Source organism: Apium graveolens, unplaced genomic scaffold, assembly GCF_009905375.1.
Source record: "Apium graveolens cultivar Ventura unplaced genomic scaffold, ASM990537v1 ctg1622, whole genome shotgun sequence".
NCBI lineage: Eukaryota > Viridiplantae > Streptophyta > Magnoliopsida > Apiales > Apiaceae > Apium > Apium graveolens.
The window spans coordinates 2,784-74,872 of NW_027417331.1; the positions used below are offsets into that span (position 1 = coordinate 2,784).

At 36.9% G+C, this 72,089-nt stretch overlaps 2 protein-coding genes across 2 annotated transcripts; both read right to left on the reverse strand.

Annotated features, from left to right (window-relative positions):
• Positions 1 to 37,440: 37,440 nt before the first annotated feature.
• Positions 37,441 to 37,836, reverse strand: LOC141699992 (secreted RxLR effector protein 161-like). Its single transcript, XM_074503769.1, has one exon. It carries the CDS (start codon positions 37,834 to 37,836, stop codon positions 37,441 to 37,443), a length of 396 nt encoding a protein of 131 aa, XP_074359870.1.
• A 14,172-nt stretch (positions 37,837 to 52,008) lies between these two features.
• Positions 52,009 to 52,539, reverse strand: LOC141699993 (uncharacterized). Its single transcript, XM_074503770.1, has one exon. The coding sequence runs from the start codon at positions 52,537 to 52,539 to the stop codon at positions 52,009 to 52,011; it is 531 nt and encodes a 176-aa protein (XP_074359871.1).
• Between the last annotated feature and the right edge of the window lie 19,550 nt (positions 52,540 to 72,089).

Here is a 72,089-nt window from a genome sequence, read left to right on the forward strand (position 1 = left end):
TTTGCTGAAATATATTCTTTATTTTATTAAAGAATAAGGTGTAAATAATCAAACTTATTTTCGATTATTCAAATAAAGATAATACTTTTATATAAGTATATCTTTGGTTATTTAATACTCGTTTCAAGTATAAATTTCAATACTTCTACTTCAATTATTTTTATAAAAGATTATTCTTTATGGAAATATTATTTAAATAATAATATTCAGTCATTTTTTAAATATTCTGAGGACTGATTTACTTCATTAAATCAGCTTTACTCCAAACACTCTTTAAAGTGTTTTCGAGTCTTCAAAACGATTTTTAAAAGTTAGAGCGGATCCCAAAACTCATTTTTATATTTAAGATCTTCCTTTTAAAGGGGATTTAAATACTCGTTCAAAACCTGGGGAATCCGGCTCTGGGGTGTATTTTATATTCGCAACAAGGTTGCAGTTTTGGTAAATGAATTGATTACTTACCCAACGTTCGGGAAGTAAGTCCATCTATTGAGTCGGCATAAGCAACATGGGCTCAGTGGGCGTCCATGATAGTGTAAGTGGCTCAGTGGGAGTCCATCAAATGCATAAGTGGCTGAGTGGCAGTCCAGCATAGGTCCTAATGCGGCCAGGGTGATGACCAGTGGGGAATTCGTCCATCTACTAGTAGAAAAGGTTACTAATGGGTATCTTTGCCTGATCAGCAAGATATCTGGTTTATGCCAAAGGTTTTCTTTTCCTTTCCAAAATTCATTGGATGTTTCAAACTCTGTTCATACTTTACATAACAGAGGTTCCAGGAAATGTTTTAGAGATATATATATGTGGATATATATATATCGGGACTAAATAAAGTATCTCATAACTTCATTTCATTCAATAATATTTCAAAGATTGAATCTATTCAAGTCTTAACTTGTGGTCTCATCTATGGGATGTTTTCTTAAAACTTATAATACTTTGAACGGTGGTAGTTCAAGTAGCTTTATAAATGATACAAGTGTGGTGAAGTATTGGTAACTTCATTCCTTGTTTTTACATTATATCTAGTAAGTAATTATCTTACACACGATAAAGATTCTAGTAAGTATCCATTTAGATACTTGTATTATTGTTATCACTACATATTATCTTGCGAGCTGTAAGGCTCACTCTTGCTTTATTTCTTCATCACACAACAACAGTTAGGAGAGATGGCCAGACTCCAGCAGACCCAGCGCAAGCGCGTGGGAAGCGCCCCGCGTCTTCCCGATGATGTTGTGGCTGCTATAGCTGCAGAGGTAGATCCATTATAGTTCAGGCCATCTACTTTTGAGAATCAAATTATGTATAATTATAACTTGTGGCAGATAATGGCAATTAACTGTAAATTATCAAGTAATCACTTTGGGTTGTAATAATTTTAAATTGTGGATTCAAAGACTTGTACTTATTTCAATTTCATCTCTGAGACTATAACGGGTTGTGGTGTGTGTTAGTATGGGGTCACAGCATGAGGTTATTTATTATTAATTAAGTGAAGTGATATTGTGGAAAGAAAGACCGTGACAACCCGGATCCCCGACCCCGGATCTGGGGGTGTTACAGAAATGGTATCAGAGCTAAGCGTTATAAACCTCAGAGATGATGCGACGATATAATAACAAACTCACAAAGATAATAAGAACTCTTGCCAAGTTCATGGTCGGACTACGTAAAGTAGTGCTGACAGTTAAAACCCTTATGGGAACCCTTATAAGTATCATGATAGTAACTTAGCTCGTTTAATGTGTAGGCGCCTGAGATAGAGGACCCTGAGATGTTCGAGCGTGAGCATGATGAGGCATTGCTAGATGTTGAGGATCAGGAGGAGCCTGAGATGGAGGAGGATGAGGAGGACCCCTCAGAGGAGCCTGAGACGGAGGTCATTGCTGTTTCAGATGAGGAGGACCCCTCAGAAGAGTCAGAGACAGAGGTTATTGCTATTCCAGATGAGGAGGACCCGGATGAGGTCCCAGTAGCTGAGGAGCGTGTTGGATCTATGGTAGTGTATGCTGGTATCCCTTTACCCACACTTCCGGTGGTCAGAGCCCCTACCCCTCCACCACTATCTTGGATTCCTGATGATGACAGCTCAGAGACCCATACTTCCGAGCCTAGGCAGACCGAGGAGGCACCCTCAGCGGCTCCGGATTCACCACCTCTTGACCCTGCCCACAGGCAGTCTTCGTTAGCTCATGGATATGTTCAGGATGTATTGAGGACCCGAGTGGCTGTTGCCGAGGGCCGACTAGATGAGGCCAGGAGGGAGTTGGATGCAGAGAGGGCGGGTAGGCGTACCCGAGCTTATGAGACCAGGGCTTCTATACCCCGATCCTTGAGGAGGGAGCTTATGGGGATAGAGCTCACATCCCGAGCGAGACTCAGATCTCTCCAGGGGGACAGGCATGGTAGGATCTCCAGGCGGCAGGCCGACTATATCTTCCGTCGTGCGATGGAAAGGGTTTGGGAGCTGACCCGCTCCGGTGTGTGATTCAGGATTGATGATGGAATAGTCTAGTTGTCTAGTTAGCCGAGGCCTTAGTAAGAGCCAATTTTCCGGGATAGTTGACTTGTATATAGCATCCCTTTTTCTGACTAGACAGATAGACTCTTGTGTATCACTTTTGGGATAGATGACTGTAGCACTGTTGTACTTTTGACCAGATCAAACTATGTATTTCTCGCATTATGTATATATTTGTTTCCTTTCGGTTCAGTTCCATAGTGACGTGATCACTGTTTTATCATTATTATTACTGCACTTCGTATTAGAACTTTCTTAAAATAATAGAATTACGATATACGTTCTCCCCATTATAAGAGCCGTGCAAGGCACAATGATGTATATGATTGTGACCTAACGTTAAAATTTTCCCAATAATTGTTTTTATTATTATCAGAATCATGCCGCCAAGAAAGATTGGAACTAGGGCGAACCCTGGATCTGAGGACCAGGGAAGCCATAATCAGGACAATAGAAACCAAGAACAGAGTGAAGAGGAAGATGAGGATTATGTGGAACAGGATGACTCCCTGTATGAAAAGGAAGAGGAAACATATGATGTTGAGGGTTTTGAGATAGAGGCTGAAGAAGGAGAAACCGAGGTTGAGCAACCAGTACCAAACCCAGGCATGGATCCCATGAGCCAGTTCATGCAACTCCTAAGGCAGAATTTGGAACGTCAACCCAACCCACCCCCTCAAGGAAGTAACAATGCAGTGGCAAACTCTTTCAGGGCTTTTAAGTCCCTTAAGCCCCCTGAGTTCCACGGATCAGCCGACCCAGTTGAGGCAAGGGCATGGTTAAAGGAAATGGAGAAATCTTTTGAGATTTTGAGTATCGATGAGGCACAGAAAATTGTATTTGCTACCTACCTTCTGAAAGGAGAAGCTAACTACTGGTGGGAGGCCAAGAAAAACATGGAGACAGATGCTATTATAACCTGGGAGAGATTTAGTCAGTTGTTTCTGGGAAAGTATTTCCCGAGGTTTATGGAAAGCCAGATGGAGCTCAAGTTCTTGGAGCTAAAGCAGAATAACTTGTCTGTAGCAGAATACGAAGCGAAATTTACTGAGTTATCAAGGTTTGTGCCGGAGTTTGTGAGCACCGAGGAAAAGAAAGCTAGGAGGTTTCAGCAGGGACTGAAACCGTGGATTCAGAATAGGGTGGCAATCCTTGAGCTTACGGACTATGCCACCCTGGTGCAAAAGGCAACGATTGTAGAAGTCGGAAGTGAACAGATGCAGAAGGAAAGAGAGGAGAAAGGAATAAAGAGGAAAAGTATGAGCATGGGTGGAGGTTCCGCAGGAAGGAGCTTCCCAACTAGATTTAATCGAGGAGCAGTGTCCCTACCAGGAAGGAACACTGGGTTTAAGCGGCCAATGAGTGTGAGTGTGAGCCAGGGCGGCCAGAAGTCAAGAATGTCCTATTCCAACCAGTCTCGACCCCCATTGCCAGCCTGTAACATATGTGGAAGGAATCACGCTGGGGAGTGTAAAGGAAGGCCAGTAACCTGTTTTAAGTGCGGTCGGGAAGGCCACTATTCAACTAAGTGCCCATCATCAATCCCTGCCGTCGTTCCAACCACCAATTGTCATCGGTGTGGACGCCCGGGTCATTGGAAGAAGGAATGCCCAATGAACAAACCAGCAGCTTCGGGAGCAAGCAGGGCTGCTTCTAATAAGCCACCTACTGCGAGGACTTTCAACATGACAGTCCAGGATGCTATGAAAGATTCAGATGTGATAGCAGGTACCCTTTCTCTAAATTCAGTCAGTGCAAATGTTTTATTTGATTCGGGAGCAACCAAATCTTTTATATCAAAGGACCTTGCGCGTAAGTTAAGACTTAAGGCTGAACCCTTGATAGAACCCTTACAAGTAGAAATAGCCAATCATGAAATTATTCCTGTTAACCAGATTCACCCCGCCTGTGAGATAGGCATAGGGGAGCAATCTTTCAGTATTGATCTGATTCCTTTTAAATTAGGGGAGTTTGATGTGATTTTGGGAATGGACTGGCTATCTAGCAACGATGCTCAGATAGACTGTAAAGGGAAGAAAGTTAAGTTAAATATCCCCGGGAAGAAAGAAGTTATATTTAGAGGAAAGAGGCAGACGCAGAAATTTTTGACTATGGCCCAGGCCAAAAGGATGCTACGAAAAGGAAGTGAGGCTTACCTAGCCTATGTGGTGGACACGCAGAAGGAGGTGCCCAACTTACAAGATATTCCAGTAGTCAACGAATTTGAAGATGTATTCCCACAAGACCTTCCGGGATTACCACCCGATAGAGTGATTGAATTCGCTATTGAGTTGGCCCCAGGGACGGCGCCAGTTTCAAAAGCACCTTACCGGTTAGCCCCGTTAGAAATGAAAGAATTAGCTATCCAATTGCAGGAACTCTTCGATAAGGGTATGATAAGACCCAGTGTGTCCCCGTGGGGAGCACCAGTTTTATTTGTTAAGAAGAAAGATGGGAGCATGAGGTTGTGCATAGACTATCGAGAGTTGAACAAGCTAACCATAAAGAACAGGTACCCATTGCCTAGAATAGACGATCTGTTCGACCAACTAAAGGATGCTGTTTATTTTTCCAAGATTGACCTGAGAACTAGATATCACCAACTAAAGATTAAACCCGAAGATATTTCCAAGACAGCGTTCCGTACCAGGTATGGGCATTATGAGTTCTTGGTAATGTCCTTTGGATTAACCAACGCCCCAGCGGCTTTCATGGATTTAATGAATAGAGTATTTAAGAAGTACTTGGACAAGTGTGTGATAGTTTTTATCGATGATATTTTGATCTACTCAAGGACTGAGGCAGAACATGCAGAGCATTTGAGGATAGCTCTAGGAATACTCAGAGAGGAGCAGTTATATGCCAAATTCTCGAAGTGTGAATTCTGGCGGAATGAAGTACAGTTTTTAGGACATGTGATCAATAAAGAAGGAGTATTGGTCGACCCCTCCAAGATAGAGGCGGTCTCAAATTGGGAAAGGCCAACCACACCCACAGAGGTAAGGAGTTTCATAGGATTGGCCGGCTACTATCGTAGATTTGTACAGGACTTTGCAAAGATCGCAGCCCCTTTGACACGACTTACTCGTAAGACAGAGAAGTTTGAATGGACAGAGAAATGCGAGAACAGTTTTCAGGAATTAAAGAAAAGGTTGATAACGGCTCCGGTATTGGCATTGCCGGACGGAAAAGGAGATTTTGTGATATATAGTGACGCATCGCACAAAGGATTAGGATGTGTGCTTATGCAGCACGGTAGAGTTATTGCGTATGCGTCGAGACAATTGAAGGAATACGAGGTTAGATATCCTACTCATGACCTTGAGCTCGCGGCAATAGTATTTGCTTTAAAAATTTGGAGGCACTACTTGTATGGAGAGAAGTGCGAGATTTTCACAGACCATAAGAGCCTCAAGTACATATTTACGCAGAAAGAGCTCAACATGCGCCAGAGGAGATGGTTAGAACTAATCAAGGACTATGATTGTGAGATTCTCTATCATCCAGGGAAAGCCAATGTGGTGGCTGATGCCCTTAGTAGAAAGGAAAGACTCAGAATGATAACGACTTCGGAAGAGTTGATAAGGGATTTTGAGAGAATGGAAATAGAAGTAAAGGTAACCGGAACCGGAACTGAAAAGCTTTTTGAGATCTCAATGCAGCCAGAGTTATTGGAAAAGATCAGATTGTGCCAGGAGAAAATAATGAATGAAGGCAGAGAGTCAATGACTGGAGAGGAGATCCATACTGAAAAAGATGATAAGGGGATAATGAGGTACTCCTACCGAATTTGGGTTCCGAATGTTCAAGAACTTAAAGATGAGATTTTGGATGAAAGCCATAGTTCCAGGTATTCCATTCACCCGGGAAGTACCAAGATGTATAGGGATTTGAAGGAATATTACTGGTGGCCCAACATGAAGAGGGACGTAGCAGAATGGGTAAACAAGTGTTTGACTTGCCAAAGAGTAAAGGCAGAGCACCAGAGACCCAGTGGACTTTTGCGAACCCTGGAGATTCCCGAATGGAAATGGGAACGGATAGCGATGGATTTTGTTGTAGGCTTGCCAAGGACGAAAGCCAATCACGACGCCATTTGGGTAATTATAGACCAACTGACAAAGTCAGCTCATTTTATTCCTATCAATGAGAGATACACAGTCGATAGACTGGTGGACATTTACCTCAAGGAAATAGTGACTCGACATGGAGTCCCAGCGTCCATTGTCTCAGACCGAGACCCTAGGTTTAACTCCAGATTTTGGAGGAGCTTTCAGGAATGTGCGGGGACCAAGTTAAATATGAGTACCGCGTACCATCCCCAAACGGATGGACAGAGTGAAAGGACCATCCAGACACTAGAGGATATGTTGAGAGTCTGTGCAATAGACCTTAAAGGAAGTTGGGATGATCACTTGCCGTTGATCGAGTTTTCTTATAACAATAGCTTTCATGCTAGCATCGGAATGCCGCCTTATGAGGCCCTGTACGGAAGAAGGTGTCGATCTCCCTTATACTGGGATGAAGTAGGAGAGCGGAAGATGCTCGGACCCGAAGTGGTCCAAAGGACCAAAGATATAGTGGATCTTATCAGAGGGCGACTTGTAGCAGCCCAAGACAGACAAAAGAAATATGCAGACCTAGCCCGAAAGGACAAGGAATATGAAGTAGGGGACTTAGTACTGTTGAAAGTATCCCCTTGGAAGGGATTAATGAGGTTCGGAAAGAAAGGAAAACTAAGCCCAAGATACATTGGACCTTTTGAGATATTAAGACGGATTGGAAAGTTAGCTTACGAGCTAGCCCTACCCCCTAATTTGCAACAAGTTCATAATGTGTTCCATGTGTCAATGCTAAGGAGGTATCATCGGGATGCCAGGCACATAGTGGAGTACGAGCAGGTGGATATGCAGCCAGATCTAACTTACGTGGAGAAGCCAGTAAGGATTATGGATGAGAAGGAGCAGGTGCTTCGGAACAAAGTGATCAAGCTAGTCAGAGTACTATGGCAGAATCATAATATGGAAGAATCAACTTGGGAACTAGAGAGCACAATGCTAGAAAAGTACCCCCATTTGTTTTCTGTTTGATTCCGGGACGGAATCCTTTTAAGGAGGGGAGACTGTAATAACCCCAAAATTTTCAACTTTTTTGTAACCCTTGTGAATAGTGTTTTAGCTGAATGAGAAAACTTTTCACGCCACACTATGTAGGGGTTCTGTTATGGATATTCTGGGATATTATTAGTACTCTATGAAGTATATAAGTGTATGTAAAGATCGTCAGAATCCAATTCCGAACACTTTGGTTTTTCCCGGAAATCCACAAGATACGGAGAGAATTGAGTATAAGGCAACAGGATAAAAAGGATTTAAATTAAAGGATTATAATAGAGGATCATAAAAAGGAATATAATGTATTGAGAAAGGTTAAGGGAACCTAAGTAATAAGATCCCGGGTATGATCCTTCAAACGATAAACGAGAACGAAAGTTAAGCGAACCGTATAACAGATCAGCGGTCATTAGGCAAACGATTAGGAAGTTAATCAAAGGGATTAGTGGGAAGGATGTCATCCAACCAATAGAAAGAGGACAAGGAAGGGAGGATGACATCATGAAGATGACATAAGCATGACATGGGAAGGAAGGAGGTGTGGTAGCTTTGTAACCACACAATTTCAAGGGCAAGAAAGTAATTGACTAAATCAAATAACAAAACAAGTCAACCAAGCCAAGTAAAAATCATTCTCATCAAAAAAAATCAAAAGCAACCAAGGCTTGTTCTTGAGAGCTCTCGGCTTTTTAACATTTTCAAAGGCAAGAATTTCAAAATCAAAGATCCAAGCTTCCTAAATTGGTAAGATAATTCCCTAGTCATCTTCATGCTTAGTTAGGACTATATCATGAGTTTAAGCCATTAATTCTTTCTCAATCTTCTTCATTTAATCAAAGAAGAAGACAATGAATAGTGTTTTCAAGTTTTTAACTTGAACTTTTTCTTGTTTTTCTTGAAGATCCAAGCATTCTTAAGACTTCTCCAAGCTTCTTAAGGCTTCCTAGCTCCACCCACCACTTCAAGGAAGGTATACCATCTCCAAACCCTAGATTCCTATATATTATAAGATGATTTTGATTAGTGGGTTGATATTGTAGCTTGTTGTTATGATTTAGAGTTTGGGATTTGGAATGGTAGTGAAATGGAATGGTAATTGTTGTGGTTTTGATTTAAAGGAACTTAAGTATGATTAAAGTTAAGTTTAAGCATGAGTATGAATGATTAAATTGAATTGGTTGGGGTTGTTATGATGTGATAAGGATGGATGTTGGTTGTATGTTGGATTTGAGGTTGGTTTGTGGTTGGTTTTGTATGGTTTAAAATTTGGAAATCGCGTAAACATAGCCGTCGTAACGTCCGATTTTCTTTGGACTGTTTTTGTGCATAGCATTAGGACCCGAGAACCCCCTGCTAGATTATGACCACTGCCATGTTTAGATAGCTCATGTTACGAGCTTCGTTTTGATATGTAGTTCGTTCGATTCCGATGCACGGTTTAGGAGAAACGACCGTTTCAAGTAACGGCGTTTCGCGAACGAAACTTTTTCCCTCGCCTTACTTTGAAACATAGGTTAAAGACCAAAAAGGGTTAATTAATGTATGAAACATTTATGGTAAGTGTGTTAGGCAGTTGGTAAGACATTCGCGAAGGAATTGCTTTAAAACTCGTAAAGGTTAAATTATTAAAAATGGTGGAGCCGAGGGAATCCCGAGTGACTTAAGCGAATCGGTGAGCGCAAAACAAGCGTTAGAGTCTAAGTTAGTTAAAGTATAGGTTTACAAGTGATTTTGGTTTAATTCCAACTTACTTGTTGTTTATAGGTTATCAGACTCGTCCCGAGCCTTTCTCACCCCCAAGTCGCTCAGGCAAGTATTCTATCCGTTATACTGTTGTTGTGATGTATACACTTGTATATGCATTATCTTGTGATATTGCATGATTGTTATTAGCAAATTTTGCGATATATTGGAGCATGCTAATATGGTATATATGCATGTCTGTTTCGTAATCTGGTTATCTATCTGTTGATTTCAATGCTTATAGTTGCATAATACCTATGCTAGAAATAAGCAAGTAGTTGCGTATACCCTTAGTATAGGGGATAAAAGGTGAACATATTTCTAAACCGGGAGTCGATGTTCCCGAGTATATTATATATATATATATTTATTTATATATATATATATGGATATAGTTTTTAAAACTATTAATCGAATAAGGTTTATTCGATAACTTTAACTTTATTTTATTATTGAATATTATCTTGAATATTCATTCGAGGACTTATGACTCCTTTATATTATTTATTGAATATTACTTGGATATTCATTTGAGGATGTATGACTCCTTTATTTTATTTAATGAATATTATTTATAATATTCATTCGGGGTATTATGACTCAGCTTATTATTTAATGAATATTATTTCGAATATTCATTCGAGGGCTTATGACTCAGCTTATTTTATTTATTGAATATTATTTGAATATTCATTTGAGGATCTATGACTCCGATTATTTGCTGAAATATATTCTTTATTTTATTAAAGAATAAGGTGTAAATAATCAAACTTATTTTCGATTATTCAAATAAAGATAATACTTTTGTATATGTATATCTTTGGTTATTTAATACTCGTTTCAAGTATAAATTTCAATACTTCTACTTCAATTATTTTTATAAAAGATTATTCTTTATGGAAATATTATTTAAATAATAATATTCAGTCATTTTCTAAATATTCTGAGGACTGATTTACTTCATTAAATCAGCTTTACTCCAAACACTCTTTAAAGTGTTTTCGAGTCTTCAAAACGATTTTTAAAAGTTAGAGCGGATCCCAAAACTCATTTTTATATTTAAGATCTTCCTTTTAAAGGGGATTTAAATACTCGTTCAAAACCTGGGGAATCCGGCTCTGGGGTGTATTTTATATTCGCAACAAGGTTGCAGTTTTGGTAAATGAATTGATTACTTACCCAACGTTCGGGAAGTAAGTCCATCTATTGAGTCGGCATAAGCAACATGGGCTCAGTGGGCGTCCATGATAGTGTAAGTGGCTCAGTGGGAGTCCATCAAATGCATAAGTGGCTGAGTGGCAGTCCAGCATAGGTCCTAATGCGGCCAGGGTGATGACCAGTGGGGAATTCGTCCATCTACTAGTAGAAAAGGTTACTAATGGGTATCTTTGCCTGATCAGCAAGATATCTGGTTTATGCCAAAGGTTTTCTTTTCCTTTCCAAAATTCATTGGATGTTTCAAACTCTGTTCATACTTTACATAACAGAGGTTCCAGGAAATGTTTTAGAGATATATATATGTGGATATATATATATCGGGACTAAATAAAGTATCTCATAACTTCATTTCATTCAATAATATTTCAAAGATTGAATCTATTCAAGTCTTAACTTGTGGTCTCATCTATGGGATGTTTTCTTAAAACTTATAATACTTTGAACGGTGGTAGTTCAAGTAGCTTTATAAATGATACAAGTGTGGTGAAGTATTGGTAACTTCATTCCTTGTTTTTACATTATATCTAGTAAGTAATTATCTTACACACGATAAAGATTCTAGTAAGTATCCATTTAGATACTTGTATTATTGTTATCACTACTTATTATCTTGCGAGCTGTAAGGCTCACTCTTGCTTTATTTCTTCATCACACAACAACAGTTAGGAGAGATGGCCAGACTCCAGCAGACCCAGCGCAAGCGCGTGGGAAGCGCCCCGCGTCTTCCCGATGATGTTGTGGCTGCTATAGCTGCAGAGGTAGATCCATTGTAGTTCAGACCATCTACTTTTGAAAATCAAATTATGTATAATTATAACTTGTGGCAGATAATGGCAATTAACTGTAAATTATCAAGTAATCACTTTGGGTTGTAATAATTTTAAATTGTGGATTCAAAGACTTGTACTTATTTCAATTTCATCTCTGAGACTATAACGGGTTGTGGTGTGTGTTAGTATGGGGTCACAGCATGAGGTTATTTATTATTAATTAAGTGAAGTGATATTGTGGAAAGAAAGACCGTGACAACCCGGATCCCCGACCCCGAATCTGGGGGTGTTACAGCCATGGTTGATATAGAACAAAGTTTTATCAATTGTGCCTCTGGTAAATCCACTTTCTAGAAGAAATTGTTCCAAAGTTTCATATCATGCTCTTGGAGCTTGCTTTAGGCCATAGAGTGCTTTATCAAGTCTGTAGACATGATTAGGAAATTTTAGATCTACAAATCCTGGAGTTTATTCAACATATACCTCTTCTTCCAATTCTCTATTGAGAAACGCACTCTTTACATCCATTTAAAAGACTTTAAACTTCTTGTGAGCAGCATAAGCCAAAAAGATTCTTATGGATTCCAATCTAGCAACTGGAGCATATGTTTTATCATAATCAATACCCTCTTGTTGAGAATATCCTTTAGCAACCGGCCTTGCTTTATTTCTTGTAATTATGCCATCAGTGTCAATTTTGTTTCTGAATACCCATTTTGTGCCAACAATGGATCTGTTCTTTGGTCTTGGCACTAGGGTCTCGACTTTATTTCTTTCAAATTCATTTAGCTCTTCTTGCTTTGCTTGCACCCAATCAGCATCTTGAAGAGCTTCTTCCACTTTCTTTGGTTCAGTCTGAGATAGAAAGGAATGATAGAGACATTCATTTGTTGTTGTTGTTCTAGTTCTGACACCTGCTTCAGGATCTCCAATTATTAAGTCAGGTGTGTGTATGATTTAGTCAGTCCACTTCCTTGCAGATGGAAGTTGATCTCTAGAACTGGATCCTCCCCCATGATCCATGATGTCTCCATCAGCATTTTATGATGCTCCCCCTGAAGTTATGCTCTTTGAGATTCCAGAATTTGAGTTGGATCCTTCAGGAATTGAAGAATTAGAGTTTCCAGAATTATCAGAATTTGGCTCATCAGAACTTGAAGAGCCAGTAACTGGTTCTGATGCTTCTTGAGAGTCTTGAGATGTGGTGTGATCATCAGCTTACTCCCCCTGAACAGGTGCATTTTCCTTTGGAGCAGTTACCACAGTTTCAATGACATCAGAATTTTACCCGTTAGAACTTACAGGATCAGGATTTAGGTCATCAGAATTTACACAAATCAGAATTTACATCTTTATTTTCAAATATCAGCTGATCATGATCATTGAAATCTTCAAGTCCAGTAATCTTTTTATCATCAAAAGATACATTGATAGATTTCATGACAACCCTTGTTCTTAAATTGTAGACTCTGAAGGCTTTTGTGGAAAGTGGATATCTAACAAAAATTCCTTCATCAACTTTTAGATCAAATTTTAACAGCTGTTCAGGATGAGTCTTAAGAACAAAACACTTGCATCCAAATACATGAAAGTATTTCAGATTTGGCTTCTTTTTCTTTACCATCTCATATGGTGTTTTTCCATGCTTGTTTATGAGTGTAGCATTCTGTGTAAAACAAGCAGTCTGCACAGCTTCAGCCCAAAAATTGGTTGGTAGCTTTGCTTTATCAAGCATAGTTCATGCAGCTTCAATAAGAGTCATGTTCTTTCTTTCTACATCTCCATTCTTCTATGGAGTTCCAGGTATAGAAAATTCCTGCTTTATTCCTTGCTCTTTGCAGAACTCTTCCATAATTGAATTCTTGAACTCAGTGCCATTATCACTTCTTATTATTTTAACAAAATCTTTGACTAACTTATCCAGCTGTCTAACATGATCAGTTAGAGTAGATGTAGTTTCATTCTTCTTGTGCAAGAAAAACACCCAAGTGTATCTTGTGAACTCATCCACTATAACCATAGCATATTTCTTCTTTGCAATAGACATGACATTGACTGGACCAAATAGATCAACATGCAGTAAGTGATAAGGCTCAAGAATTGAGGATTCAATTTTGCTCTTGAATGAAGATTTTCTTTGTTTTGCCTTTTGACTTGAGTCACAAAGACCATCAGGAGCAAATTTTAATTTTGGCAGTCCTCTCACAAGATCTTTCTTTACTAGCCCATTTATGTTGTTGAAATTTAAATGAGAGAGTCTCTTGTGCCAATTCCAGCTTTCTTTAATTGATGCTCTGCTTAACAGACAGATTGCAGAACCATCAGAATTTGTTGAAAGTCCGGCTTCATAAATGTTACCATGTCTGTAACCTTTCAGAACCACTTTTCCTGTAGAATTACTTACAACTTCACAGTGTTCTTCAAAGAAATCCACATGATAACCTCTGTCACAGATTTGACTCACACTTAGTAGATTGTGTTTAAGTCCTGAGACAAGAGCTACTATTTCAATTATGACATTTCCAAGATTGATATTGCCATATCCCAGAGTCTTTTCCATATTGCCATCTCCATAAGAAACTCCTGGGCTAGCTTTCTCCATAAAGTCTGATAGCAGGGCTTTATTTCCAGTCATATGTCCTAAACATCCACTATCCAGAACCAGGATGTTTTTCCTGTTGCCCTGCAATCACAAAGACCACTATTGATTAGTTTTAAGGACCCAGGCTTGCTCGGATCCTTTGGTCTTGTTAAGTTTGTTAGCATTTGCAGCGGATTTAGTTTCAGAGTTTATGCTAACATGCTTTTTATCAGACTTTATATCAGACTTTGCATCAGAATTTACACTAGAAGGAATTACACTAACTTTCTTTAGAGAAGGATTTATTTCATGATAATCATAGTACAAACTATGATATTCCTTACAAGTATAAATAGAATGTCATAAACTACCACAATGAAAACAAGGATTTTGTGGTTTAAACCTAACAGACCGACTCTTAACTCCTGATCTAGGAGGTAAAGAGTTTATATCTTTATTTTTCCTGCAAAAAGAAGCAAGATGGTTAGAGTTTCCACAATTATAACATTTCTTTCTAGGAGCATTAGGAACATGCGTATGATTATTACTTTTATTCACACCTTCCTTTCCATTCCTATTTTTCCTAGCTTCCTTTACCTTGTTCACATTTTTAATCTTTTTCAGCTTATACTTAAGCTGCTTCTTTGTCATTAAGCCAATGTTCACCAAAGCCGGTTTATCCTGTTTTGATTTGTCAGAAGTTGACTTTTCTTTGACTTCTATTTTAGAGTCTTTCATCTCTTCAGAATCAGACACAACAGTTTTTATAACAAATTTAACAGGATTTACCTTTGGCTTTACAGTCTGTTTGATAGCAATAGGCTTAATTGGCAAAGTCCTTTTTTCACTTTTACCATCTTTACAATCTAACCCCTCTTTCCAGTTTCCACTACTTAGAATATTCTGATTTGATTTGCCTGAGTTAGTCCAAGTCCTGATGATTTCTCTTTCTTTTTCTAATTTAGATTTTAGATAATCATTCTTTTTAAGCAATTCATTCTTAACATACACAACATTATCTCTCTCTATCTGAATAGTGTTCATCTTGACTAAATCTTCTTCAAGATAGCTATTTCTGTTTTTGTACTTTAGATTTTCAGATTTTAATCTTTCATTTTCTAAAGTCTGATCTCTATAGCTAATATAAATGTTTTTCAGAAATGATCTCAACTCAGTAATATCTTCTATATCAAAAGCAAGGGTTGATAGATGTACCTCTAGTTTAGCAGCATCAGAATTGCTATCAGCATTTGCCATTAAGGCATAGTTCACCTCTTTTTTAGATTCTGAAGTGTCTGCCTAGTTTTTCTTCTTTGTGATAAGTGCCTGGCCTTTATCACTTTTTCCTGTCTTGCAATCAGGAGAGATGTGGCCTTTTTCACCATAATTGTAGCATTTTACATTTGAGTTGTCTCCTCTGTCAGACTTTCCTCCTTTGCCTTCAGTCTTTCTAAACCCTTTCTTGTCAGAACTTCCACCTTTCCTGGAAAAATTCTTACCCTTTCTGAATTTCTTGTAGGCTATCTTTGTGATACCCTTCACCATAAGAGCACACAGTTGCATCATCTCTGCATCAACATCCACTTCAGATAAAATTTCAGGTTCTGAATCATCATCATCAGAATCTGATGACTCTGAATCAGACTGTATGATGAGGGCCTTTCCTTTTGCCTTCCTAGAGACAATTGGCTTTTCTTCAGCCTTTAAAGCAACTGTCTTAGACTTCCCTCCATGCCTCTTCTTTCTTTGCTCCATCTCAAGTTCATGAGTCTTGAGCATCCCATAGATTTCATCAAGAACCATATCAGCAAGTTCATAGTTATCTCTTATTGTAGTAGCTTTCAAATCCCACTTTTTAGGAAGAGCTAGCAGGAATTTCAAATTTGAATCTTCTTGATTATATTCCTTATCCACTAGTGACAGATCATTCAACTGCTTTGTGAAACTGTCATATGTATCAGTTAGTGACTCATCATATTTTGAGTCAAAGTGCTCATACTCCTGTGTGAGTATTTTCTTCCTGTTCTTTTTTATGGCATTGGTTCCTTGACATCTCACTTCCAATGCATCCCGGATTTCTTTTGCAGTCTTGCATGTAATCACCCTATTTGACATGACATTGTCAAGTGCACTATGAAGCAAGTGTCTTACTTTTGCATCCTTGCCTAGTGAAGAGATGTCTTCAGTGGTTTATTCTCTCTTTTCTTTGGGAATTATCCTCTGCGGCTTATTCCCAACTGCAACAAAAAGCTTTGTGGGCTTGTGTGGACCATCATAAATTCTGTCTAAATATTTTGGATCTGTAGCTTCCAGAAACATGGCCATCTTCACACTCCATACAGGGTACTCAGACACCCTGAGCAAAGGAACCCTGATGGTTTCATATCTACTGGTGTTTTAAATAGGTTGAACCTTTGCAGGTTCTTGAGGGTCTGGTATTTCTGCTTGATCAGACATGATTGATTGTTTGTTTGGATCTTAACTGTTTGTAAGCTTAACAGATTGGCTCTGATACCACTTGTTAGGCCTCAATGATACTATAGAAGGGGGTTGAATAAAGTATCTACAATCAATTCGATTATAAACACAAGTATGTAACAGAAAATAGGTTTATTCAATATATCAAACTCTATTACAGTAGGTTTAATCTACTCTTTTAGTGATGTATGATATCACTAAGAGCTGCTAGGGTTACAATGAATAATATTCTCGTGAATGATAACACTTATAGCGTAAACCCTAAGTTGTGTTTATATAATACACAGTTAATAGATAACTACCAATTGATATGATAATGATTATGTTTCCTAGAATATATCAATCAGAGATTATCTACTGCAGTCCTATAGTTGTCCAATTCTTCATGCATATCTTTACTTGATTAATCCAGATCCTCTCCTGCAAATCAGCCGCTTTTCATCCCTGAAGTGTATCTGCACTTAAGTTCTGATATAAGTTCTGACGCTTTAAGTTCTGATAACTTCCTGTCTTCAGTAAGTTCTGATTTCCAGTTAAGTTCTGATATTCTGATAATAAGTTCTGAAACTAAACAAATTAGATTAGACATGACATCACAAATATATCTAACAGATATGTTAATATTCTCTCAATATGACTTCTCGACAAGCATAAATACCCAGACTTCTCGACATACACCTCTTTATGCCTTCGAGATCTCTAAGTGACCTAATTTTTTCCAATTCTCAACCGCTCTATCTCATTTCAAACTCTTTCTCTCTACTTTTTCCTACCCACTCTAATTCAAACTATTCCAATGGCATCAAACATAGTTACACCTTTCATCCCAAATGAGGGCACCAATTATCTCGCTTTTACTTATGCAAACCAGGCTCCTGATACTTTCAAGAGTTTTGTGAAGTTTCTCTCTGAAACTTACTTTGCAGGTGCTCTAACAGCAAATCCAGTCCTGTACTTGGATGTAGAGCTGAACAAAACCGAAAAACTGAAACGAACCGTGCTAATTCGGTTTGGTTCGGTCCTAAATTTTTCAGAAATTCGGTTTATTCTGTTCGGACCGAATAGACCGAAATAAAATTCAGTTCGATTCAGTTTTTTTAACAAATATTTCAATCCGGACTGAATAGACCAAATATACCAAATCATAACTACTATAATTTCATATTATATATATTTTACATATATCTTAAAAATTATAATCAATTTTTTTAATTTTTAATTATATTCATGAAGTATTAGAACTCTACATATCACATTACTTAAATTATATTTTAAATTTAATAATTTGTAATTTAATTTTTAATGTAATTTTCTTTTTTAAAAAAATTTTAGTCTATTCGCTCTAAAACCGGACCGAACCAAATTATTTTGGTTCGGTTTGGTCCGGTCCATAATATAACTTCAGTCCGGTTCGGTCCAAGAAAAAATGACTATTCGGTTTTTCGATCTATTCGGTTCAGTCCGGTTTCAGACCGAACTGACCGAATGCTCAGCCCTACTTAGATGTTCTAGGGGATTTCTGGAACACAAATGTGATAAGAACAGTGGTGCATGAGAACCAAACTGCTTCCATGGTGGTTAATTGCTCTATTCAGGGTTAGCAAGTGGAATTTTCTGAAATTGATGTAACATGGCTTTGGGCATTCCTAATGAAAATTTGATGGAGGTTCCAACTCAAGATGAACTAGAAAAATTCATGGACTTCATTAACTATAGTGAAAGAATCAACTTAGCCAGTCTCAACAAGAAGAATTTAAGGAAGGAATGGTCATTCCTGTTTGACTCCATTGTGAGAGCATTCACATGTAGTGTTAGATATATTTGAGATGTCATGTCTAATATGTTTCATGTTTAGTTTTCAGATCTTAATAAATAGGATATATCAGTACATAAAATCAGTACTTACTGGAAGTCAGAACTTAAGGATATCAGAACTTAGATTATCAGAAGATAAATATCAGAAGATGGATATCAGAACTTAAGTACCGGAGGACTAACAGTTACGGAAGGAAGCTGATTTACAGGAAAGAAGATCAAGACTAATACAAAAGAATATATGCATGGAAAGAGTTAGAAGATAAGAAGACTTGTATAAGATATCTGATTGATATATTTTAGGAGACAGAATTATATTCCATACCAATTAGAAGTTATCTTGTAACTGTGTACTATATAAACACAGACATGGGTTTACACTATATGTGTTATCATTATCGAGAAGATCATACATTGTAACCTAGCAGCTCTCGTAATATTTGTTCATCACTGAGAGAGAACAGTTCCATTATACCAGAGTTTATTATATCGAATATATCTGTTTACTGTTACTTGTGTTCGATATCGATTTGATTATATTCTACACTGTATTCAACCCCCTTCTACAGTGTTGTGTGACCTAACAATTGGTATCAGAGCCTATATGTTAACACACATACAGTAAAGATCCACACAATCATGTCTGAAGAAGCAGAAAATCCAACCAAACCCACCAAAACTGAAGAAACTAAAAACACTCAAATCCACAGTCGATATGAGACTATTAGGGTTCCCATACTGAGACCTTCTGAGTATCCCATATGGAAAGTGAAGATGGCTATGTTTCTGGAAGCTACTGATCCAGAATACCTTGACAGAATTAATGAAGGACCGCATAAGCCAACCAAGATCTCTGTTGTAGTTGCAGATCAGCCAGCAAAGACCATACCAAAGGAGAAAAGCGAGTATACATCTAAAGATATCTTATCCATTGCCAAGGATGCAAAGGTAAGGCATTTGCTACATAGTGCCATTGATAATGTCATGTCAAACAGGGTAATTCATTGCAAGACTGCAAAGGAGATATGGGATGCTTTGGAGACAAGATGCCAGGGAACTGATGCAATCAAGAAGAACATGAGGACTATACTCACTCAAGAGTATGAGCACTTTGACTCAAAAAGTGATAAGTCATTAACTGATTTATATGACAGGTTTGTCAAACTCTTGAATGATCTGTCACTGGTGGACAAGGAATATGATCTTGTAAGATTCAAATCTAAAATTCCTCTCAGCTCTTCCTAAAAGTTGGGATTTGAAGTCTACTACTATAAGAGACAACTATGCTCTTGATGAAACAACTCTTGATGAAATTTATGGTATTCTCAAGACTTATGAACTTGAGATGGATCAAAGAAGCAAGATATATGGGAGAAAGTCAAGGACAGTTGCTCTTAAGGCCGAGGAGAAATCCCCCAAAGTGGTTTGTCTCAAAGAAAGGCAAAGGAAAGGCTCTCATCATAAAGTCTGATTCAGAATCATCAAGTTCTGATGATGATGATTCAGAAACTGAAAGTTTACCTGAAATAGATGTTGATGAAGAGATGATGAAATTGTGTGCTCTTATGGTGATGGGTATCATAAAGATAGCCTACAAGAATTCAGAAGGGGAAAGAAGTTTTTCAAGAAAGGGGGGAGTACTGATAAAAAAGGGTTCAGAAAGTATGAAGGCAAAAGCGTAAAGTCTGACAGAGGAGACAACTCAAATGTCAAATGCTAAAATTATGGTGAAAGAGGCCACATATCTCCTGACTGCAAGAAAGGAAAGAGTGACAAAGGCAAGACACTTGTCACAAAGAAGAAAAGCTAGACAGACTCTTCAGATTCTGAAGATGAGGTGAATTATGCTTTAATGGCAAATGCTGATGGCAGCCCTGAAACTGCTGAATTAAAGGTACCTCAAACAACTTATGCCTTTCATACTGATGATATTACTGAGTTGAGATTATATCTTAAAACCATGTTTATTAGCTATAGAGATCAAACTTTAAAATGTGAAAGATTAACTTCTGAAAATCTTGCTTTTAAGAAAAGGAATGATTTTTCAGAAAAAGAGTTAGTTATGTTCCATCAAACTCAGAAAGAAAGAGATGATGCTTTTTATGTTAGAGATGAATTGCTAAAATTGAATAAATCTCTAAAAACTGAGTTAGAAAAAGAAAAAGAAAAAGAGATTATCAGGACTTGGACTAACTCTGGCAGAACAACTCAGAATTTATTAAGTAGTGGAAACTGGAAAGAGGGCTTAGGTTATGGAGATGATTAAAGTGAAAAAGGAACTGAACAAATTGAGCCAATTGTTGTTAAACAAACTGTTAAGCCAAAGGTAAATCATGTTAAGTTTGTAGCTAAAACTGTAAAGTCTGATTCTGAAAAGATGAAAGAGTTTGTGACAGAAGTTAAGGAGAAGTCAACTTCTGACAAATTATAACAGGATAAACCAGCTGAAGTCAACATAGGCTTAATGACAAAGAAGCAGCTTAAGCATAAGCTGAAAGAAATAAGGAATGTCAACAAGGTTAAGGCAGCTTGGAAAAATAGAAATGGAAAGGAAGGTGTGAATAAAAGCAATTATTATATGTCTGTTCCTAATGCTCCTAGAAAGAAATGTTATAACTGTGGAAACTCTAACCATCATGCTTCTTTTTGCAGGAAGAATAAGAATATAAACTCTTTACCTCCTAAGTCAGGAGTTAAGAGTCGGTCTGTTAGGTTTAAGCCACAAAATCCTTGTTTTCATTGTGGAAGTTTATGGCATTCCATTTATACTTGTAAGGAATATCATAGTTTATACTATGATTATCATCAAATAAAACCTTCTTTGAAGAAAGTTGCTTTAATTCCTTCTAGTGTAAAGTCTGACATAAAGTCTGATATAAATTCTGATAAACAACATGTTAGCATAAACTCTAATATTAAATCCGCTGCAATTGCTAACAAACTTAAAAAGGCCAAATGATCCAAGCAAGTCTGGGTCCTTAAAACTAACCATTAGTGGTCTTTGTGATTGCAGGGCAACACGAAAAACATCCTAGTACTGGATAGTGGATGTTCAGGATATATGACTGGAAATAAAGCCCTGCTCTCAGACTTTGTGAAGAAAGCTGACCCAGAAGTTTCTTATGGAGATGGAAACATGGGAAAAACTCCGGGATATGGTAATATTAATCTTGGGAATATCATCATTGAAACAGTATCTCTTGTCTCAGGACTTAAACACAATCTGCTCAGTGTGAGTCAAATCTGTGACAAAGGTTATCATGTGGATTTCTTTGAAGAAAACTGTGAAGTTGTGAGCAATTCTACAGGCAAAGTGGTTCTGAAAGGTTATAGGCATGGTAACATTTATGAAGCCAGGCTTTCAACAAGTTCTGATGGTTCTGCAATCTGTCTGTTGAGTACAGCATCAGTTGAAGAAAGCTGGAATTGGCACAAAAGACTCTCTCATTTAAACTTCAACAACATAACTGAGCTTGTAAAGAAAGATCTTGTGAGAGGACTACCAAAATCAGTATTTGCTCCTGATGGCCTTTGTGATTCATGTCAAAAGGCAAAACAAAGAAAATCTTCTTTCAAGAGCAAAACTGAGTCATCAATTCTTGAGCCTTATCACCTACTGCATGTTGATCTATTTGGTCCAGTCAATGTCATGTCTATTGCAAAGAAGAAATATTCTATGGTTATAGTGGATGAGTTCACAAGGTACACTTGGGTGTACTTCTTGCACAAGAAGAATGAAACTGCATTCACTCTAACTGATCATGTCAGACAGCTGGATAAGTTGGTAAAAGATTCTGTTAAAATTATAAGAAGTGATAATGGCACTGAGTTCAAGAATTCAATCATGGAAGAGTTATGCAAAGAACATGGAATCAAACAGGAATTTTCTGCACCTGGAACTCCACAACAAAATGGAGTTGTAGAAAGAAAGAACAGAACTCTCATTGAAGCTGCATGAACTATGCTTGATGAAGCAAAGCTGCCAACCTACTTTTGGGCTGAAGCTATGCAGACTGCTTGTTTTACACAGAATGCAACACTCATAAACAAGCAAGGAAAAACACTATATGAGATGGTGAAGAAAAAAAGCCAAATCTGAAATACTTTCATGTATTTGGTTGCAACTGTTTTGTTCTTAAGACTCATCCTGAACAGCTGTCTAAATTTGATCTAAAAGCTGCTGAAGGAATTTTTGTTGGATATCTACTTTCCACAAAAGCCTTCAGAGTCTACAATTTAAGAACAAGGGTTGTTATGGAATCTATCAATGTATCTTTTGATAATAAGAAGATTACTGGACTTGAAGATTTCAATGATCACGATCAGCTGAAATTTGAAAATGAAGACTTAAATTCTGATTCTATAAATTCTGATGACTTAAACTCTGATCCTGTAAGTACTGATGCTATGGAATCTGTGGTAACAACTCCAAAGGAAAATGCACCTGTCCAGGGGGAGCAAGCTGAAGATCCTACCACATCTCAAGACTCTCAAGAAGCATCAGAACCTGACACTGGCTCTTCAAGTTCTGATTCATCTTGTTCCGATGAGCCAAATTCTGATAATTTTGGAAGCTCTGATACTTCAAATTCTGAAGTCTCAGAGAGCATAACTACAGGGGGAGCATCAGAAAATGCTGATGGAGACATCATAGATCATGGGGGAGGATCCAGTTCTAGAAGTCAACCTCAATCTGCAAGGAAGTGGACCAAATCACATACACTTGACTTAATTATTGGAGATCTTGAAGCATGTGTCAGAACTAGAACTGCAACATCAAATGAATGTCTCTATCACTCTTTTCTATCTCAGACTGAACCAAAGAAAGTGGAAGAAGCTCTTCAAGATGCTGATTGGGTGAAAGCAATGCAGGAAGAGTTAAATGAATTTGAAAGAAATAAAGTCTGGACCCTAGTGCCAAGACCAAAGAATAGATCAGTTGTTGGCATAAAATGGGTGTTCAGAAACAAAACTGACAGTGATGGAATAATTACAAGAAACAAAGCAAGGCTGTTTGCTAAAGGCTACTCTCAACAGGAGGGTATTGATTATAATAAAATGTTTGCACCAGTTGCTAGATTAGAAGCCATAAGAATCTTTTTGGCTTATGCTGCTCACAAAAAGTTTAAAGTCTTTCAAATGGATGTGAAAAGTGCTTTTCTTAATAGAGATTTGGAAGAAGAGGTCTATGTTGAACAACCTCCAGGCTTTGTAGATTCAAAATTTCTAAATCATGTCTATAGGCTTGACAAAGCACTTTATGGCTTGAAGCAAGCTCCTAGAGCATGGTATGAGACTTTAGCTCAATTCCTTCTGGAAAGTGGATTTCACAGAGGTACAATTGATAAAACATTGTTCTACCTTAACCATGGAAAGGACTTACTTTTGGTACAGATATATGTTGATGATATCATATTTGGTTCTACAAATGCCAAACACTGTGAGAGGTTTGCAAAGCTAATGCAGTCAAGATATCAAATGAGTTTGATGGGAGAACTTAGTTATTTTCTGGGCCTTCAAGTCAAGCAAAATGAAGAAGGTACTTTTATCTATCAATCCAAGTACACCAGAAATTTACTGAAGAAATTTGGAATGCAAGATTGTTCAACTGCATCCACTCCCATGGCCACTACAACCAAGTTAGATAAAGATACTGGCTCACCAGTAGATATTACTAACTACAAAGGTATGATTGGTTCTTTACTCTATTTAACTGCAAGTAGACCTGATATCATGTATGCTACCTGTCTTTGTGCAAGATTTCAGGCTGATCCAAGAGAAACTCATTTAATAGTTGTGAAGAGAATTTTCAAGTACCTTAAGGGTACAGCTGATCTGGGATTGTGGTATCCTAGAGAATCAGGATTTAAGCTAATAGGTTACTCAGATGCAGATTTTGCAGGATGCAAAATAGACAGGAAAAGCACTAGTGGAAGCTGCCAATTTCTTGGAGGCAGATTGGTTTCTTGGTTTAGCAAGAAACAGAAGTCAATTTCCACATCAACTGCAGAAGCGGAATATATTGTTGCAGGAAGTTGTTGTGCACAGATTCTTTGGATGAAGAATCAGTTACTGAATTATGGGTTAGAATTTTCTAAAATCCCTATTTAATGTGATAATCAAAGTGCTATTTCTATGACAGGTAATCCAGTTCAACACTCAATGACAAAGCACATCAGCATTAGGTACCATTTTATAAGGGAACATGTGATGAAAGGTACAGTGGGATTGCATTTTGTTCCAACTGATCAACAACTAGCAGATATCTTCACAAAACCACTATGTGAAGCTACTTTTACAAGACTGGTAAATGAACTTGGAATGGTTTCAGGTTCTTTCTCTAAACCTGCTTAGTTTTTGTTCTCATGCATCAGACTTTATGATCAGTGTTTACAGATTGTCTTCTCTTTATGAAATTTATTCTTTAATTGAAATTTATTAAATGCTGATTGTTATCTGATGTGGATCTTTAAACTCTGATAGTGTTTTGAATGTTCTGTGACTATTCAATCCAATGAGGATAACTGTGCTAGATGCTGACCTAGTAGTCTTTAACATACTAGAAATCCCATGTTTCAATTAGTTGTTTATGTGGAAACCCATTAACACAAGAAAATTCTGATTTTGAGCTTAGTCAAGTTTACTTTGTTTATCTTATTACTAAGTCACAAACTAGATTCTTGCTTCTTATCTTTCAGATTCTGATTTCAGTAAATCTTAAGGATGAACTAAATGCTGATAAGTCTCACTTATCAAAAGAAAAGAAAAGAAAAGAAAAGAAAAGACAGGTACTCCTTTGAGATCTAGAGTAAATATGTGGAAGGGATGACCCAAGTGCATTGCTGATATTAAATAATATGCATTAGAAAAGCAAATAAATTTTCTTGGTGACTATTCACATTCTCTGATTACTGGAGAAATACTTTGACAACAGCATAAATTCTGATAAGCAGTCGTGACTCACTTACACTGAGAAGCCACTATAAAAAGGAATTTCAAAAGATGCATAAAATGAGCACAAACAGTTGAGGTGGACTCTTGCATAAATTTGTTCTATAGTAGACTTCATGATTGATGACAGATTTTAAGCACTTTTCTTAGTTATGTCTTATTTCTAAGATATACTGAAGTTTATCAGACTTTAATCTTTATCTCATATTCTGCTGAATGCACACACTTTCACTCCATATGAATGATGAAAATTACTGCGGTAATTAAGGTATTTTTGACAAACAGTTAAGTGTCATTTACATAAATTCCGAGGACAAGTTCTGATGATTAAACTTTGAAGAAAACAAGTCAGTATTTGAATGAAGAATCACAGAAAAAGATATTCACTTTTTGAGTTCAGAAGCCATATTCTGATGACTGTTAAAATCTGATATAAGTTTAAGTTCTGATATTAAATCCTGAGGGAATCCTTGATGCTTACATGGAATTATTCTTTACTTGACTTATTTGTGGTAAAAACTGAAACAGTCATATTTAAATCATAATATATTTGGATAAGATAAAAACAGTCATAATCATTATGGGTTAGTGGTAAACGTGTTTGTCCTGAAAAACTACATGTGCACAGTAATTGTTAATTATTTCCCGTGCCCATTAACTCCTGTTTTAACTTTTTACTAACTGTTATTATTACACATCGGTCTAGGGAGACGAGGCATCATTATTTTTTACTCTTAATCGTTAAACAGTCATCGCCTCCCTTGGTATTCCATTGGCTATTTAAATCGACAATTCATCTCAGCCAAATCATCTTCCATTTTCTCATAAACTCACTCTCTATTTTAATTCTCATCATTTTTCTTCTTCATAAATAAAAATGGTTCTTTTCAACTTGTTCATGAACTACGAAACTTTCCATATAGAGTTGAGTTGTGATGACTGGCAACAGGAGTGGCATGTCACCGCCATTTCTGAAGAGCTCTGGAACTCTGCTCCACAAGAGGTTCACACAGACCTCTTATTCTTTTCGATGGACTACCAGCTTCATCTTGATCGATTAGAAGAAGAAAGGAGAGAGGCTCTCCTTCTGCAAGAACGGATCATCCGTCTTGCAGTGCTCTTTGTCAGCAGCAGGAGGAACTAGTCGATAGGTTTTCTTAGACTAGGACTAAGGCTGTTGATATTAACCTTCTTAGACTAGGACTATCTTATAATTTTTGCATGTAATCTATAAATTTCATGAAATGTACTCATTTGATATATTAATGGAATATCCCTTAATTGCAAGATTTAGTCTTTGTTTCTTTCATATTATGTGACCTGACAATTAGTCTCTATGAATGTTCTAATTGTAATTTGTTAATCTTTACTTCATCTATTTGAACTTTATCCTTTGATGAATGTTTTGATTACAATTATGGTCAATAATAAATTGTGTTGATTTGAGGAAACAGTTGAAGCACGGGTTCATGCATCAGAACCTGTGATAGTTGGAGCTGAGAATGTTACTTCTCAGAAAGAAACTGCAGCTCAAAGTTCTGATACTTTGAAAAAGAAATCTGTAAGTTCTGAAGCTGCTAAAACAACTCCTTCCCTCACAAGGAGACTAAAGAAAATGAGGGTAGAAAGGTACAAGGCCAAGCCTATATCTGAGGATTCAACTGAAGCTTAGGAAGGGGGTCAGGAATCTCTGATCTCATCAGAACCTGTGGTAATTGAAGCTCTTCCATTCCCTACTCAAGCTCAGGATACTGTGTCAATACCTCCCGTCTCTCCTATTAAAGCTACAAATGATGCTGAAGAACAAACTACAACTTCTAAAATAGATATTCATAATTTGAATATACCAAATGTTCTTTATTTGGAAGCTCCATCTAAAGAAGCTCAGCAATCTCCAACTCATTTTCCAATTTTAAATGCTGAGATACCATCTACATCAACCACACAAGCTCTGGAGATAAATTCTGATGTTCATAATTTAAATGAAGTTGTTCCTGAATCTCCAGTTGCTTCACACAATATTGTGTTGTCAGAACATAATGAGTCTTCCTCAAGTTCTGAAGACAATGTGTCTGTTGAGACTCAAGTTCCCATTCTGGGAAAGGAAGAATTAGTGAAGAAATTTGTTGAACAGGAAGCACCTATTCCTTGGGAGAATACTCACAGAGGTGTGGAGTGGACCAAGAAGTGGAATGACACTGATTTCATTCCAAGTCCTAATGTTTTGACAGAGCATATTGCTAAAGCTGATGAGTTGCTCACAAATGCTGATTTAAAGACACAACTCAAGATCACTGCTCTATCTACCAAACATCTTCAAGGTCTACATTCTTCTACTCATGAAAAGGTTGATAAACTAAAGGAACATGCTGATAAGCTAGATCTATATATCAAGCTTGACAAGAACAGATATATCAGACCTACTCTTGAGAAAATTGAAGCCATTAAGAAGATTCAAAAGAAGCAATAGGCCCAAATTGATGAGGTCCTGGCTAACAAGTTTCTCAGAAAGCTCAATTGGAAGAAATCCAATCTTCAGTTGAACTTTTTCTTTCTCTCTTACTTCCTGATGATGCCAAAAAGGGGGAGAAGGTAGTTAAGTCTAAATGCTCACCTACTCAAATACTGAAGAAAAAGGATGATAAAGGTGATGACCAGGGAAACTCTGATAAGAGTAGAGGTTAAGGAAAAGTTCAAGGAAAATCTTCTACACATAAGAAGTCAAGTTCTGATGCTGTGAATGCTAAAAGTCTGAAGTCAAGTTCTGATAAGAAAAGTCTGATGTCAAGTTCTGATATTCTAATTCAGTCAGGATCTAAAGACTCTCAGAAGTTTTTATAAACTCTGAAGCTAAAAGGGAAGCAGACTACTGTTTATTACAAAAATCCTAAAATCCAGTCACCTGATGAGGAGATAGCTAGAAGATTATTTCTGAAACAAAATCCAAGAATGGATTTGGAAACTCTCAAGGAGGAAGAAGCTAGATTTGCAGCTGAGAAGACAAATCTTAAGTCTAAAGCTTCTGATACAAAGAAACCTCCAAGGACTAAGGAAAAAGGCATTGCGATCAGAGAAAAGTCAAATTCTGAGACTTCAAAGTTCAAGACTAGATCACAAACTGAGATTGATCCTAAATCGAAAGGAAAAGAAAAGGTTAGTGAACCTTTAAAGATTGAGAAAAAGATAAGTTCTTCCATTCCAGTCTATCAAACTACAGTGCATGATGATTTGATAGAAGATGAAACTGTTCAAATTCTGAAGAGAAGAAAGATAATTGAAGAATCTAAAACAACCTCTGACATTGCTCAAGTTGTTCAGAATGAAGAACAACAAGTTACAGAAGAAACAACAAATTCTGATCAAGTTAATTTGGAAAAGATGACAATTGCTGATAAGAAGAAGCTGTTATGGAAGAAAGCTACTCCAGTTGAACCAAAATCCAATCTTATGATGAATCAACTCGCAACATTTGGGTTGAGATCCAAGCAACCTAGAGATAAAGCTGGATTAGGTTCTGATGAAGAGAAGATACAAACAAGAGTAAAAGTTACTTTAAGAGATCCTTTCATGTTGACAGACAAACCATATGAACAAATCAAACAAAAGCACCTTGACAAAGTGTTATCTGCTCAAATTGTGATAGATGCTCATGATAAGGATAATCTAAAGGAGAAATTGATTTTATTTCTCTATGATGGATTAACTTACAGACTAGCTGATACTGATATGCTAAAGAAGTCTGTCAGAGAACTTCAACATATTCACTATCTTGTGGAAGTAAAATATGATGTTAAAAGAAGATGGTCATAATACATTTTGAAGGCTATAAGAGATCTATTTAGAATCTCCGGTACAAAGACTTCTCAGTATATACCAATGATTACTGAAAGTGATGGAAGAGAAATTCCTATGCTGAAGAATTCTGCTAAGGTGGAAGTTATTCTAAAAGGAAAATACTTATATTATAATGAAAACTCTTCACATCCTAGAGTTATCAGACTTGGTAATGGACTTGAAAGAACATCAATTCAAGCTCTCAGAACAGCCATTTATCAAATTGGTGATAGTAAAGATGAAGAACTGATGCAGGTCAAAGCACAGTTAGTTGAAGTTCTGAGGAAAGCTGAAGACAAGCTGGTAATAGATTTTGTTAAGAATCATTATGGATTCAGATTGATCCAGTGAAGTTGGTAAAGCTACAAGGACTGTAAGTTATAGTTAATAGTCTTATTAAACTCTCATTGTATTTGAACTTAAATGTGTTTGACGTAATCAAATCTATTAACTTGTATATTTTTGCATAATTTATAAGTTGGGGGAGATTGTTAGATATATTTGAGATGTCATGTCTAATATGTTTCATGTTTAGTTTTCAGATCTTAATAAACAGGATATATCAGTACTTACTGGAATCAGTACTTACTAGAAGTCAGAACTTAAGGATATCAGAACTTAGATTATCAGAAGATAAATATCAGAAGATGGATATCAGAACTTAAGTACGGGATGACTAACAGTTAAGGAAGGAAGCTGATTTACAGGAAAGAAGATCAAGACTAATACAAAAGAAGATATGCATGGAAAGAGTTAGAAGATAAGAAAACTTGTATAAGATATATGATTGATATATTTTATGAGACAGAATTATATTCCATATCAATTAGAAGTTATCTTGTAACTGTGTACTATATAAACACGGACATAGGTTTACACTATATGTGTTATCATTATCGAGAAGATCATACATTGTAACCTAGCAGCTCTCGTGATATTTGTTCATCGCTGAGAGAGAATAGTTCCATTGTAACAGAGTTTATTATATCGAATATATCTGTTTACTGTTACTTGTGTTCGAAATCGATTTGATTGTATTTTATACTGTATTCAACCCCCTTCTACAGTATTGTGTGACCTAACATGTAGGAAGATATGATATGATAACATTTCTAGTGTAGTTCAGAAGCTGGTATTCTCCATGGCTCACAACAGACACATCAATGTTAGGATGCTAATTCTGCAGGAACTCAGCATAAGGCTAACTATGCCTTTATCTTCAAAAGGTAAGGAAATCTTCTTTCCCAGGTTTATAATGTCTACTTTAAATAATAAAGTTCCATACATTCATTTACTTAATGGTATAGATAGGACAAAAATAGGCAATTATAAGCAAGTGTCCAAAATTTTATTTTATTCACTTACTACAAAGAACAAGGTAAGTGTACATCTCAAAATCACTCCTTTTATGTTGGAGAGATTTAGGACTTACCCTTACCTCATGCCTGATATGAGGTCTACAGCTACATCTAGTGCAGTAATGGTTCCAGTACCTGTGAAAGAACAAACACAGGAATACCAATAGGGACCTTCCCGTACTGAGACCCTTATTCTTTACCATTAGAAGCTAGGAAACCAACCACTTCATCCTCTCAAAAGGGTGAAGTGAGTAAAAAGAAGAGAAAGCAGGCACCTTTATCTGTAATAAATGAGAGTGGTGAGGACCAAACAGAACAAGAGTCACCCTTGGCATAGAAAACAAAGAAGGAAAAACAAACTGAGCTGACCACTCAAGCCACCTCACCTCTGCACCCTCCCAACATGATGCGGTTGTAAAACAGGGACTTAAACAGACTCTAGAGGCATCCTCTCAACAGGGTGTCTCTATTGAAAAGAGCACTCTCCCTAGTGCACTTTATAAAGAGTTTGCACCAACAATTGAACAAATTCAAGTGTATGAAAGGAGAAATAAGGATGACACACACAAAGAGAGCACATCTTTTGAAGCTCCCTCTTCTACTCAAGGGGAACTGCCAACACTCAAATCTAAAATTCAAAATTTAATTTCTAAAATTTCTTCTTCATTTAATCAAACACTTGAATCTAATTCTCAAGTGTTTCCACCATCAAGTGACATGGTTCAAGAAATTGTGCTCACCACCCAGGAACCAAATTTAGTTGGTGAGAGGCTACATGCTGGGGTAGACCTTGATGACACAAACACAAACACAAGGGTTTCATCAGTTTTTATTGAAGACCCTGTGGTAGTTTCCAATGCACCTTCATGTACAAATCAACCTTCATAGGTTGTAAGGTTTGAGGGTAGTACTCCTGAGAGGGAGCTATCTAAATCCTCTCCAATTCAATTGGAGGTTCCTCTTGCAGGAACAACTCCCCTCAAAACCTTACTTGAGATTGCACTTACAATTGACGCTAGGAGTTCAATTGTCAATGATCCTGCTATAGGGGAGGCAAGTGCATCACATTCATATGACAGTACTCTGAAAGAAGTACAAGGGTTTGAGGATAGAGTACATGACAATAACCTAGTCAACTCCCCTCCAATTTAAATGGAGGTTCCCACCACAAGTGGAGAACAACAAACTGTCATAACCACTGTTCAACTTGTGAGTCAAACTGTGACATCTGTCACAGGTGGTTCTATTGAATCCCTTTCCTCCACCTCAAATCCAAATGACCAACCATCAACATCCAACCCCACACAACAACCCTCTCACCCAATCCAACATTGGTTACAAAATGCTCAATCCCAACCAAATACAGTGGATGAACTTCTGGTTGATCAACTCTCAGGCCTTGCAAACATCACACAATATATTCTGACTACAAATATGTCAAATCAAGACTATTAGACAATTTTGCTCACTTATAATGAAGATGTTGAAAAGCAAAAGCAAAAGATAGTGAATGAAGCTGAGCAGGATGGAAATGTGGATGCTTGGCTTTCTAAGGACTTCACCTTGGATATGGATGAATTCTTGGCAAGGTTCAGAGAGGAATATATCACCATTTTGGGGAGTAATGCCAAGATCCTCACTCCACAGAAAGAGTATGATACAGTCAATGAAGTCTACAAGGCTCAAATCAAGGCTTTTCACCCCTTTGGTAAAGCAATACAAGTGACTTTGACTGGTCATCAAGACAAAATCAGAAAACTGGTGAGGGATAAGATGGATGAGATTATCCTTTCACAAGTTGAGATCAAATCAAAATTCAAGACCTTTGCAGAACAGATGGTAAGATTTGATCTAACTACAATGGATGCAAATATCAAAAATCTAAGGCAATCTTTTGTGGCTCTGCATGAGGTGGTTCAACAGCACATTGCAAATACAAATGACACCAGACTCAAGTTGAATCAACTTCATCAAAGTAGATATGAGCCTTCAGCTCTGTTGATGGAAGGAATCAAGGAAGTTGTGCAAGCTACATTTGGCACTTCAGTATCTTCAAACTCTCAAACACCATTATCAACATCATCAAATCTCCAACTTCAATATCTCCAACAACAAGTTTCAACTCTACAGTCCTACAATGATTCACTCATAACTCAGGTACAAGCTCTCACTTCTCTAGTGCAGAGTCAATATAATGACATCAGGACCCTGGTAGACTCTCACAAACACCTTCAGATGCAGAACTCAATTCATTTGGGAGCTATCATGGTTGCCTTGAATGTTCTTCTACCTGCTCTCCTGAAGCTGTGAGGCCAGACATTCCAAAACCCCTACTCATGCCTACCAACAAGACTAAGGGGGAGATATAAGCTAGGATTCAACAGTCTAAGGAAGCTGGTAAATCTAAAGAGGTTGGAAAATTGACATCCACTCACATTGGTCAAAGCTCTTCACAAGCTCAATTATCTAAGGATGTTGGAAAAGACAGATTTCTAAAAGCTATAGAAGGACCCTGTCAAGACTAGGAATTTAATGAACTGTGAACAGTCTTAAGGGTGTCTCTTCACAACAACTACATCACCTATAAAAGAGCATTAGCCAACAACATCAATTTTATCAGAGTTGTGATTGTCAAAGTTGATAACTTTCTAGAGAAAAGAATTATTGCAAATGTAAATGACTGTGGCTCGGACAGATGTCTACAGGTGTCTCTCTCAAATCTTCAAACTATGAGAGCATCTGAGCTGGATGTAATTATTGACAGAGTTAATCTAGTAATTCCAGAGGACACCCAACTGCTAAATGAACACAAGAAAGCTCAGATAGCTGCTTTTTCCTGAAGCCTATCTTCATCCAAGCAAGGGGTGGACTACATCTGTTCACAAACTAGAAAGTGCAAGTTCTTCACAGTTCCAAAGAATTGTGTAAGAGGAAATGTGAGATTGATAATGTCTCTTGAAACTGATCTAAAGGCCAAGAAAAACAAGAAAACTGAAGATAAGGAGACGATCAGAATCTTGGGAAGATATCTTCAAAATACAGATACCATGTTGCCAAATTCATAATTCAACTTAAAAGATGACAAGGATGATGATGAGCAGAAGCAAGATGATCAAAAACCTTCTGGCTCAAATCCAAGTCAATCTTTTAGAGCAACTGGTAGCAAAGAAAAGAAGTAAGATGAGAAGGAGGGAGATGATAAGAAAAGAGGTGATGAGAGAAGAAGTAAGAAGAAGGAGGATGGTTCAGAACCAAAGAAAAATGTCCAGTCAATTTAAATCCAAAATGCTCAAACCACTAAACCTACAAGCTCAAACAATCAACTATCCTTAAACCCTAAGCCAAAATTCTTGTACAAACCAACTGCAAACACCCTAATCAAAATACTAATCACATCTAGCCAATCCACCCTAAAGAAAATCATAAACCTACCCTCATACAATCCATCAACCAAAATTCATTTCAAATCTGTTGGAAGAAAACCAAAGAAACTGTAAATTACTGAAAAGGCCATCTGGAACTGTTTTGAACAATCTGACTTTCTGCCACTAAATTGGTGCATTGCATATGATGAGTACTTTCAACAGTTGGCTGAAGAAATAGTTAGAGTCTGGGTTGTATCCTATACAGAAATTGAGATATATTATGATGATGGTACCTTCACTCTACTTGGAAGAAACTTAATGGACACACTTTCAACCACAGAATTCAAAAGAGTGATCAGCTTGATGAAGGATAAGGATACTATTACAAGGGCTTGGAAGGCTGTATTATGTGCATGGGTGACAGAAAGGGATGGAATAAATGCAAGAGCTAAGGCTAAAAAGGAAGAAAAAGATAGGAAGTATTCAGAATAACTTGCAAGACTTGAACAAAGATCAAATGAGCTCAAGTCAAATGGGATGAGTAGACTTAATAAGGATGGACACTTTTTGAATATAAAGGTTGGCAGATATTCAAGATTTAGAGTTGGTTACCTGAACGGTTATTCATTAGATGAGTGGCTCAAGTTTGTGGAAGCTTTAAGATGTACTGAAATCATAGAAGAACTTCAAGTGCTAGTAAATCTTAAAGACCTTATTAGAAAGGAACTAGACTATGAGGATTTCATGTAATGAATGTACCTGTCAAACTCATGTAATCAATTAATGTATAAAAGTTGTACTTGTATCTCTGTCAATTTTTATATAATTTTTATTGTTTAATTGTAACTTGGGGTTAGTCTTGTTACCAGGCATGGATTTGTGATAAGAAAACTTCTCACAAATTGGGGGAGATTGTTGTGCAAGAAATGTCTATATCATAACAAGACTAAGTCAAATTGACAACCCCAAGAATTAGTTGTATGATAATCTAAATTTGTATTTTGTACTGTATTACTTGATTCTGTAAAAATATCAAAGATTAGACTTGAGTATTTTTCTGTAAACAGTCTCAAGCCTAAGAATAAACTCCGGAAGAAGATCAAGAAGATCATGTATCAAGGAAATTGTGAAGAAGTTTGGAGTTGAATAAATCTGTTTTAGAAAAAATGTTCTAAGTCAAGATATCTACAAGTCACATATCAAATCATATAGAGAAGTCATTCGAGAACTCCAGAATGACTTATCGAGAAGTCCAAAACAGCTTGTAGAGAAGTCTTAGAGATATCGACAAGCCAAATGAAGACATGATGATTGGAGATATCGACAAGTCAAATTATCATTAGAGATCTCATAGATATCTACAAGTAAAAATGTATATAGAGATCTATGAGATATCGAAAAGTCATTTATGCCTTAGAAAACTCAGAGATTTTGACAAGTCAAAATGAAGATATGAAGGTTGGAGATATCGACAAGTCAATTTTCTCATCAGTGATCTCAGAGATATCGATAAGTTAATATGCTTATAGAGATCTCAAAGATATTGACGAGTCATTTCCACATGCATATATTTGGAGACCTCGACAAGCCAAGTTCACTTATAGAGAACTCGGAGACCTCGACAAGTCAAAAACAATTATAGAGAACTCAGAGATCTCGATAAGCCATTATACTTATCGAGATATAAGTTCTCTATAGATCAAACTGGAGATCTCGATATGAAGCTCAAGTACAAAATGCAGACAAGTTAAATATTCAAGATTATCAATCAACAAACGATCTAATCAGTTAGATTGAAAAGTCTACAAAAGCGGGTTGAAGAGTGCAAGATCAAAGGCCAGGATTAACTGATAAAGAAAAGTCACAGATTTACATGATTTGCAAAGATACACTAACCCAGAAATGGAAAGCTTTAGAGATAACTTAAAGTAGGGTTTAGTATATCTTATTGCATGCTGTGTAAACCTGTGTTTACTAATCTATAAAGTAAATACTGGTCCTTTGCTTTTAATAAGTATCAAACATATCTAGTTTTCTTGTAACTCTCTCAAGTAAGAAGCTGAGTTCTTTACTTCCAAATAACTAGAATCTGTAGAAAAACATTAGCTTGATTTTAATACAAAATTAAGTGAGTTTTGAAATATTGTGTGCACTGTTTTATTTTAGTTAACATAATATTACTGCATTTCAAATATGCTTTATTAACCAAGCAACAAACATCAAAAAATCCTTAAAAATATTTAAAACACATTCACCCCATGTGTTGTATTCATTACCTAACAATAAATACTCAACTTGTATTTGATATACTTTAGACGTTATTTAATATTTACTAATAAGAAAATTATCAAGAGTCATTACACCATATATGGCCTATCGTTAACTTAAATATTATATTTATGAGCTAATTTAACATTATATTTTTTGTGTTAACTTAGTCAAAACCGTGGTGTTACGTTAGGTATTAGGTAGAAAGTGTTCAAGTTTACAACATTTTTGTCAGAATGTTACCTTAAAATATTATAACATAAACATAATAGTTTTTAAGATTAAATATTAATTTAAATTCATTTTTCAAGAATCTAAGTTGATATACAAATTCAACAAATGAGATACATGATACTCGAATCTTTTATACGAAAACAATAAAAAATCTTAAAGATGTAATATACGAATTTATAAATAAATATAATATATATAAAAGTATTATAATTATTTGAATATTATTTATTACAAAATTTTTTCAGCTTTGGGCCTGGTAACGTATCCAAGTTATGAGCCCTATAATTTTCAGACAAGCAGAGAAATTTTGGGAAAAAAGCCGCCCTGTTATAAACCTTTGTTATAAACCTTGACTGAAAATATTAGTTATGTTTAATGTAGAGGAAGTATAGGAGAATAGAAGATGGAGAGAAAGTTGTGTTTCATTTCATTAGCTAAATGAGCTATTTATAGTAGTTGGTTTACAAGGCTAACTAAGTAAGCTATTCAAATCTTCTTCATTAAGTATTACAAAACTTCCTCAATAACCTTTACAAGTCTTCCTCGATAAGCTTTACAATTCTTCCTCGATAAGCTTTACAAGTCTTCCTCGGTAAGATTTGAGAGACTTCTTCGATATGCTTTGACAATCACTTTATTTTTATTCAAATATTTTAACACTCCCCCTTGATTGTCAAATGCGAGTTATTACAAAGATTGACTGCCTCGTTAAAACCTTGCTAGGAAAAACCCAGTGGGATAAAAACCTTGACGAAGGAGAAAGAGTACAGCTTCCCCCTGAATAAAATGTCTCACATTTTAACATTTTGATGTAGCAAACTTTTTAACCACCGTATAGTCATATTATTTCTCAGCTTCTCAAATGTTGATGTAGGTAGTGACTTTGTAAGTATATCCGCCAGATTATCACATGAGCGAATTTTTTGAACATCAATATCACCATTTTCTTGAAGTTCATGAGTGTAGGGCAATATGTGTTTTGTTCGATCCCCTTTAATATATCTTTCCTTAAGTTGTTTGATGCAGGCCGAGTTATCCTCGAATAAAACTGTATGAATGTCTGAAATACTTGATAATCCACATGATTCTCGAATATATTGAATGACCGACCTTAGCCAAATACATTCTCTGCTTGCTTCATAAATTGCTAGTAACTCTGCATGGTTTGATGAAGTTGCAGCCATAGTCTATTTTGTATACTTCCAAAAGATAGCAGTATCACAATATGTAAATAGGTAACCTATTTGTGATCGCCCAAAATAAGGATCCGACATGTATCCAGCATCTGCAAATCCAACTAACCATGATCTTGAATTGTTTGGGAAGAATAGTCCAAGATCGATTGTCCCTCGAAGATATCTGAATATATGTTTTATTCCATCCCAGTGCCTTTTAGTAGGGTCAGAACTAAATCTTGCCAACAGGATCACTGCAAATGCAATATCAGGCCGTGTGTTGCTTGCAAGATACGTGAGAGCGCCAATTGCACTGAGGTATGGAACTTCAGGTCCAAGAGTCTCTTCATCTTGTTTTCTAGGATGAAAAGGATCCTTTGGTGTGGTTAGTGGATGAGCTTTATCCATGTAGAACCGATCAAGAATCTTTTTAGTGTAGTTTGATTGATGAACAAATATTCATGAAGATAAGTGCTCCACCTGTATACCTAAACAAAATATTGTCCTTCCAAGATCTATCATTTTAAACTCATTTTTCAAATAGTTAGTAGCATTAGTAATATCTTTAGTAGTATCGATAATATTCAAATCATCCACATATACAATAATAATAACAAAACCAATTGATGATTGTTTAATAAAAATGCATAGACACACTTGATTATTAACATATTGTTAGGAATATGTGTATTAGTTTGATGATAAGTTAAACAAAACACTTAAGTAGAAATCTAGTGTTTGTAGCCTCAACGGATAAGACCATTTTGGCTATCCGTTGAAGGAGTAGCTTTACTTAGAAATAAGTTTAGTATTGTAGCACATTTCATTCTCTGTATTTAAGTTGTAATTCTTAGATGTTGTGGGAAATTATCAGTCATGTTGACTACTAGTGGATATGCAAATAGGAGGGCTAATTGTCAATATTTCATGCCTTGTAATTTTGTATAAGTGAAGTAGTATCAACTGATATTAAAGGCCTTCAACGGATGAGAAACAAAGCTTCAACGGATGTCTCTAAAGCTTCAACGGATAACATCCATCAACGGATGAGTACTTCGACAGATAAAGCTTCAACTGCTAATGCATCAACGGATAAAGCTTCAACGGATAAAGCTTCAACGGATGAAAGCTTCAACGGATGCTTAGTTCAATAGCAGTTGATAGTGATAATTCATAAGCTGACAGAGGCACATGGGTTCACAGAGACAAACTGGAATGTGGCAGCCTCTAGGAGGAATCAAGAAAATGCAGCATTTCCATTCTGGTGCAAACAAGGAAGTATTCAAAGATTCACAGCTAAACCTAAATTGCACTGGATAGAGAAATGAAGAAGAAATATGTGAAGAATCTTTTAATTGTATTTTACAGTTTTGTCTTCACTTGTAAACTTGGTGATATATAAACCAAGTAGCAGCTAGTAATTAGAAGGTGAATTTTCCAGAACTGTTTAGAAAAATCCAGAGAGAAAATCATCTAGTTTGTACTAGGACGCAGCTGTGATTTAATTCTTTGAATCACAGATTTTCTGAAATAACACATCTCTGGTGGAACAACAAATCCACCAGAAAAGTTTTTAAGTTCTTTGTGTTCTTTACATTTGTGTTTGAATATATATCTTTCTGTATTAGCTTCAAGCAATTCACACACATTTGTTCACTAAAACACTTAGCCTTAGAAACTGCTCAAAACTTGAAAAAGTTTTGAGATTTACATTCAACCCCCCTTCTGTAAATCTCATTGTTAGTCCACTGGGAATAACAATTGGTATCAGAGCAAGCTCTTAACATACAAAGAGTTTAAAGATCTATTCTGCTAACATCATGAGTAAAAAGGATATTGGTGTAAAGATTCCAATCCTGGAAAGAGATAACTATCATCACTGGAAACTGAAGATGCATTTACATCTTCTCTCTCAAGATGAAAGCTACATCAACTGCATTGAAAATGGTCCTCACATCCCTCACAAGGTGGCCACAGCTGCTACTGCAACAGTTGTTGTTGGACAGTCTATTCCCAAGCCAAAAGCAGAATGGACTGTTGAAGATATTGAAGAGGTTCACAAGGACAAGAAAGCCATGAACATTCTGTTTAATGGCCTAGATCAAGATATGTTTGACAATGTCATTAACAGCCAAACTGCTAAGGAAATTTGGGATACTGTGCAACTTATCTGTGAAGGTACTGAGCAAGTTAGAGAAAACAAAATGTAGCTTCTCATTCAACAGTATGAATATTTTCATTTTGAAGAAGGAGAATCATTGAATGATACCTTCAACAGATTTCAGAAACTGTTGAATGGATTGAAGCTGTATGGCAGAGTGTACCAAGTCAAGGACTCCAATTTAAAATTTCTAAGGTCTCTACCAAAGGAATGGAAGCCTATGACTGTTTCTCTAAGAAATTCTCAAGATTATAAGGACTTCACACTTGAAAGATTATATGGAATTTTGAAGACCTATGAACTTGAGATGGAGCAAGATGAGCTGTTGGAAAAGGGAAAGAAAAAAGGAGGATCAGTTGCACTTGTAGCTGACAATGAGAAGATTGAAGCCAGGAATGAGGAAAAGACAATGCCAAATCTCAAAATTGGCACAAGCAAATCAGAATCAAGCAAGGGAAAGGAGCAAGTAGCCGAGGATGAAGACAATTCCAGTCAAGATGACTCCGATGATGTTGATGAACATCTGGCTTTTCTATCCAGGAGGTTTGCAAAGATGAAATTCAGGAAAAATGCAAAATTCACTAAGTCAAACAAGAACATGGTGGACAAATCTAAGTTCAAATGTTATAACTGTGGCTTAAGTGGACACTTTACAAATGAGTGCAGAAAACCATCTTCTGATAAGAAGAAATTTGAGCAAGTTGATTACAAAAAGAAGTATTTTGATTTGCTCAAACAAAAGGAAAAAGCTTTTCTCACTCAAGATGATTGGGCAGCAGATGGAACCAATGAAGATGATGATATGGAATATGTCAACCTAGCCCTGATGGCTAATTCTGATGAAAATGAAACTAGTTCATCAAGCAACCAGGTAATTACTACTGATCTCTCTCAGCTTTCTAAGATTGAATGTGATGAAGCCATAAATGATATGTCCAATGAATTATATCATTTGCGTGTTTCCCTTAAATCACTAGCTAAAGAAAACACAAGAATCAAAGAGAGTAATTTGTTTTTAAGTGATAGGAATGCTGTGTTAGAGAATCAGGTAATTGAGCTTGAAAAGATTAAAATTAAATGTTTGACTGTTGAGAGTGAACTAGAAGAAGCTATTAAGAAAGTAGAAATTCTTTCTAAATAGTTAGAAAGTGAGCAAGAGGTAATCAAGGCCTGGAAAACATCTAGGGATGTTAGTGCTCAGATTGTCAAGGTTCAGGGAATTGAATCTTTCTGTGAGAATGCCTGGAAGAAAAACAAAAAGGAGTTAGAATTAATTGATGGATTGTCAACGGATGTGGAATCAACGGATGATGAAAGTTATTCGTTGAAGGAAGAAAAAGAGCATCTGTTGAAGGCTCATCAATTAAAACAGGCAAGTGATTCTAAAAAGAAAAATCTCAATAAGAAGGTTGGTTCAACTTTCAAGAACTTTGTCAAAGAAGGAGCTAGCACATCCAAAGATGCCAGTAAGGTGAATATAGGACACATGACTTTAGATCAGTTGAAAAATAGGCTTAAATTGGTTGAGGATAAAAAGGAAACTAAAAGAAAATCTAATAGAAATGGGAAGGTAGGGATTAACAAACACAACAATTACACACCTGATAAGTATGCTCCTAGAAAAAGCTATGTGCATTGTAAAAGTGTTAATCATCTATCTGATAACTGCAAATCTGTTAAGAATGCTCATATGCCTTTAACTCCCTCCATGCCTAACATGTCTATGTCACCTCTGCATGCTATGCCTGTTATGTCTCATCAGAATCCTCATGCGCATTTTGCAAACATGCCATATGTTAATAATCCTTATTTTACTGCATTCAGTATGCCTCAGATGCCATACAACATGCCTATGTGGAATAATATGTTTGCACAATCTATGCCTTATCAAATTCAACCAAATGTGCTAAATGATTCTGTGACTAACCCTACACTTCAACCAACTACATCTGAGACCAAGGTTGACCCAAAGTTACCTAAGTCAAAAGATGCAGGAGGAATGAAGTCTAGAAAAAAAGACTAACAAGGCTGGACCCAAGGAAACTTGGGTACCAAAATCAACTTGATTGATTTTGTTGTGTGTAGGGAAAAAGAAGGAATCTATGGTACTTGGACAGTGGTTGTTCAAGACACATGACAGGAGATTTCACCCTGCTCACAGAGTTCAAGGAGAGAGCTGGCCCTAGCATAACCTTTGGAGATGACAGCAAAGGGTTCACTATGGGATATGGCTTGATTTCAAAAGAAAATGTCATCATAGATGAAGTTGCATTAGTTGATGATCTCAAACACAATCTATTGAGCATCAGTCAACTATGTGACAGAGGGAATACTGTTTCCTTCAATTCTGAAGCCTGTATTGTCACAAGTAAGAAGGACAACAAAGTGGTTCTAACTGGAGTTAGAAAAGGGAATGTGTACTTAGCTGACTTCAACTCTACAGATTCAGAATTAATTACTTGTCTTCTCAGCAAAGCAAGTCCAGATGAAAGTTGGCTATGGCACAAGAAGCTGTCCCATTTGAATTTTTAAGACAATGAATGATCTAGTCAAAAAGGACTTAGTTAGAGGAATCCCTCTAGTGGAATTCACAAGGGATGGACTGTGTGATGCTTGTCAGAAAGGAAAGCAAAAGAAAGTATCATTCAGTAAGAAACTTGAATCTGTAATTGATGAACCATTACAACTGCTACACATGGATCTTTTTGGACCAGTCAATGTATTGTCAATTTCAAGGAAAAGATATTGCCTAGTGATTGTAGATGATTTCTCAAAGTTTTCATGGGTTTATTCTGTGACAACACAAGTGCCATTGCCATTACTGAAAATCCAGTGCAGCACTCAAGAACCAAGCACATTGACATCAAGTACCACTTCATAAGGGAACATGTGATGAAAGGTACAGTGGAACTTCATTTTGTTCCAAGTGAAAAGCAGATTGCAGACATATTTACCAAGCCACTTGATGAATCAACATTCACAAGATTGGTAAGTGAGCTAGGTATACTTAATTATTTATAAATTCATGTCCTCATTATAATCTGCTTTGAAGCCTCAAATGAATTTGTGGCAAGAACAAAGTTGGCTTTAAGTAAAGATTATTCTATCAATGGATATTCCCTATCCGTTGAAAGCCAAAATTGTTCTATCAACGGATGTTCATTATCCGTTGAAATACAAATACATTTCTGGTAATTTTATCCTTCAACGGATAAAAACTGTGTTAATCTTCAATGGATAACTATTTACCTCATCCGTTGAAGTGTCACATCAGTTACTTTAAGTGAGTCACAGCCGTTGATTCGTTTACTTAACCGTTGATACATATATACACAGTTGTATATATTTGTATTAAAGGCAGTTTTCAGAATTTCTACAGTTTTCTTTATTCTCAAATGGTTGTAATTTACTTAAAAGTATTATTTAATCATTCTATTTACGTTTTAATTCGAGAAAGTATAAAAGCCCATTGAATTCTTATTTTCACTTTACGCTTTCTTGCAAGTTTTATTCTCTTTCTCTCTCAAAACTCTCAATCTTTTCTCTGCAACCTCTACTCACAACAATGGCACCTGTAGTCAAGATTATGTCTCAGTCTGGCTTTGTTTATGAAAAGAACAATTTCGTAGCCTTGGTGGAAAAGAATGAAGCCCACTCAGATTATCACAAGATGATGGACTTCATCAAGAACTACAAACTAAGCTATGCAATGCTGGAAGCCCCAACTATCTATTGTGAGGTAATTGAGGAGATTTGGACAACTGCAAAGTTCAACTCCACATATATGACCATTACTTTCTCTCTCAAAGGTAAGGATTACTGTATTAACTGTGATGATATACAGTCTTACTTTAAGCTACCTGAAAATAATGCCATGATACCACACACTGATAATGATGTTTCCGCTATGTTAGATTCCATAGGCTATTCTTTTGATTCTGCTAGTTTAGGGAGCATTAGAAGAAAGGGCCTTAGGAAAGAATGGAGTTTTCTTGGAGATGCCTTTATCAAGGTTTTCTCTGGGAAGATTAGCAATTTTGATGCCATAACTCCATCTCTTGTTAATATGCTCTATATGCTAGTTTCTAATAGGTACTTTAATTTTAGCAACTATGTCATGCTAGAATTAGGTTCCAGGTTAGGTAACAAAGCTAATAGACCTCATAACATCTACTATGCTAGATTCTTTATGTTATTGGCTAACCATGTTGCTGAAGGTTTGGTCATAACTAATGAGAGCAATAAACTCAAATGCTGGGCACAAGAGAAAAGGGTCCTTGCAGACCTTTTGAGAATTAACCTCAACAGCCAGGTGCCATTGGTATATTTACCAATAATGAATGCACCTCAGGTAAGTGAGGTAAATACTTCTGCAACTCCTACTTCTTCCAACCCCATTGTTTCTTTTCCTTCTAGTGTGGCAATGGAATCTGTGTCTTTGTCCCAACAGATTCCTACCAAAGCCGCCAAAACTAAAATTCCAAAACACAAGTCAAAGAAAACCACCTCTGTTGTTTCTCAAAAGACAACAGTTGTAACAACTACCATAAACCCTGAAGGGAGTGAACAGGGTGTGAGTGGTGAGGGGAGGGGTGAACATCAAGAAATCCTCCAGGATAAGGTGGGAGAGGTGAGTGGTACCCTAGCCAGCCAAGCCACAGTTTCTTAAAAGACTGTGGTGGTTCAAAAGGATTCAAACACATCCCTAGTTGCATCCTCCCAAAAGGATGCAGCTATTGAAAATTGTCCCCAACCAGGGACACAGAACAAAAGAGGGAGGGACACTGAAACCACACATTCACCTATCAAAGCCTTTTCAAGAAGAAAGAAGGCTAAAACCCTAGTTTCAACACAAGGGGCACACACTGCACAGATACATCCACCTGTATCTTTGCCTTCTCAAATTCAGCTTGATGTGGCTCCAGCAAATGTGGAGTCACAGCCCCATTCTCTCATAATAGACACACATCAATCACCAAATTCTCCATCACCATCTCTGGATGTGGATATGATATTCACATCAATTCTTGATTCTCCCTCTTTAAAACTCAGGGAGGAGCCCCACTCAAATCCTGGTGATCATCATCTTTTAGATGATTTGTTGGATCATCAGCCAATTCTTTCAGACTTAGTTGAAGAATCTGTGTCACCTCACTTAAAATCAATTCACACAGATTCAACAATTATGTCACTTTTAATATCTACATCTTTTCCTTCTTCAACGGATATCTCTCATCCGTTGACAAGTGGTTGTTCTTCGACGGATAAGCTTAACAGTAGTTATCCGTTGATATCATCAGTTTCCACTTCAACGGATACTCCCTATCCGTTGATGGTCTCTACACATATAACTGAATCAATTCCAAGTGTACAATCACTTCTAGGATTGAGGGAAGGGAGTGATAATTTGAGTTCACTTCTAGGATTGAGGGAAGGGAGTGATAATTTGAGTGAGAGGCTGGGTTGCTCCCAAGCAAAAGGAGAGATTGAGAGTCAAAATATGCATGCTATTTCTTCCAGCATGGCAAAAGTGAGTGAGGGGAGTGCCACCTTAGTAGGTGAGAGTGAGGGTTTGAGGGTGTGTGTGAGCCAGGGGGAGCCCCTGATGCAAGAATATAGAGAAAATGAGAGAAAAGCAGGTACAGAAGCTATAAGGGTGGATCCAGCCATTACTAGTGAGTCAATGATTGTGGATGATGCTGAAAAGGGAAGATAATTTCAGCAACATTACAAAGTTGAAATTGATAACATTTCCTTGGATGCTGACACTTTTACTCATCCTGTTTCAGCCTATCAACTGTTGGGTGCTCAGGGCAATGTGGAGGCAGAGCAGACTTTGAATATAGTGCACACTTCAGAATCTCTTCAAAGAGATAAAGCTGCTGTTAATAGGATGCCTTCTCAAGCTGGTGAGCCATCTGAAGAATTTGAAGTAAATTCTAATGATGATGACTCTATTTCTTTGGATGGGAGCATGAACTTAGGGGGAGACGCAGGCCCAAGTTCTGTTCCAGATTTACCTGAATGGGCATGGACAAAGAAATCTACACCAGGACAGTTTGGTGTAGCTTTGGTCAACCAGGTTATGGCTATTCAAAAGGCCCTTCAAGACACTTCAGATGCTGGTACCAAGGCTATTCTTCAAGCTCATCTAGACTCTCTGCATCTCTTGCAGTTGCAGCACATCAGACATAATTTGAGTGTTGATGAACTCAAAAAGGATATTGCTGATCTGAAATCCTACAATTCTGAGAAGTTGGATTCAGTCATGCCTTATGGTACAATGCAAGATTTGTTGCTGAGATTGAGGAGAGAATCTGATGCTGACAGGAGGCTGGCCAAGTTGGAAAACAGAGTTCAAGTCATTGAAGACTATGTGGTCACCATTCTTCAAAATCAACAATCTCAGACAAGTCTACTATTGCAGCTGGCAAAAGCACAAGGCTTGACCCCTATCCTTGATGATAACAAAAATGGGGAGAATAAAGGGGAAAGGGAAGGAGAGCCATCAACAAAAGTTCAAATATCTAAAGTGCTAGTTTCTGCCATCACCACTTCTCCAACACTTCAAATCAAAGGAAAGCTTGATGGAATTGATCTAATCCAGATAGCAGCAGCTGAGATGAAAGTCAAAGAGCAAAGGAGGAAAATTGGTGAAAGGATGCAACAAATTTTTGGTTCTACAACTTCAAAATCACAATCTGTGAAGCATAACACAAAGGTGGAGCCAATCATTATGGAGCTCAAGCCAGTAAGGAGGAATAAGGTTGGAGAGACTTCTTCCAAGAATCTGAAACCTATGATTCTCAAGCCCAACAACAGATCCAACAAGGACTCTACAAAGAACCCTCTAAGCCTTGCTCAGTTGAAAGGAGTGGATTTTCCTCTTCCAAAGCCTGATGAAGACAAGGTTTTGGGTGGTAATATCATGAAGCACAAGGAGACCAAGGATGTGGTTGAAAGAATGAACTTGGCTATTATCTTTAGAGAGGGAAAGAGTATCTGTGTGATACAAGGACATCCCAAATTCTCAATAGCCAAGAGGGAAAAAGCCAGAAGGTTAAAGAAGAAGCTAAAAAGCTAAAGGCTGACAAAAGAGCACAAGCAAAGCTTGAAAAACAGCTAAAGTCAAGTCAATCTGAAGAAAAGAAAGAAATTGAAGACAAGGGTGAAGATGTAGGTATGGGGGACATGCTTAATGATGATGTGGAAGAATGAAGCAAGGAAAGAAAGGAATGGCAGAAAGGGAACAGAAAGAAGGCCAATATAAAAAGGAATATTGTAGATGAAACTGAAGAAACCCAATCAAAATCCAAACCACTACCTTCTATTCCTGAACCCATTGTGTCTGACCCCTTCATAAACATCCATGGTGAAACAATCACTCCTAAGGAGGAACCAATTGATTGGGACACCATCCAATTGCCCACTTTCTTAACCACTTCTCCGCCATCAAAGAAATAGAAAAGAAAAATCAAATCAACACCTCCTCTAACCTTAATCAAATTCACTCAGAAGCCTAAGCCTAAGCCACAAGCCTCAAAGGATGATTATGTTCACATTTGTGACATAAAGGAATTTAGAGACATTGAACTCTATCTGGATGAGCTTGAGGAAGTAAGGGGAATAGATGCCTACAGACAGCTTCCAGAAAGACTAGTGTTCAAATATAAAGGAAGTGGGGAAAGGACTTGGCCTCTTTACAGAATTCTGGATGAAGGCTATTCTACCTTGGTTAGAGTCTACTCAGATATAAAAAGGGATTCTGGCTTTACCAGGACTGCCAAAACTGAGATTCTCAACAAGATTGCCAGCATAAGGAAAACTTGGTGGGAGCCCAATGCCTTGCCTAGAACATTACTCATCCCAGAGAGAGGAATTACAATTCAAAAATCACCTCATTGGTTGATAGAGTTCAGAGACAATAAAGGAGTCAGAAGATTTTTCAGACTTGAAGATCAGCTCAAGATTGCCAGTAATGAAACTCTCAAGGATATGCAATCTAAGTTGGACATCAATGAAGAAGATGAAGCTGAATTCTACAGACAACTCCAACTCCAAATAGAGGAGAATGACAGGAGGCTAGGGAAGAAAACAAGGGATCAAAGGAAAATAAATTAATCTACTCAGGCTTAAGGAGCACCCTTGGAAATAATGTAATTCTTCAATTCTATCTCAGTATACACATTTTTGCAGCACTTTTGAATTTCTACTTTATTTCAGTTCATATGTTTGATAAGTGTTTTGTTATCATCAAGTTAAACCCAAATTTATGCCTACAGTTCTAGTAGACATAAATAGGGGGAGATTTTTAAGAATATGTGTATTAGTTTGATGAACAAAACACTTAAGTAGAAATCTAGTGTTTGTAGCCTCAACGGATAAGACCATTTTGGCTATCCGTTGAAGGAGTAGCTTTACTTAGAAATAAGTTTAGTATTGTAGCACATTTCATTCTCTGTATATAAGTTGTAATTCTTAGATGTTGTGGGAAATTATCAGTCATGTTGACTACTAGTGGATATGTAAATAGGAGTGCTAATTGTAAATATTTCATGCCTTGTATAAGTGAAGTAGTATCAACTGATATTAAAGGCCTTCAATGGATGAGAAACAAAGCTTCAACGGATGTCTCTAAAGCTTCAACGGATAACATCCATCAACGGATGAGTGCTTCAACGGATAAAGCTTCAACTGCTAATGCATCAACGGATAAAGCTTCAACGGATAAAGCTTCAATGGATAAAGTCATCAACGGATGAAAGCTTAACAGATGCTTAGTTCAATAGCAGTTGATAGTGACAATTCATAAGCTGACAGAGGCACATGGGTTGACAGAGACAAACTGGAATGTGGCAGCCTCTAGGAGGAATCATGAAAATGCAGCATTTCCATTCTGGTGCAAACAAGGAAGTATTCAAAGATTCACAGCTAAACCTAAATTATATTGGATAGAGAAATGAAGAAGAAACATGTGAAGAATCTTTTAATTGTATTTTACAGTTTTGTCTTCACTTGTAAACTTGGTGATATATAAACCAAGTAGCAGCTAGTAATTAGAAGGTGAATTTTCCAGAACTGTTTAGAAAAATCCAGAGAGAAAATCATCTAGTTTATACTAGGACGCAGCTGTGATTTAATTCTTTGAATCATAGATTTTCTGAAATAACACATCTCTGGTGGAACAACAAATCCACTAGAAAAGTTTTTAAGTTCTTTGTGTTCTTTACATTTGTGTTTGAATATATATCTGTCTGTATTAGCTTCAAGCAATTCATACACATTTGTTCACTAAAACACTTAGCCTTAGAAACTGCTCAAAACTTGAAAAAGTTTTGAGATTTACATTCAACCCCCCTTCTGTAAATCTCATTGTTAGTCCACTGGGAATAACACATATCCATCATTCAATAAGTATTCATGAAGCCTGTTGTACCACATACGACCAGATTATTTCAAACCATACAATGATCATTGTAATTTAACAGAATATAAATGTCGAGGCTTAGTGTCCTCAATATTTAACCCTTTAGGAATTTTCATATAAATATCACTATCAAGTGATCCATATAGGTATGTTGTCACAACGTCCATCAAACGTGTTTCCAGTTTTTCCATACAAGCCATACCCATTAGAAAATGAAAAGTAACTCCATCCATCACAGGAGAGTATGTTTCCTGGTAATCAAAACCAGGTCTTTGAGAGAATCCCTGGGCTACTAGCCGGGCCTTATATCTCACAATTTCATTTCTCTCATTTCGTTTTCATACAAACACCCATCTTTCCCGACAAGGACTACACTTGCTGGTGTTTGGACTACAGGTCCAAATACATTTCTCTTGCGCAAGGATTGCAATTCTTCTTGAATCGCAATTTTCCATTTTGGCTAATCATCTCGGTGTCGACACTCTTCCACACTTTATGGTTCAGGATCGGAGTTCATAATAATATCAGATGCCACAGAAAAAGCATATACATCATCAACCTCAATACTCCCACGATCCAGTAATTTCGCATTATGGACATAATTCATTGAGATCTCATAATTTTCAGGTACCTTTGCTTCTGTGGAAGCATTTGCCACTTCTGGGGCATGTACCGCTTCTGGGGCAATATTCTCTTCTGGAGGCAATCCCACGTCTGGGAGTTTTGTTACAGCCATTTCAGGGGCTTGAACCTTTTTAGGAGGAAATACCACTTCTGGGGTATTTTCTGAAACTTTTTCCACTTCTGGGGCAATTCCAATCAATTTCCGTTTTCGTGGTACAATATCATTTGCACCAATAGGTCTACCATGCTTCTGGCGTGGCTTTGAATCACCAATCAATTCTTCAGGAATTGATTTCTTAGTAGGGATTTCAACTCGTACCGAAGCATTAACAGCAGGTATATGTGACCTTATAATATGTCTAGAGTCACTAAAGGCATACGACATTTGATTAGCAATATTTTGCATATGAATAATTCTCTGAACTTCAGATCACATTGATTAGTATGTGAATCAATAGAATTTAATCTTGATGTATTCCATGATATTTCAGAATTTAATATGTGCAAATCATTATCTCCCCCTAATTTAGGGAACATGGATTCATCAAAATGACAATCAGTATAGCGAGCAGTAAAAACATCACCAGTTAATGGTTCTTCTTTGAGGTCCCATTTCATTTCTTTGTGGTAGTGATATAGGAACATACACAGCACAACCAAATACTTTTAAATGAGATATATTAGGTACTTGACCAAGAACTAATTCTTAAGGGGATTATTTGTGGTAAGCAGGAGGCCTTATTCTAATTATATTTGCAGCATGAAGTATTGCATGACCCCAAACAGATATAGGTAACTTTACCCTTTGGAGTAAGGGACGGGTAATAAGTTGAAGTCTTTTAATTAAGGATTCTACTTAACCATTTTGTGTATGTACGTGAGCCACCGGGTGTTCAACTGAGATTCCTACTGACATACAATATTCATTAAAAGTTGCAGATGTAAATTCAGCAGCATTATCTAGTCGGATTGATTTAATGGGATGGTCAGGAAATTGAGCTCGAAGTTTAATTATTTGGGCAAGTAATTTGGCAAAGGCTGTATTTCGGGTTGTAAGTAGACATACATGAGACCATCGAGTTGACGCATCAATTAAAACCATAAAGTACCTAAATGGGCTAGAAGATGGATGAATAGGACCACAAATGTCACCTTGAATTCTTTCTAAGAATTTTGGGCACTCGGTTTGAAGCTTAATTGGGGATGGTCGGAAAATCAGTTTTCCTAAGGAACATGCTGAACAATGAAGTTCATCTTGGGATATTATCTTTTGAGTTTTAAGAGGATGTCCCACGGAATTTTCAATGATATGACGTATCATAGATACTCCTGGATAACAGAGTCTTTCGTGCCAAAGGGAAAGTAGTTTTGGCTCTATGATTTTGGGGATGTTGACACTATGAGATTCAAGAACTCGTATACTCGTAACATATAATCCTGAAGAAATCGAGTGGAATTTTTATAGGACCCTTTTATTGTCAACGGTGTTTGAGGTGATGAGAAGGTATTCTTTTTCATTCTCATTAGTAGTTTCAACGTGAAACCCGTTAAGACGGATATCTTTAAAACTCAGTAGGTTTCTAGTTGACTTGCTAGAGTATAGAGCCTCTTGTATATGTATGTGTGTCTTATTTGGTAGAAGAAAACTAGCTTTCCCAAAACCTTCTATTATATTTGATGTACCCGATACCGTCCAGACATGTGAGTTGGTTTTAGTCAACTGTGAGAAGTATTTTTGACTCTGTAAAATAGTGTGTGTGGTTGCGCAATCAACAATGCATATATCTTCCATTTTTATACATATATAAACGAAAAACATCTTTATTAAAAACACACCGAGTACATAGAACAACAACATGAAACTAGTACATAAAATGAGTACATAAGTAAAACACAAAGAAAATAAGTAAAGCAAGACAATACATATGAAGTCTATTCGTCTAAACCATAATAAAGATTAACACCATTGCCTATTTCATTTGAGGCCTTATTGACTGGTTCATTAACTAGATTATAATTAGCGAAGTTGGTTTTTACTCTCATTCCATTATTCCTTTTGGATGACTCATAGATATCAACAAGATGTTTGGGTGTGCGACAAGTACGTTTCCAGTGCCCCTCAGATCCGCACCTATGACAGATGCCTCGGTTCTCTCCTTCTTGGGGTGCCTTTCTTTTATTTGGCACTTCACGTTGCCAATTCTAGTGGCCAGAGTTGTAACCATCACGTTGCCACTTCAGGTGGCCAGAATGATATTGATTGTGAAACCGACCAAGAAAATTTCCATGTCCACGGTTTCGTCCATAACCCCGTCCTCATCTATGCCCTTTTCCACGTTCATTCTTCAGGAATGACGTGTTATGTACTTTAGGTAACTGGGCAGAGCCTGTGGGACGTATCTAATGATTTTTGAAAATTACGCTCCCTATATTGTTGAGCCAGGATCATAGTATTGGGGTGAAAGGTTGAGAGGGTCTTTTCAATCATTTCAGCATCAGTAATATTTTCACCACATAAAATTAATTTTGAGCTTATCTTGAAAATAGCAGAATTATATTCAGCTACAGATTTGAAATCTTGTAATCTCAAACTAATCCAGTCATTTCGGGTAGATGGCAAGTGAACAAGTTTCTGGTGATCAAATCTATCCTTGAGATTATTCCAAAGGGTGAGTGGATTTTTGATAGTGAGGTATTCAGATTTTAGATTTTCGTGGATGTGATGCCTATGAAAGATAATCGCTTTTGCATTTTGTTCAACAGTTGGGATTTTTTCCGGGTCAATAGTATCTTTTAGGCCATTAGCACTAAGGTGTAATTCCGCATCAAGGACCCATGACAAATAATTATTCCCCGAAACATCTAAGGCAACAAACTCTAATTTTGCAAGATTCGCCATTCTGAATATATTTTAAATAAGATATAATATGTCACATAATATTTAAACAGGCAAGTTGAAATAATAACTTTGTACAAAAGTTACGACGGCATAGCCGGCTAGAAAACTTTTGATTATTACAGGACGGAAGCGCCATCTTTAATGTATGATTTGACGGCATATCCATCTTTATAGATTTCAATCAGTAACATAAATATATAATAATATTTAAAAGAAAATGAGGAAAAGAAAATGTACCTCTTTTATGAAATAGTTTTAGTTGATAGGGATTCGTGGGTCAGAATAAGTCGTAGCTCTTTATAAACCTTTGTTATAAACCTTGACTGAAAATATTAGTTATGTTTAATGTAGAGGAAGTATAGGAGAATAGAAGATGGAGAAAAAGTTGTGTTTCATTTCAATAGCTAAATGAGCTATTTATAGTAGTTGGTTTACAAGGCTTACTAAGTAAGCTATTCAAATCTTCTTCATTAGTATTACAAAACTTCCTCAATAAGCTTTACAAATCTTTCTTGATAAGCTTTACAAGTCTTACTCGGTAAGATTTGAGAGACTTCTTCGATACGCTTTGACAATCACTTTATTTTTATTCAAATATTTTAACACGCCCAAAATTTTCATAGCAGTATAGGTAGGTAGAATTTTTTTCGTAAACTGATAAGTGGTAATAATTTTTTTTTAAAATTCTTTTGCACATATTAGTATACAATATACGTTCTACGCTTATCACAATTTCAATGTGGATATATCACAAATTTAAGGTTGCATTTAATTTGGTTGTATGTGACATATGATGATATATAAATTTTAAATGATTATTTGATTTTAACTATATGTCAATTTTAACAGAGTTATTGAAGAAAAATTTCGTAAAGTCTTGTCAATTGAAATAAAAAATTTAAACAAATCCTTCAAAATGGATTCTGATAAGATTTTATAAGGCATTAAATACATTAGCAAATATATCAAAAGAATTCATTTTTTCATATGCAAAAAATATATGAACTTTTACACACCATCATATTTTAATAAATTTTTAAAAATTCAAATTCGTACATCTTATTGAACTTTGTAAAATCTAAATTGAAAACTCTCATTTTTTTTAAAAAAATAATCCTTATTGAATGCCAAAATATTTTAAAAGATCTTTTTAAATCAAAATTGAATACCCCGTATTTCAAAAATCCAATAAAATCATAATTAAATATACCCCTTAATTTAGCAAAAGAAAATTACAAGCTAAATTTTATGGGACCCCCTTGTTTATAATTATAATATATTTATGATCCATTACTATCAACATACATAAAAAAAATAAAAAAATAGTGAAAAAATAGAATTTTGGTTTATAAGAATTTAAGTTTGACCGAAAAATTGAAAATTTACTTTATTACTCCGTAATGATTAGGTTGCCCAGACATTCCAGAACTTACACATTTTTTTTAAATGTGTCATTTAATTAGACGGGAATAAAAACAGCAGGTCTCAAATAAAGTTTTACAACTATTAATAAAAAAGAACTATAAATTTCAAAAATTTATATAAATGTCGATCACAACAATTTTAACAAACATGAAAACTTTGAATTTTGGGATTTGGAATAAAATGAAAAACTTCTAACTTATCAAGTAAAGTGTTAAGTAGAAAAAAAATAAGTTGAATGAATAATTTATAAATTTATAATTTGGATTGACAACTTATAAGTCACAAAGTCTAAGCTAATACCTTTGAAGCAACAACAGAGATGCACAAGAGGCCCATCGGGCCGGGTTTCACCGGGCCTTAAAAAGCCCGGACTTTAACCGGGCCGGAATTTTCGGGCTTTGATTTTGACCGGGCCGGGCCGGGTTTTCCGAAAAATGTCAAAGCCCGATGAGGCCCGCATTTGGGCCCTCGAGGCGGGCCTAACCGGGTTTTTTCGGGCCAGGTCGGACTTTTTTCTAATTTAAATTGGATCGAGTTTTATTAGAGATTCTGAAGACTATATATGTTAGTAACTAGATTATCGTAAAAATGTATTAATTTACATGGAATGTTTTATTAAAACATTACTTCGTTGAAAATGATTAAATTCGGCAAAAAATAAACATGTTTATAGAATAACATGTTTTATCATTGTTATCCAAATATATATAGTGTATTTACTATATCTTTTTTCATTATTTATGCAATGAAGTATATAAATGATATTATTAATCATAAATATGTAAATATATTCGTGTTTAAAGTATTATTTATATTTATAATAAATGTGAATTCATTAATATATAAGAAAATATATTAGAATAATCAGATTTTAACAGGGCTTTTTTGGGCTTTTAATCGGGCCGGGTTTTCACTGGACCGGACTTGACCGGACTTTGACCGGATTGGGCCGGGCCAAATTTTTGGGCCCAAATTTTTTGTGCATCTCTAAGTAACAAGCTAAATATAGGGGATGGGGAATTGCAAGATATGAAAGATGGTAGGGTTGAATCCGGACACCGATGCCTAGTCTTCGGAGGGGAGTCTTTTACGTTTAAAGATGGTGGTGTATGTAATTTCCACTACAAAGTCAAGCCATCGTATCTGATTTACATAAATATTTAACGTACCCCTGTCATTATGACTAAGAGCATCTATTAGCTCAGCCTTTGGAGATTTGATGCAGGATGGCTGTCCTCTTTCCAGATTATTCATGCTTATATCATGCACAGAGATTTTCCTGACTTGAGAGTGATGAATGGCTGATTTTTCTGGCTTCTTAGCTAGACCAAATTTCTTTTGTATATCCTCATCAATTTTCTCCCAGTTGATTAAACTCAACTGCTTCTTTTCAGCTGCTCTCAATATGGTTGATGCTTCATTTATCAGATCAATGTTGTCTTTAGTTGGTGGCTTGGTGAAAGCAATTGTAGGCACAATTACTTTGCTAACTTGAATATTTATCTGTTTCTTCCCCTCACTTGATCCTTTCTCCCCCTTTTTGTTATTATCAAGTTGTGTGGGAGGGAGTTGAGCAGCCACCGGCTGTTGGAGTAGTGCAGTCCGAGCTTCTTGATTGTTAAGTATCTTGGCCATTGACTTCTCTACAGCAGATAGTCTTGAGTCCATGGCCTCAACTTTCCTATTGAGATCAGCCTATTTCCTTAGCTTTTGAGCAATTTCAGTCATGGTGGTTGCAGGGATTCTAGCATCCATCCTTTCTATAACATCTTGCTTGACTTCAGAAATTTTCTGCTTGATTGCATCCACACTCTGACTGTGTTAGAGGGCTTTAATTTTATGCAGCTGGAGTGCTTCAAGATATGTTGTGAGTAGCTTCTTTATGCTAGCATTGGAAGATGCCTGAATGGTTGATTGGGTGTCATGAATTAGCTTGAATAGAGTTGATTGGAGATGTGAGTAGGAACATTCTTTTGTAAGCATCCAGGCAGGAACAGCTGCATCTCCCCCTATGTCCATACTGTCTTCCTCATCATCCCCATCAGCATCCCCAAAAGAAGCTTCATCCAGTTCAAAATCACTGCCAATGTTGGAAGGCATAGCAGTGATTGCATCTTTTACTCTTTATAAAGATTGTGTTATATGCACCAAGTTCAACAATCTTTCAGACTCCTCATTGCCCTGTACAGCTAGAGTTTGGTAAGCTGTCACAGGGTGAGTAAATGTCTCATCATCCAGGGAAATGGAATCTATAACAACTTGATATTCTTGCTGAAATACCCTTTCCCTTTCTGCATCATGGACATTCATTGACTCACTTACAATGGTTTCCATCCTTATCACTCTTGTACCTGCATTTCTCTCTTGATCTATCTTTTGTTGCATCAAGGTCTCACCTTGGCTCCCCACCCTCACACCCTCACCATCACCATCTAAGGTGGGACTCCTCACACCCACTTTTTCCAATCCTGAAGAAATGGATTGCATTTGTTCACTCTTTTCCTCTCCTTTTTCCTGGGAGCAACCCAGACTCTCACTCATTTTACTCCCTTCCCTCAATCCTAGGAGTGATTGCACTACCACTAAGTCTTCTGCACTTGTGATAATTGATGAAATTTAAAGCTGTGCAGAGACACTCGACATATAAGGGATATCTGTCGGGTTAGCAGTTTGACTGTCCGACGGATAACTGTTGTTAAGCTTATCCGTCGGAATACAATCACTACTCGACGGATGAACAATATCCATCGAGTGAGTAGAAATGAATGAGTTTGGAGTGGAAACTATTGTGGACTCTGTACAGATTGATGAGAATTTTGGCACAGATGTCTCAACAGTTTCAGAAAGAAATGGCAAGTGAGCCAACAAATCATCTAGAAGATGATGCTCACTTGCTTGAATTTTTGGCTTCTCCAAGAGAGTTAAAGATGGAGAATTTGGAAGTGATGTGTTTATCATGTCAACATCCAAAGAGTGTGTGGGAGAATTTGGTGTTTCAGGGGCTTCAATTGTTAGTGATTTTGGCTGTGACTCCACATTTATTGGAGCCACATCAACCTGACTTTGAGAAGTGCAGTGACTGTGTCTTTAGCACCAATTTACACAGTGTGTGAACCCTGTGCATCCCCAAGGGTCTTTGGTTTCTTCTTTCTAGTATAAGTTTGGGGTGAGCTTGTGTCCCTTACCCTTTTGGCATGTGCTCTTGGTTGAGAGCTTTGTTCAATAGTCACATCCTTTTGGGAGGATGCAACTAGTAATGAGCTTATGTCCTTATTAAGCACTGCAGTTTGTTGGGAAACTGCAGTGTGGCTAGGATGGGAATCACTCACCTCTCCAACCTTATCCTTAGGGTTTCTTTGATGTTCACCCTGTCCGTCACCTTTCTTACCCACCTACACACTCCCCTCTTTTGGTTTGGTGGATTTTACAACTGGCATCTTTTGAGAGACACCAGAGGGGGCTTTTTTTGTCTTTGTTTTTGAGATTTTGGATTTGGTAGCTTGGGAAGACAACTGTTGGGTCAATGACACAGTTGTCATGGCTACACTGGAATACAAAAAAGTTTGTGAGGCTGGAAGAGTAGAGACAGTTGAACTTACCACACTTACCTGATGTGCCTCCATAACTGGAAAATAGAAGAGTGGCACCTCTTTGTGATGGTTTGCCCTGTTCAAATCTGCAATGATTCTTCTTTCTTGAACCCAACAATCTAATTTGTTGGTTGGGTTCTCAAGCACAATATCTTCAGAGAGCTGGTTAGCAATCATCATTAAAAATCTAGCATAGTAAACATTTTTACCCCTCTTATTTAGCATCCCTAACTTAAACCCCAACTCAAATATGACAAGATCACTAAAGTTGAAAAATTTATCAGTTACTAGCATGTTAAGCATAGAGATATTGACTGAATCGAAATTGCTGATTTTACCAGAAAATACCTTAGTAACTACATCACATAAATAACTCCATTCCTTCCTAAGACCCAACCTCCTAATTTCACTTAATTTAGAAGTAGAGAGTGCATAGCCCATGGAGTTAAGCGTATTAACAATGTCAGTGTCTGTGTGTGGTGAAGTTATAGTATTATCAGGAATTTTGAAACATGCTTATTAACACAGAATTCCTTACCTTTAATAGTGAAAGTGATAGTCTTATCAGTTGAGTTGTATGTTACAGTCATCCACATCTCTTCAACAACTTCACAGTAGATGGTGGGTGATTCCAGCATGGCATAGTTGAGTTTGCAGTTCTTCACAAAATCCATCATTTTGTGGTAGTCGCCAGACTGTTGAATCCCCTTGTTCACAAGAGCAGAGAAGTTGTTCTTCTCATAAATAAATCCAGTTTGAGACATGATCTTGACAACTGGTGCCATTATTAGAGAGTAAAAACTTGCAGAGAGAGAGAGTAAGTACTTTTGAGAAAGAGAGAAGTTAAAGCAGATGATTTGAGAATGATAAAAGAAAAGCAATAAAAATGAATTATGCTTTTATACTATCTCAAAAATAACTGTAAAAAATAATAAAGTAAACTAAAGTGACCAATAAGAATTGCCCAAAATAGCCGTTTTAAAAATAAACTGTAAAAATTCCATCAATTATCCATCATGTTATGCTTACAAACTGTAAGTATACTCGATGGATAATGTTTAGAGAATCAACGGCTAAAAAGAAGACAATTCGACATATGAGGATAAATCAGTTATCCATCGAGTCATAAAATATTCCAGAAAAATAATTGATTTTATTAACAAATAGTGTACCGACGGATGATCAAACTCGATGGATAATGATCATCCGTCGAGATGTAAATTTTGACTTAGACAAAATTTCATCCATGACTGAAAAATCAATTAAATTTCTGGTTGCATTACAACTTGCAAATTATCTATAAAGATTCAAGAGTAATTAAGCATACCTAACTCACTTACCAACCTTGAGAAGGTGGATTCCTCCAGTGGATTGGTAAATATATCTGCAAGCTGTTTTTCACTTGGAACAAAATGTAGTTCCACAGTACCATTCATTACATGTTCCTTGATGAAGTGGTACTCGATGTCTATGTGCTTTTTTCTTGAATGTTGCACTGGATTTTCAGTGATGGCAATTGCACTTGTGATATCACAGAAAATAGGAATCCTTTCCACTTGCAGACCATAGTCTAGCAATTGGTTTCTCATCCAAAAAATCTGTGCACATCAACTGCCAGTAGCAATATATTCAGCTTCAGCTATAGAAGTAGAAACTGAATTTTGCTTTTTACTGAACCAGGACACAAGCTTGTTTTCCTAGAAATTGACAGGTTCCTGATGTACTTTTTCTCTCAATTCTACAAGCTGCATAATCTGCATCTGAATAACCAATTAGATTAAAACCAGAATCTCTAGGGTACCAAATGCCAAGTTTGGTGTTCCCTTGAGATATCTGAAAATTCTCTTAATAGCTACTAAGTGAGATTCTCTAGGATCAGCCTGAAATCTAGCAGACAGACATGTAGCAAACATTATATCTGGCCTACTAGCTGTTAAGTACAGAAGTAAGCCAACCATGCCCCTATAACTTGAAATATCCACAGACTTTTCAGTAGTGTTTAATTTAAGCTTAGTTGCAGTGGCCATGGGAGTTTTTGCAGATGTGCAATCCATTAGTTCAAACTTCTTTAAAAGATCATAAATGTATTTAGTTTGACTAATGAATATTCCATCACTAACTTGCTTAACTTGCAAACCAAGAAAGTAAGTTAGTTCTCCCATCATACTCATTTCATACTTACTTTGCATCAATTTGGCAAACTTTTTGCAAAGTTTTTCATCTGTAGAGCCAAAAATAATGTCATGTACATAAATTTGAACAAGTATGCTAGAGCCATTAACATTTCTAAAGAATAAGTTTTATCTACAGTACCTCTAGTGAAGTGATTCTCTAAAAGAAACTTTGACAAAGTATCATACCAGGCTCTAGGTGCTTGCTTCAATCCATAGATTGATTTCAAAAGATAGTATACATGATTAGGTAGATTTGGATCTTCAAAACCAGGAGGCTGACTGACATAGACTTCCTCCTCCAAATCTCCATTTAGAAAAGCACTCTTAACATCCATTTATAGACTTTGAAATTGGCATGGGCTGCATAGGCTAAGAAAATTCTGATGGCTTCAAGTCTTGCAACAGGAGCAAAGGTTTCATCAAATTCTATTCCTTCTTGTTGACAGTAGCCCTTAGTAACCAATCTATCTTTGTTCCTGACTACTATGCCATTTTCATCCAACTTGTTTCTGAATACCCATTTGGTGTCTATTGGATTCTTTCCTTTAGGCTTGGGTACCAGCTTCCATACCTTATTCCTTTCAAATTGGTTTAGCTCCTCCTGCATAGCTAAAATCCAATCAGGATCTAACAAAGCTTATTCTACCTTCTTTGGTTCTTCCTTAGAGAGGAAGCTGCTATATAGACATTCTTCTTGAGTTGCTCTCCTTGTTTGAACTCTAGAAGATACATCACCAATGATGAGCTCAAAGGGGTGATCCTTTGTCCATTTCCTTTGTTGAGGTAGATTAGCTCTAGATAAAGTGGCCTCATTGTTGTCTTGATGTGTGATTAAGTTTTGATTATTAGAAACTCCCCCTAAGTTTATGGATCTTTGATTTGAGAAAGGGGAACTTTCTGTAAGTGATCTATTCTTACTTTCAGCTTCCTTTGATTACCCGACGGATGGTGAATTTTGAGTACCGACGGATGAAGCTGGTTGTCTCCTAAAGGATAAAGCAGATTGCCTCCCGACGGATGAAGCATTTTGCAACTCGACAGATGTCGAATTTTGTGCTTCATTGATAGTAGATTTTTCTGCATTATCCTTTAATACTATTTCTTGATCACTTTTATCATCACTGTCATCACTAACCATCTCCACATTGTCAAATTTGAGGCTCTCATGGTAATCTTCATCTTGTAGTCCTTCAATCTTTTTATCATCAAACACAACATGTATTGATTCCATAACAATGTTGGTTCTCAGATTGTAGACTCTGTATGCTTTACTAATAGCATATCCAACAAAAATTCCTTCATCTGCTTTAGCATCAAACTTCCCATTCTGATCAGTTTGATTTCTCAAGATATAACATTTACAGCCAAAGTGATGAAGAAAGTTTAGAGTTGGCTTCTTGTTCTTGAACAATTGATAGGGAGTCATGCATTTTGCTTGATTAACCAGAGAAATATTCGGAGTGTAGCATGCAATATTTACAGCTTCAGCCCAGAAATATGTTGGTAACTTAGATTCTTCAAGCATTGTCCTTGCAACTTTAATAAGTGATCTGTTCTTTCTTTCTACTACTCCATTTTGTTGTGGAGTTCTTGCTGCTGAAAACTCATGCAAAATCCCATTATCTTCATAAAATGCTCTCATTACAGAATTCTTGAACTCAGTTCCATTGTCACTCCTGATTCTTCTAACTTTGAAATCAGGATGATTGTTGACTTGCCTTATGTAATTGATGATGATTTCACTAGCCTCATCTTTAGACTTAAGGAAATCTATCCAAGAGAACTTTGAGAAATCATCCACAATTACTAGGCAAAATCTTTTCCTTGAGATGGACAACACATTGACTGGTCCAAACAAATCCATGTGTAGCAGTTGCAAAGGTTCTTCAATTGTTGAATCAAGCTTCTTTCTGAATGATGCTTTAACCTGCTTTCCCTTTTGGCAAGCATCACACAGTCCATCCTTAAAAAAATTCCACTTGAGGAATGCCTCTAACTTGTTCTTTCTTTACAAGTTCATTCATGGTCTTGAAATTTAGATGGGATAGCTTCTTATGACATAGCCAACTTTCATCTTGACTTGCTTTACTGAGAAGACACGTAACAGATTCTGCATTTGATGAGTTAAAGTCAGCTAAGTACACATTTCCTTTTCTCACACCACTGAGAACCACTTTATTGCTCCTCTTGTTAGACACAATACAAGCTTCTGAGTTGAAGGTTACTGACTTGCCTTTATCACACAGCTGGCTGATACTCAACAAATTGTGCTTGAGACCATCCACTAAGGCAACCTCCTCAATGATGACATTGTCTTTTGAAATCAAGTCATATCCCACAGTATAACCCTTGCTGTCATCTCCAAAAGTAATACTTGGGTCAGCTCTCTCCTTGAACTCTGTGAACAGGGTAGAATCACCAGTCATGTGTCTTGAACATCCACTATCCAAGTACCACAGATTCTTTATGTTTCCCTGTACACATTAAAATCAAATCAAGTTGATTTTGGTACCCAACTTTCCTTGGGTCCTGCCTTGTTAGCTTTCTTCTTCTGTTTTTTAGGTTTGATCTCATTTGACATGGGGATATCAGATTCATTCTTAGTCATCTGAGTTGGACCTTTGAAACCATTCATTAAAACAGAATGATCATGCACATTTTGATTAACAGGAAATGGCATGCTATTAGCAAACATGTTATTCCAGTAGGGCATGGTAAATGGCATTTGAGGCATACTAAATGCAGCATAATAAGGATTAGGTGCAAATGCCAGATTAGCAAATTGTGCATTCATATTCTGTGTAGACATAGCATTCATAGGCATAGAAGGCATGGCATTCATGTTGGGAAAAGGAGGTGGCATATATATGGAAGTAGGCATGACAGTTTTGCAATTAACAGACAGATGATTTACACTACCACACTTAACACATATTTTTCTTGGACCATAGTTATCAGTTGTGTAGTTGTTATGTTTGTTAATCCATACTTTACCATTTCTATTGTTTTTCCTTTTAGCCTCTGTTCTAACCTCAATCTTTTCTAGTATGTCATTCAATTGCTTGATAGACAGATGACCAACATTCAATTTCTTTTCCTTCTTTACTTGACTAGATTCTCCTGAAATGAAGTTTTTGGAAACTGATCCATATTTTTCATTTAACTTGGCAAGTTTGGCTTTACTCACAGGTTTGCTCACAGCCGACGGATGAGGATTTATGTCACTCGACGGATAATCCTTTTGATTATCCGACGGATGACTCTCATCATCTGTCGAGTCCACATGTGTTAGCAATCCTTCAATCAAATTGGATTCCAGCTTCTCCTTATTCTTTTTCCAGGCTGCATCACAAAAGGACTCAATACCTTGAACTTTGGTGATTTGAGCATGAACATCTCTAGATATTTTCCATGCCTTAATCACCTCCTATTCTCGTTCAAGCTGCCTCTTCAAAATCTCTTCTTTCTTCAAGGACTTAGTTAATTCATCCTTAGCAATCTTACACTCAATTCTTAATTTTTCAAATTCAATGAACTGAGACTCTAGCACATTATTTCTCTCACTTAAAAACAAGTTGTTTTCTTTGATTTTAGCATTTTCCTTAGTGGGGGACTTAAGTGTAACACGTAAATGATATAATTCTGTAGACATGTCATTTATAGCATCATTACACTCAGCTTTAGATAAATGTGCAAGGTTAGTGGTGATTACCTGATTACTTGAAGAACTTGTCTCTGTTTCATCAGACTTGGCCATTAGGGCTAGATTGACATAGTTGACATCCTCATCCTCATCCAGACCATCTGCTGCCCAGTCATTTTCTTGTGTAATGAAACCCCTTTCCTTTTGTTTGAGCAACTCAAAATATTTCTGTTTATAATCCACAGGCTCAAACTTCTTCTTGCTGGAATCTGACTTACTATACTCACTGGCAAAGTGCCCTGCCAAGCCACATTTGAAATATTTGAATTTTGATTTATCCACCATGTTTCTAGTTGGCTTAGCTGCTCCAAAGTTCTTCTTGAACTTGAGCTTGGCAAATCTTATGGAAAGAAATGCAAGATGTTCATCAATATCCTCAATGTCATCTTGGCTCAAAGAATCTTCATTTTCTGCTACCAGCCCCTTGCCCTTGTTTTCACAGACCTTTGAAGTAGACTCAATAGCTTCTTTCTTCATCTCCTTCTCTTTCTCTAAATCGCCAACCAGTGCAATGGACCCTCCTTTCTTTCTCCCTTTTTCCATTCTTTCATCTTGCTCTATTTCAAGCTCATAAGTCTTTAGAATGCTATACAGTCTCTTTAGTGTAAATTCCTTGTATTCTTGTGAATTTCTCAAGGAGACTTTCATTGGTTTTCATTCTTTTGGTAGGGATCTCAGAAACTTGAGGTTAGAATCTTTGGTTTGGTAGACTCTTCCATGCAGCTTTAGAGCATTTAGTAGCTTTTGAAATCTACTAAAGATATCAGTGAGAGTTTCACCTTCTTCAAAGTGGAAATGCTCATATTGCTGAATTAGTAACTGCATCTTGTTTTCTCTAACTTGTTCAGTGCCATCACAGATAATCTGAATTGTATCCCAAACTTCCTTGGCAGTTTTGCAATTGATGATGTTGTCAAACATATCACCATCAACTCCATTGAACTGAATATTCATGGCCTTCTTGTCTTTCCTGACTTGTTCAATATTAGGATCTGACCATTCATGCCTTGGCTTGGGAACTGAAGGCTCATTTCCAGTTGCAGCTCTCATTGGTACATGAGGACCTCTTTCTATGCAATTAACATAGGCCTCATCTTGAGAAAGTAAATGGAGATGCATCTTTACCTTCCAGTGATGGTAATTATCTTTGTCCAGAAAAGGAATCTTGACTCCAACATCCTTCTTGTTCATCTTGCTGTTTGTTGTGATCTTTAAACTCTTTGTATTTCAAGAGCTTGCTCTAATACCAATTGTTAGTCCCTAACAATGCAACAAGAATTACAGAAGGGGGGTTGAATGGAATTCTTGAAACTTTTTCTAAATTATAAAATGTTCTAACTTAAGATATATATGACAGTGTTTTGATTTGCAAAGTGCGGAATAACAAGTTAAATATGAATCAAAACACAAAGTAATAAAACCACAAGTCTTTAAAACTTTCTGGTGGATTAGAATGTATCCACCAGAGATATATATATCAAGAGAACTCTGTGAAGCTTGAATAGCTCACAACTGCTTACAAATAAGAATAACTAAACTTACAGAGAAATGCTAAGGATACAGCTTATAAATGTTTCTCTGAGAAAATATTTGCTTAGTCTTCTTGTTGTTCTATTTGCTACTCTTGGCTTATATATGACCAAGATTACACAGTTATAAGACAAGATAATAAAACAAAACCTATCAAGTCTATACTATGCTTCTTCATTACTATATTCTAGCATCTTTGAATATCTTCATAATAGCATGGAAATGGCAATGCTCCTTTGTTCTCAAAAACCCAGTTGAATAGGCTTCCACATTCCTTATGCATACACTCGACGCATATGACTGTGTTGTCATTGTCAACAGATGTTTAAATTGATTATCCGTCGGGTACATGATCATCCGTCGGGTTGCCTTGTTGATCATCCGTCGGGTAGCTATTTGGCACTTGACTTCATTTCATTTATACAGAATTACAAGACATCATCTATGTACAGTTAATCAACCTATTCTGCATATCTAATTAAAGTCAACATGACTTATATGCTACTACAGTATCTATACAAAGGTGTTTGCAGAAATGTGCTACATGACTTATTGTTACATAAGCTACTCACTCGACGGATGTCAAATCATCATCCGTCAGGACTGTATTGAGTCATTCGTCGGGACTATATTTGCTTATCCGTCAAGTGCTACATATTTCACTAAGTTAAATCTACTAAGGTGTTTTATTAATAAAATCATCAAGTTCACGACATATTCACAACAAAGTATGTCCGCCTAGTAAGGGCTGTGATGACCCAGTTCGATGAATACCATGTTGAGCACATCCCAAGGGAGGAAAATGCTAAGGCGGATGCGTTGTCTAAGTTCGCTTCATCGGAGATAGAGAAGAGTTCAGGAAGTGTGTACTTCCGCGTTTTAAAGACACGGAGCATTGATGTTAAACTTATAGCTCCCATAGGGCTTGGGGCATCGTGGATAGATCCCATTAAGGCCCATATTCAAACTGGTTAGCTTCCAAACGATGTGAATGAATCACGAAAGTTGGTTGTTCGAGCGCTGAGATATTTTTTGATCGATGGGATTTTATACAAAAGATCTTATGTGGTTCCTTACTTAAGATGTCTCAAGCCCGATGAGGCATGCTTGGCTGTTGAAGAAGTACACGAAGGTATCTATGGGCAACACCTGGGGGCAGAGCACTGGCTCATAAGATAACCCGTTTAGGCTTTTATTGGCCAACGATGATGGCCGATGCCAAATAATACGTGAAGAAGTGTGATCGCTGTCAGAAACATGCACCGGTTGTTCGACAACCCCCCGAGATATTAACTTTCATCAACTCTCCCATCCCCTTTGCCATGTGGGGAATGGATATACTTGGGTATTTCTCCATGGCCACAGCATAAAGGAAGTTCCTGATTGTAGCTATTGATTATTTTATCAAGTGGATTGAAGCCAAGCCTTTGGCCAAGATCACAACTAAGCAAGTTGCACAATTCCTTTGGGAAAATATCATGTGTCGATATGAAATTCCCCGTATCCTAGTTACCGATAATGGAACACAGTTCAACAATGAGGAATTCAAGAAGTATTGTGAGGAGAATGAGATTGAGTTGTGGTTTACCTCCGTAGCTCACCCGCAAGCCAATGGGCAAGCGGAAGTGGCGAATCGTATAATCTTGGATGGACTGAAGAAGAGGATCGAGAAATCAAGGAATAACTGGGTGGATGAAATACTCCCAATACTATGGGCTTAAAGAACTACTTGCCGAGTAATAACTAGAGCAACTCCCTTCATGTTATCATATGGGGCAGAAGCGGTTATTCCTGTGGAGATATCACATTCGTCTCCCAGGATCCAAGATTTTAATGCTGAGGAAAATGAGGAGGGGCAAAGATTAGCCTTGGATCTAATTGATGAAGTATGAGATAAGGCACATGCAAAGATAGTGGAATATCAGAAAAAGGCTTCATTCTACTACAACCTAAGGGTTACAGAAAGGTTCTTCAAGCAAGGTGACTTGGTTCTGAGGAAGGTGGAAGCTTCCGATGTTGGGCAGAAGGGAAAACTTGCCCCAAATTGGGAAGGGCCATACAAGGTCAAAGGTGTTCAAGGAAGAGGAACCTACAAGCTGGAGACTATGGATGGTTTTGAAGTCCCAATAACTTGGCACACACAGAACCTGAATATTTACTATGTGTAAAAGGGTTGAGCATGATTCTCATTTGTCAAAATGACAAGTAGGTTGAAAAGCACCTTGAAGCTTTGCTTGCTTAGGATTTCATGTTTTAGTTTTATAAGGCTACTCTTTCAACTTTCAGGTTTATTAAGACTTGTGTAAGGGATGAGTCCCAGAAGTTTATGAAATTTACAAAGTTTCCAAAATATGTTTAAAATCCCTATGGCATGACAAGTAAACTAAGGGCATGAGATAAAAGCATAAATTTTGATAAATAAGCCAGATTCGAATAAGCAATACAATGTTTGATAAATAAAGGTAGTCTCAAAGACAAAGTAAAATAAATAAATCATAAAGGGCTAGCAAAGCTCTAAGGAGCGGAGGTGCCCTTGGCATCTATATCATCATCTCCGCCACTCTCGCTGGATGTCTCAGTGGTCTCGGAGGAAGAAGAGCTATGATCATCTGCTGAAGGCCGAGAAGATGACTCGGGAGGAGGAAGAAGTGGGTCCTAAGGAGTACGATCCGAGACAACCACTCGGGTGCGAAGCCTCTGTAGTAAAGCCTCGTCATCAGGGCACACATAGTCCGCTGGGTTAATATCAGGACAAGCCTCGTTCACGGTTCCCAGGGCCATGTCCCAGCCAGTCCTAAAAAAACCAGGGAACACCATGTCGTCCCTCACCCTCATGGACTGAGTGAACTCCTCTGAGTCTAAATAAGAATCAATCGCCCTGTCCTTCTCCAAGCTCCTCCTCCTTACGCTTCAACTTCCTCTCCAAAGAAGCGTACTTCTTCTGCTGCCTCCTAAGAGCATTATCAGCATTATCTGAGGCCTTCTTCCACGATTCAGCTTGCCTTACAACAGCTTGGAAGTAAGCATTAGAATGAAATGAAAAAATAAACAAAGATGTAAGGAAAGCAGATGCTACGAGTATATAAAAAAGAAGTAGGATTTTAAGAAAGGATCATACTGAGACCAATGACTGAGCACCCATGAGCTTTATCCTCTCCAAGTCTGGGTCAGCCATGATGTTAGTAAAGTCCTTGGGGGTCACACCATGGTAGAACCAATCCCACGCATGTTTCGTGGATCTAACCACAGTATCCCCACGACGGAACCCCCAAAGAGGCTGGAAGGCACCAGTGGCAACAGAAGTGGGAGCAGCAGCAGAAACAGGGACATTTGGGGCTTCAGTCCCCCCAAAAGAAGCCTCCACCATAGGCTCCTTATGCTTCCTTAAGAAGCTAGGCTCCAAAGCCTTTCCCTGAGTGTCTAATCGTGCGAGCTGAGCCTTCTTCATCCTCGCAGTTTCTTCAATGACAGACACGTTATCCTTGTTGATTTCCTTAGAAGCTGCAAAGATAAAAGAGAAACAAAAATAAGTGGTATCAATAATGCATGAAAAAAAGTAAAAACTAGAAGGGAAAGAAAAATATCCTGTGCAGAAACTGAGGACAGCCCCACTTGGATAAGGGAAAACTCCTCTGATAGACTCCAGCTGGGAGTGGCACCATCATCTCGGATGAGCTCATTATAGATATTAGTCTCCTCGGCGGTTAGGTGAATGGATTTGAGGCTACCATTACTGACCTTCCCGAAGGAAGATCTGAAGAGGGTGCCCCAGTCCCCATTCTCCCACCTTAGCCCGACAAAACTACTCCTCCAGTTTTGCTTATTATCGGGAATGGAAGCACTATTAAATATGTGTTTACATTTGGGCCTTTGTCTAATATAGACCCAACCACAGGTGTTTTTAGAATTATTGTAACACTGAAAGATTTTCCTAAAGAATGCTACTGACAAAGGGAAACCGCCTCTAAGACACGAGACCATAAAACATAGAATGTTTCTCCAAGCATTAGGAGGAAGGTGACATGGATTAATTTATAAATCAACTAGTAAGACAAGAATAAAATCATGGAAAGGAAACCTAAGCCCTAAGGGCGTCTATATAAATGAATAGAGTGTCAGGCTTCCAGTGGCAAGTACGATCACCACCAATAGCGGGGACTAGCCTAAGCGGGGACGAACATTATAAAGTGCGTTCATTTTATCAAAATCTATATTGTATCACTTGTTACAATAATCGAATGAATCTAGATGAGCATTGGATGGGTATTCATCCCCCTAGTGTTAATCATGTCTAGCAATGACATATAAGAAGAGCAGATTTCGATATCACTACCTCGTTTTGAAGTAGAAGCGATATTAGCCGCTCTCTCAGAACTCTTGTATGCCATTGATAGAAAAGAAGAACTTGAAACCCTGGAAGGAGAGGAAGAAGGCCGAAAAAGGCTGGAGGATTTCCGGAAAACTTCTAGAGGGGAGAGGAGTGTTTGAGAGGTGAGGGATGTGAAATGTGAAATGAGAAGTGTGAGTGAAATCACACTCTCCATCCACTCTTATATAGCCTCCCAAACCAGCCAATGGGCCTGAAAAAAGCCCATTTGGGCCCAAAAATCAGAAGCATCTAGAATAGTCTAGAGGAATTCTAGGAGAATAGAAATAAAAATTTGATTTAAAAATATATATTTAAGGGAATTCTGGAAGAATCCATAAAAATCTGGAAATAAAAGTGATAAATATGGAAGATACTTCAGAATTCCAGAATGTTCTGGAATTTGGAATTGAAAATAAAGGCCCAACCCAACAAAAAGCCCAAATTCTGGAGAATTCCAGAACATGTTGATCAATATATATATATATATGTGTGTGTATGTGTGAGTGTGATATATATATAAATATATGTATATAAATTTTTAAAGAGCCCAAATGTTATTGGGTCTGGGAGTATAAAAAGCCTAGTGTAAGGGCCCAAGTCAGGAAATATATAAGAGAAACTAACAGAAAAAAGGGGGGGCTTAAATATTAAAAAGCCCAGTCAAAGGCCCAAAGAAAGGCCCAACTATGGTAAAAGCAGAAAGGTGGCCCATTTTACAAAAATCGGAAATCAATATTGGCTTAATTTCGATCAAGGTTATGGTTGGGTTCCTGATCAAAACAGTCAGGTCAAAAAATACCACGATCAGGAAATACTGAGCCGTAATTCGGTCAAGATTAGGGTAAAAAAAAATCCTGACCGAAATTCGGCCAGGAATTCTAATCGAAAAATCATGCTTGAAATGGGCTTTGACCAGGGCTGGAAGAGTGCTTAGTTCGGTCAAAGGCAGAAGAAATCCTGACGGAATTCGGTCAGGATTCTAGTCGAAGACCCCTACTCGAAGTGGCAGTCGACCAGAGCATATTGAAGCTTTATTCGACCAGGATCCTGGTCGAAAAAAGGGGGTTTTTTTAAAAAAAGGAGGAAAATTATGAATATTTTTCTAGGAAATTAAGAATATTTTCTGGAAAAATAGAAATACCTAAGAAAATTCCAGAAATTAAGAATATTTTCTGGAAAATCCTGAAAATTCCCAAAAAATTCTTGAAAATTAAGGAAAAAATCCCATAATTAAGGGAAAATTCCTGAAAATTAAGGAAAAATCCCAGAATTAAGGGAAAATTCCTTAAAATTAAGGAAAAAATCCCAGAATTAAGGGAAAATTCCTGAAAATTAAGAAAAAAAAATCCAAAATAAAGGGAAAATTCCTGAAAATTAAGGAAAAAATCCTAGAATTAATGGGAAATTTCTATAAATTAAGGAAAAATCCTAGAAATCATGAATAAATCATGTTAATTAAGGGAATTCCTTGAAAAAGTCCAAAAAATTATGGACGTATTCTGAAAATTATAGAAAAATTCCTGAAAAATCTAGAGATTAAAGGAAAAATACCAGATAATTCCTAAATAATGGGAATAAAGGTAAAGAAAAAGTAATAGGGAAATTTCAAGATGTCCCTAAAGCCGTGCACAAGGCAAACCGTTATAAACGTGTAGGTCGCTCCACACTTTACGCAAAAACGATACCCTGTAAGGGAATGAATGAACTTAACTTCTGTGAAATCTTTTTACGGTTTCCCAAAAGTTGGAGGGAAAATGATAGGGAATAAAATAAACCCTGATTGCATAATTAATATCGCATTAATTATACCAGAATTGGGCTAATAGCTAAGCCCATTAAAAGGGCCCAAAACCCTAAATATTAATTAATTCCATAATTAATTAATAAGGGATAAATCAGCTGATAAATAAAGTCCAGTTAGGAATACAAATTCTTGAAGATTGGCCTCCAAGGAACCTCATAGGATAAGGAATCAGTTTCCTATCTCTTAGGACTCCAAAGTCCATTCAAATTAAGAGACTTGCCCACCAAGTCTCCGAACTCTAGTTCAATTCAAGGACTTTCAATATCTATATAAGGGGTCTCACCCCATAAATCAGAACTACGTTTTTGACTTGATCCTTGGTAATCAGTAAGGTACGTAGGCATCTTGTTAAGACAGATCGAGTCACGAGACACAAGAGCAGTCAAATCGAGCCTCGAAGCTCACGAACACTAGTAGTAAGAACAACAATTAATATACCCTAGTTTTAAATCCATAATACCAAGAACCTCCAAAAAATTTATAACCAAAAAATTCGAACAAGTCCCTGTGAATTGGAAATAAGGATTATAGAAATCATGTGTTGCTTCTTATTTTTTCCATTAATAGAAAAAACTAAAATGATACTATTTCCAATCTAAGATATAAGTTCTTTGACTTTTTATTTTTTACGCGTATTTTAAGTTGAATGAAAAGGATAGTTTAATAAATCATATTTCAAATTTCTTTTTTCTGAATATAAGTACAAATCCAAAATTTTAATTTAAAAAAATTAAAAATAAATTTGCATAACTATGATTTTTATACATCTTAATGTACCTGGAAAAAAAGTCACCCAAGAAAACCTATGTGTATATCTATATACATTAATGTGTTGATTCTTATTTTTCCATTAACAGAAAAAATTAAAATAATACTACATCCGTTACTGTAATATCCCGTAATTTTTAGAATAATATTAATAGAATAATAGAAAAAATGGTTAAAATTAGATAAG

Coding starts and splice junctions, on each gene's coding strand:
- LOC141699992 (XM_074503769.1), bottom strand. CDS start 37,836: ATGGATAAAGCTCATCCACTAACCACACCAAAGGATCCTTTTCATCCT.
- LOC141699993 (XM_074503770.1), bottom strand. CDS start 52,539: ATGGCGAATCTTGCAAAATTAGAGTTTGTTGCCTTAGATGTTTCGGGG.